The sequence below is a fragment of the Chenopodium album genome, chromosome 8 (genome assembly GCF_948465745.1).
Source record: "Chenopodium album chromosome 8, dcCheAlbu1.1, whole genome shotgun sequence".
Lineage (NCBI taxonomy): Eukaryota > Viridiplantae > Streptophyta > Magnoliopsida > Caryophyllales > Amaranthaceae > Chenopodium > Chenopodium album.
The window spans coordinates 67097464-67169552 of NC_137841.1; the positions used below are offsets into that span (position 1 = coordinate 67097464).

Here is a 72089-nt window from a genome sequence, read left to right on the forward strand (position 1 = left end):
GCCATACAAGTTCGGTGGGATAAGACGCTTTCCTTTTTGAGCCACTCATCCTGCAAAACAAAGGGTTAGTAAAAACAGAGGAAGTTAAACTTCTTAGAGAATGACTTTGCCTTCTAACTCTGGAACGACAAGAAGAAACCAATAACTTCAAATTTTGAGAAGAGGAATTGTCGGGGCTTGCAGCAGACTTCACCGGGGAGTAGACTGGAGCATCTGGAAGGGGCACCGACGTACTTTCACACGATGATGACACATGATCAACCATACCTATGGTCGAATCTTCTTGTGCCAAATTTGGAGTTGCTTCACACCTATCATGCCCTTTCACAGGGGGGTGACTAACCTCCATTAGTGTAAAAACTTCTTGAGTTTCAACACAATCCATCTTCTTTGGATGATCGAGTACTCGGATGCTAATAAAATCTTTCTTGGAAGAGCAATAGTAGTGTAGTGTCCGTCCCTTAGAAATCGCTCCATACATTGTTGGAGTGAGATGCAAATAGGAATCAATACGTTTTCGGTTACAAAACCAATAACTTGACCCTGTAAGATTTGGGTTTTTTGTTTCTGAAGTTGACTTCAGATCAGAATTGTTATCAATAATGTTGGGCCTTCGATCTTGATCGATAGGGTTAGCTTTACCCTCCTCCGAATTCAAAGACTTGCCAGCAACATCCTTTTCCTTTTTGGTGACATCTTTTACACCAATACACCTACGAACACAACCATCTCCACTACCATCTCTTTGCTTTCTTTTCCCTTTTTTCCCTAACTTCCTCTTTTCTTCTTCTTTCCCAATTTTAGCATAATCTCTAAACATTTTATCCTCTCTTGTAACTGCAAGTGCCTCATTAACAAAATCCGGAGACCAACCCAATAAAGAGGTCACCTCATTGAGTTTTTCTTGAAACTCTCTGTTGGTGGGATCAATCCTAATTGCTTGTGCGAGATCCATAAAAGCTAAGTCAGGTTTATTAAGCTCTAAAGCTGCCACTGCCCTTCTAAAGTAAGCTTTTACATTAGATGTATCATAACACAAAACTGCAGAACACAACTGACCCACCTTGTCAAAGTTTTTCTCTTTGACATAACAAGCACCCAAGTTCAGATTAAGAGCCACGGCTAGGCTCGAAAAAACAGATTTATCTTCATCATTACCGACTGTAACAAAGGATAACATTTTGAGTGCAAGAGAGTATTTTGCAAGCGCTAATCCCATATTACTCTTTTTGTAGAAATTGTTACCTTCATCTTTCAAACCCTTAACAAAATCCAGAATACCAAAAGGATTCTCCAACTTTCCAACTAAAAGCTCTAATTTATGAGAAGATATATCATCCTCTTCAACATGAGAAATACACAAAATCCCCCTAAGTACTTCAAAATTATCCATAAAAACTTTAAACAAAGACAAACTAGAAATACCAAACAACTAGAAACTAAGGTTCAAATTGGTAACCAAATAGAAAACAAGCTTCTCCATAACTGAAACAAGGCATACCAGAAAATCCATTACGAAGAACACTCTAGCAAAGGAATGAAGGAAGACCCCGATCGACAGATGCGTTGCTGCCCTTACACCACTGAGAAAGAAACTTGATACACAGCCAATCGCGGATCCTTCGAACAGGGAATAGTCTCCGTGTATAAGACCCAAAAATCCCCCAAATTCGAAAAACAAACCCTAACCCTAACTTTGCTTCAGGAAAATTGGGATGTTCAGATTGAAATAGCCAGGAGAAACGCACCTAATTGGGCCCGAGGTCGTCAAGAAATGCTCGCCGACGACCTTAGATGAGCAACGGTGCTCTGGCCGCCGGCGGCAGCAGGGGAGGCTTGAGGGAGTTGAAGTCTCTGTTTTAGAGAGAAGGGAGAGTGTTTAGTGCTAATTCTGCTAAGTACGCAAAAGAATGTTTCTTGTAATATTACATGGTATCACAAACAAGTCTTAAATGTCTTCATTCATCAAATTTCTCTATTATATATTGGCGTGGGATATGTAAATAATTAATAATCCATTGTGTGAAGTAGCTTAGTTGACTAGCTAGTTGTCAATTAAAATGCCAAAAGCTATTCTCTTGACTACAAATAAAATAATACAAGTCGTTTATCTACGATAACATTATTTGATGTTTTAATTATGTCATTACGCACAGATTGACCAATGTATATTTTCAAAGAAAATTTACTAAAATCATATACTAATTAATAAACATCGTAATATTACTTTACATATTACGAGTATAAATATACTATCCTTAGATATCCTCTATTATATATGTCGAAATGATTTTAACAAGATCTCATACCATGTTACTGAGTAATATTTTTTCATACACAAATATCTCATCATATGATTACAAGATAAAGGCCCTGTTTGGGAGAAAGCTGAAAGCTGAAAGCTGAAGCTGATTGAGTTAGCTGATTTTGACTAGCTGATTTTATTAACTGATTTGACTAACTTATTGTATTAACTGATTATATAAAAGTGTTTGGTAAATAGCTGATAGCTTAAAGGTGAATGAGTATGTAAAATGACCAATAAGCTAATTGTGGAGTAGGTAGTTTAGATAGGATTTTAAATTAAATGAGGTTATAAGTGTAATTTCACAATAATTAATGAATAAGCTAATTGAAAAAGCTCCTAAAATGAGCTTTTTCAAAAAGAGCTTATTTAGTGGAATAAGCTCTTTCAATAAGCTTAGTACCAAACACTTGTATTAGCTTGTTTGACTAGTCAATCAGCTAAAGTTAGTCAAATAAGCTAATATACCCCCAATAAGCTAACTACCAAACAGGGCCAAAGTGTATGTGAACACAATACTATACACAATACTATAGAGTGTAATAGAAAATGTCAGAGAAAGTAAGATCGACTTGGGTTTACTGAATTAAATATGATGAAAATGGTTGACAATAGAAGTTGACAATATGCTCAAGTTACATCTAGCCTCGATAATTGTGAATGGTTGACTATTTGGCAAGCTAAGTGAATTATTGAAAATAAAACGTTGACTATCTCCCATGAACATTGATAATATTGTACGTGGTAACATGTTATAATGAATTGATGAACTGACTAATTAAGAATGTTTTTATTAAATAATACATTAATTAATATATACTCCGTACTCTACAAGTTATGGGAGTAGAGTCCAATACGTAATAATAAGTTGATAGATTTATAGTATACACACAAGTTCAAATACTAAGGCTAATCCTAGATCTTCAAGTTGAATTTAAAATCAAAAAGTTAATATATGCTTCACTAATTAATGAGTTCATACAAGCTTAAGCGTTTTATTAGTCAAAATAATGGCTAATTAATCATCACCGGCAATATATATTTTATGTTTTTGTTATCATTTTCATTTCTTTCATTTAGAGCTACATGTAAAGAGCTTTTATCTTATACGCAGTAAATATAACCGTTATTTAATTATGAAAATGTTATTGACCAATTATGTTGAATTTCAAACTTTTTTACATAGCTAACGACCAGGACGATAAAGTCGGAATAATGCAAATACAGACAAGTAGGCTTAATGAACAAGGTTTACAGAGATTAAAGAGTAATTTAATAACTTTTCTTGACAAAGCTTCTTTGAATCAACTTATTAGAATTTCTATATCACCTCTTAAAAGTCTCTAACATACTTTCGAATAATATCAAATCTTCCATACCATGCATCAAATGAAAATGAAAACACATGTATAAATATTGTCCTTAATTTTAGTAGATACTTATATATCATTTGCAATAAATCTAAGTTATTCTATAATATGTCTTGACTCATCAACCAAACTCTAACATAAAGTTAAATCATACACAATAATGGATTTTACTATTTTGGAATAAAAACTAACAATATTAATTACACTGTGCATGATCAATTTGTTTTACTACCGTGTCACGTATTCTTAAAAATTCCAAAATTATTGGCCTAATTAAGACAAACTAAACATAGTTTGTTATATGATGAGTATTAGTCAATCAAATATTACTCAATTTGGATAATTGGATACCAAATAAACTTAAAAACATATCCATAAAGATCCATACGTTGACTTCCAAAAACAAACATGAGAAGATCAGATATATAGTGATCTCATAGAGCTACCAATTCTTAAGCAAACCCATATTGGACCAATCTTACGTATAACACAAGATAATTATGTATGAAATATACAAAGAATACATTAATAAATTTGGCAAGTTGGTTAGTTACGTGTGGCTTGAAGTGCATAAAAGTATATAACTAAATCTAAGTGTGACTTTTGCATCTTATAAATCTTGAAAGTCAGCTTAGAAAAAACTTGAAAGAACGCTTTCATTAGGTAAGAGTGTGACAGTTCTATATATCGACATCAAATAACATGAATACATGATTATGATTAATAATATATACTAATAATGGAGTATAGTAGACCTAATCTCAAGGCATGTACGATTTCTTACATACCAATATATTGGGGCTTTAGGAAGAAATGCTTGTACTTGCTTCCCCTTAACATTGTCAATAAGATTCGAACTCAAAACCAATATGTATTATTTTTATTATACTACGTACATTGTTCCTCGATTGTTATACCAAATAAAGTTTGAGGCCTTCAAATTTCAGGGGCTCTCAATCTACAGTGGCACAATTTGCACACCCTTAATACTGTCATTGACACTTGAAACATATTCACAACAAACTACACAGTTGATCGCAATTATATTTTCCAGCCATGTTGTCTTGTTATACTAATATACATGACATACGACGATTTTCTAACTACTCCCTCCGTCCTTTAATTTTTGCTCCATTTGCTTTTACGTGGTCTCTTGTACCTTTGACCGCATTTATCTTTAATTACGTATTAGTAAAAATTATAAAAAGTATATATTATGAAACTATACATGACGATGAATCTAACAAGATCTTGTATGATAATTTATTATGGTATAAACTAATGAGAATTGATGGTCAAAGTTTTTTAAAATTGACCCTCAAAAGGCAAATGGAGCAAAAATAAAGAGACAGAGGGAGTATTAAAGGGTTTTGTGTAGTAATGTTATGAGGTATATATACTAATTAAGTTATTAATTTGTCCATGTAAAACATACTGGAACACATATTATACTTCACTAATATTTAAACCAATATATTATACATAGTGCTTAAATAAAATTAACTAAAATATCCATATCCCTACCTTAAAAAATATCAAAATATCCCTATCTTAGGACCTGTTCTCATACGTTTATTTTCAGTTCAGTTCAGCTCAGCTCAGTTCAGTTCAGCTCCTAATTTTCTTCTCTTATAAAATATTCATTTCATTTCAGTTCAATGCATTTCAGTTCAGCTCAGTTCAGTTCAACTGAGCTAAGTCAATGAGAACGGACCCTTACTATAGCCAGACCAATAAAAAAACCTTTTCAAACATAGCTAGCTAGGAGCATGAACATCACCCGAGTTTAGCCACCTAGTAGCATATAAAAATGATTTACATGCTTGAAAAATGATTAGCACTGTTGTCCTATACTATACCTCATAATAGTAATTAATAATCTTATGATCATATAAATAAGGTGATATCATGCTTTATAAATAATCTTATGATCAACTTGATAGCATGCTTGCCAGCTTTTGGTGGAGATCGTTTGGTTCTCAGAAGGGTTTGGCGTTGCGCTCAGCGTCTCTTCTTCATTTACCAAAAGGTTTGGGGGGTTTGGGTGTGCGCAACGTTGCTTGCTTTAATTCAGCTATCCTTGCCGGTACAGGGTGGAGGATGATTCGAAGTCCTCAACTTTTGGTTTCTAGACTCATGTTTTCGAAGTACCCCTCTCTGCCAGTCAATCCGGAAGCTCGGATTTCTCGCCCCTCTTGGGGCTGTCGTGGGTTGCAGATGGCTCTTTCGGCTGTTTCTTCTGGTGTACGTTGGAAAGTGGGTAGAGGTGACAAAGTACACATAACAGCCGACAACTGGGCTCCTGGGGATCCAGTGTTATTCAAGGATGGTTTATCTCAGTCGGATCTTCCGACTCATGTGTCTGGTATAATTGATCCGCGTTCTAACGCGTGGGACTCCTCGAGAGTCCATCGGTTTTTTGATAGTCCAACTGCCGTTAGGATCCTTAGTTTGGATCGTCCACAGGAGCTTATGGATGATTTTGTATATTGGAAATTTACCAAGGATGACTCCTTTTCTACGAAGTCTGCCTATGCTCTCTTACTTCAGCAGACTATCAGGTGTCCTCCTTTGGGGTCCTTGCCTACTCCCTGGTGGAAGAAATTTTGGGCGCTCCCCCTTCTTCCTAAATGGAAGATCTTTGGCTGGAAAATAATTCATGCTGGTATTCTGGTTGCCTCAGCTCTAGCTGTTCGCGGCGTTTCCGTGGATTCAAATTGCTGCTTTTGTCGAAGGGAGCAGGAGACGATCAACCATTTGTTTCGAGACTGTGATTTCGTTACTCCTTTATGGGTTCGCAGCTCGTTTCATTTCAATAGTCAGGGTCTTCTTCATCTTCCCTTTCTCCAATGGTTTTCTGTTATGGTCTCGTTGTTAGCGGCTGCTAAGGATTGGGAGAACTTGGTGCAATTTTTCTCCCTTCTTTGGGCTATATGGTTGTCCCGTAATAATGTACATTTTCGGCAACAAGCTGTCTCTCCCGATGATGTTTTGCTTCTTGCTTCTCAGTGGAATGTGCGGGGGAGGCAGGCTCAGGATTCTCACCTTCCTTCCTCTACTTTGGGTCCTAGCCCTAGGCCTGTTGGTTCGGGATTTGCTGCCACTCTTGCTGGGGACCCTACATCGGGGTTTGATATTTGTTTGATTTGCGATGGGTCTTGGTCATCCTCGGATAATTCGGCAGGTGCTGGTTGGGTTCTTCGTGATTGTGGTTCTCCTTCAGTCCGAGGAGGAGGGGCCCGTGCTTCTCTCTCTTCTTCAGCCTTACAGTCTGAGTTACAGGCTTGTTTTTGGGGGTTACGCAATGCATTTTCTCGTGGTTTTCGTAGGATTCTTATTTACTCGGACTGTGAGCCTCTGTGTCGGATGTTAGCCCAACAACAGAAAGATGAGGTTTCTTTATACTGGTTACTTCGGGATACTCGGGTTCTATTGTCTACCTGTGCGGCTTGTAAAATTCTTAAGGTTCCTAGGGAATGGGTGTCTCCTGCACACTGGTTGGCTGGAAAGGCTCGTGCTCGAGAGTGTCTTTGTTGGTCTTTTTAGTCTGTTGCTTATGTTTTCTTTTCTTTGTTCTCACTGTCAAAAAAAAAAAAAAAAAAAAAAAAAAAAAAAAAAAAAGGTGATAATTTATCGGCTCTCATATTTCATAGCTTAAAAAAACAAAAATGATAAGAGGCTGGGATTAGTAGGAAATAGCTGGCATGCAGCAATATAACTATAAAAGAGGGCCCCTCCAACAAGAAGAACAACTGTCGATTATCGTGGTTGAGTTAGATAATGCAGTAATAAGTTGCCTTCTTTTCAAAGTTTCATAAAAGCAACAAAAATCCAACTGTTTTATTAGTGTTTTTTTCACGCTGATGGTAACAACCATTTATATTTTGTGCAGTTCTTTTGGTTGGTTTGTATAGTCAGGGACTGAGGGTGAAATTAAGCCAATGTGATTTTTCACCTAATGTTATTATTATCCTATCAAGAATATTACAACTTAAAAGCTCGTAGGACCTGGTTTTTTAGCTTAATTTCAGTTCAGTTCACCTCTAATCAGTTCAATATTTGATTTCCTTCTCTGATCATAAACAATAAACAATTCATTTCGGCTCTTTTTAGTTTAATTCAGTTCATTTCAGCCCCAATCACTTCAGTTTAGTTCAGTTCAGCTCATTTCAGTAAATCCAAACGAGCCCATAGATACCAATATTTTGTGGTGCTTGGATGGAGAAATGAACATGTGAACTACAAATGGTGATTTATTCTAAAATTTCTAACTCATTTTAATCAAACTATAGCATCGTAGCTTATATTTTGTACGGAGTATTACATGAAGAGAACATAGTAATTCTATCCCACCATTTTTACTTGGTTTTTTTAGTCGCCTGATTTTTATTTATCTTTTTTTATTTGAACTTATTAGACTTTATTTATCTTACTCCCTTCATTACATATTACTCGCAATAAAAGAATATTTTATATCTCACAATAATACCCCTTTGTTGCGAGTAATTTGTAACGGAGGAAGTATTTTGGTCTAATATTTGCGAAAAGGAGAATGGACAAAATAGGATCTATGCTTACTTGGGAGTATATGGCATAAGAGAATACCAAAGAATGTGGCGTCTGGCACTCCACGTTGCCAATTGGCAATTGTTTGTACATACAAATGGTACAATTATACAAATACTTTAGTCCTAGTATTGTTAATATTTTCATTTGATTTTCCAACATGTTACTATTTGGTTGTCCAGGTGACCAATTTGTGATTTCTTACCAATTTGATGTAACCAACACTCACATCACACCCACATGCCCTTAAATATCATCCCACGTGCTTTGCCAACCATCCATTTTCTCCTCATATTTTATTAGTATTATTTTCTACAAGTATAACAATAACAAAATTAAACAAAATTAAATATTTAAATCCCAATTTTCTGAGTTTTTCCATTACTCATATGGTCCAAAGATAAAGACACCAATAAACCTCAGGTCCATCACCATATCTACCATCCTTATAATGTATCAAGACTCAATTATCCACCATCACTCAGCAAATCGATATCGCCCAGGCCATTCAACTATAGCCATGTCTGGTAAATGGCTTTTTAATGGCTTTTTGGTTAGCTTTTGGCTTTTTTATGAGGTCAAACAGCCAAAAAATGTGTTTGGTAATTGGCTTTTTAGCCAGTGAAAAAGCTGGCTTTTAAGCCAAAATGAAAAAGCTGCTTTGAGTAGCTTTTTTGTTGGCTTTTGGCTTGTTGGCCCACAAATTATCTAATAAACAGCCAACTACCAACAATTAATTTACCAAACACTTTTATAAACAACCACCTTTAACCGCCAATTTCAAAATCCATTATAAACAGCCAAACATACCAGCTGGTCAAACAAGCCAAGTGAACCAGCCAACCGCCAACAGCCACTTGCCAAACAAGGCCTATATCTTATTCCTACTTTAGTTTTCACAAATAAAGTTTCGACATGGCAAAAATTGACGGGCCTTGTATAATTTAGAACATGTTTTATTCATCTGTTTTTCGCTTATTTGACCTTGTATAAAAACTATTATACCAGGATTTATTAGAGCTTTGATTAACTCTTATTACAAGTTTCTTAAACTTATCATACTTGAACTTAACTAGACTTATTATACATAATATAAACGTAAATAAAGTGAACAATATAGGCTTCATTGGTTCAAATTCTATTCCCTATTTGTAATTTGACTGATACCCTTTTGGGCGGTTGTGACCGACTTGGACCAAAACAAAACAATTTCAAATTTAATTTGGTTTAAACAAAATCTCTGTATGTTTCACAAAATTTGGATAACGCTTTACAGTCACTCTTTCATGTCTATTTCTATACTCTCACAAAATTTGTTATGTCATTCTCCTTTTTTAAAGTTTAAGTCGAAATCATTGGTGACAACTAAATCAAGACGAAAGAGAGCTTAACGCAATTTGGGAAACCAGAAGTGTCACCACCATCACAAAAACTTGCCATAATGAGTAATTGACTAAACTACCCTTTTCACCAAAAAAAAATGGCTGGTTAATAAAAACACTGAGGTAGAAAAAAGCTGCAGTTGTCCTTGTTCTTCTTCCATTCATGTCGGTGGCGCGGCAGATCAAGATCACACAGCAGAATATAATGTGACAAAACCATAACTACCACTTAATATAGTAATTTTCTACTTAAAGTAAAAACATCCAAATAAATAATTACCCAAAATTAATACAGTAATACTAATTCCCCTTTTTTTTTCTTTTTTTTTTTCCAACGAAAAACGGTCCATAATTAGCAACCATACAATAGTATAAATTCTAACACATCATCATCATCCATGATTATCATCATTATCATAATTCATCACCAATAATACCATAAACCCACTTTACAGTTTTACACAACCACCTCATCCCCCTTCGGTTAAATCAAACTAATACCCCGTCTGATACAAGAATTTACATTAACACGAACTTGACTAACAACACGTCAACACCTAGACTGACCGTCACAACGTCAAGTTAAATCGAACTAATACCTCATCTGACCATCAGACCGTCTGATACAAGAATTTGCGTTAATCCAGAGTCTTTACGACTAATCTTCTTCACTAACTTAATCAATACTTCATTGATCCAAAAACTAATTAAACTCCGTAATCAACACCGTAATGGAAAATCTTAATAACCCAAAAAAAAGGGAGATTAACATTTTTTTTTCTTAAAAAAAAGAAAAAGTAGAAGAAATTCGATTAATTTTAATTTAGAACAAGGTTGCTTACTGAGCAGAAGTTCTATGAATCATTTCTTTATATCGGACAATGGAATCATTCCTCTGCATTTGCAACTGTTTCTTAAATCTGTTGATGAAATCGTCTGCTTTTGCATCAACACCATTATCGTGTTCTTCTCTTTCTCTCTCCTCCCTAAACAGCTGCACGGGTGGTGCATTTTCTCTCTCCTCTTCAAAGTCCTCTTCAACAGTAGACGGCACGGCCGTGTGACGAGCATTTTCGTGATTTTCTGGTTCAACATGAAAATGGTTGAAAGCAGATTTATGACTAGCAGATTTCTTCATCTTCTTCGATAATTTTACTGGGATTTCACCGCCGGAAGGTTTAGTGTCGGAATTTTGTCGATTGTAGTGAGAAACTGAGTTGTCGAGCTTGATTCTGCTGTAGATTTCATCCAAAGTGGGTCTCTCGTCGTCGTCTTCTTCTCCGGCGACTTCGACGGCGGCGAAGGCGGTTGTGACGGTGGGTAGGTGGGGTTCTGGAATGGGATCCGGTTGTTGTTGCGGCGGATATGGTGGCGAAGGTGACGGCGCCGGTGATGGTTGTTGGAAGTGGGTGGTGGGTGGCGGGGCGTAGTAGGTGTAGAAATTGATCGATTTAAGGCGTTGAAGGACGGAAGAAGAGCGCGACAATTGGGGTTGAAGTTGTTGTGGTGGTTGATGCGGCGGCGATTGGTGGTTGTGGTGGTGGTGGAGGTGGTGGGAGTGGTGGTGATGGGAGGGTTTGTGGGAGGTGAAGCCGGAAGTGACGGCGATCGTGCCGATCATGAGGTTGAGGAGAAGGAATAGCACAGTTGGGGTTAACCAACTATTCATGGAAGCCCAAATTGAAAGTAAGGATATTGCTTCTTCAAACATTTTTTTTTTTTTTTGGGGGGGGGGGGGGTTTAGTTTTTTTGGTTGTCTTTACACTAATTTTTAGAGAGAGAAAGTGAGGAGAAAGAATGAGAGAAGATGGGAGGATGGAATGGAGTGAAGTGGAGTGGGTTGAAAGCTGCCATTATTTTGTTGGTGTATATACTTTTTTGAAAAAAAAAAAAAATAATTAAAATTATTTGTCATATGAAATTTGATTGGTGGGGAGAGAGTAATGAAAAAGGGGGGAAAAGAAGAGAAAAAAAAAGGGGGTGGGAGAAAGAAAATTTTTAAATTATTGTTTTTTTAGGGAAATAATAAAGTTATGTTGATGATGATTAAAGCTCCTCATCTATACTCATTCTGATTCTTTATTTGCAATGTTAGTTATTGATTGGGATTTCTTAGCTATTGTCTTTTTTTTTTTAAGAGAAAGGTCTCCTAAATCGTTATATCTTAAAAAAATAATAATAATAATTATGATTAATACGTGATTGAAAATGCTCTTTTTGTTCCACAATATAGTTCCTATTTTCTTATCTTGAAGACTTAAAATATAGTTTATGTTTCTATTTTTAGATAGTATACAAAGACCATTGTACCCTTTTTTTTTTTTTTTTTAACTTTATTCCTTGAACTTCCTAATTTACCTTTAAATTATTCATTTGCACGTACTTTTTTCCACCTTTCTCTCTCTAACTTTTATCTATAATTGTAATGACTTAAAGGGACCTAACATGTAAGGGGAAGTGTTGAAGTATATCCTACCAAATAACACATGTAAGTGTCCCACGTTGATAAAAGTTGAGAGAGTCAAATATTTATAAGGCTAAGGGTCTATTCCTCCGATTGCTATATGATTTTGGGAGGAAATATCTTTTTAACTTGTAAAGTAGACTTTCTCTCATGGTTGGCGGGTGCGATCCAATCAACCCATATGTGACAAAATCCCATAGTTGGTTGACTACACAATGTGTCCAGTCACATAAGAATTTGTGTTGAACATATACTAAACAAAGTTTTTTTTTTGTTTGTTTTTTTTTTTTTTTTTTTTTTTTATAAAAAAAAGGATAAAAATTACTCCATAAATGTTCAAATTTGTAATATACAAATATCCATTCTAAAAAAAAAAGAAATAAAAAATATACAAATATAATCCTAATTAATGTTTTATAATGGATATGGCGAGAATATGGAGTGCATCTAGGCGCATTTAACCTATATATTTTGCATGTATATAGGAGGGTAATCTGAGATTCGGTGACATTTTCTCTATTGATACAATACTGGTACATTTTTGTGTTTTATTATGCATGTGTAATGTACCACAAAAATATAAGTTATCTAAATAGTACTTTTTATTAGAGGTGATCAAACTCGGCCCCGACCCCTAGTCCGGTCCTATTCGGCTCGAAAATAGGCGGGTTTGGGCAAGCCTAAAATCGCATTTTTAGTTTAAAACCCGAACCCGGCCTAAAAAAGGCTCGAAAAGCCCGTTTTGGCCCCGAAAAAGACCTCCATAATTTTCGGGTTTGAGCATGAGATATTATGTTAAGGGTGGGCTCGCCCTGAATTTTTTATCACCTCTACTTTTTTATGTACTATTATGCATGTAATGATACTTTTTGCCATCATATTTTCCACCATTGTTTTTTCTCAAGTTCCCAACATTTACAAAAATGTCATCCTATCTGCAAGTAAAATATATAGGGGCTTATGCTACGGTACTACTCCCAAAGAATCGAATGAGTATTGATGAATGACTTCATTCATCAACAAACTTTTATTTTTCTAAAATACAATATACTCACTTTAATTTAGATTATTAGTTATATAAAAAATCAAAGCCAATGGACCCGATTAATCATATTCTCAAGTGCATCCCAGTGCATGAATAGCTACTAATATGCTATGCATTTACAAAGCATATAGAAGGGTAAAAATATAAATATGACAAGCTTTAGCTGACTCTATAGTACTTTTTTGTCTATAGTACCATTAAATTATAAGTTGTCTAAATAGTGTTTTTTTTGTCTAAAGTACCATTAAACTATAATTTGTCTAAATAGGTTTTTTTTTTTTTTTTTTTTTTTTTTTTTTTTAAACTATAAATTATGCATGTAGGGGCACTTTTTAGTTTTTACCATCCTATAAGTTGAATATTTTCCTCCAAAATACTTACCACATATCACCTATTATGCATGCAGTGATATTTATTTTCATCCTATATACTTCGTATATATTTGCTAACTAATAGCAGCTATATATGTGCAGAGTTAACCCGATTCTTTAACTATAAGCTAATTAATCGTGCTTTTTTTTACTATCATCTTATAAAAGAAAGGTCATACATACATACGTGTGTTATATATATATATATATATATATATATATATATATATATATATATATATATATATATATATATATATATATATATATATATATATATATATTAAAAAGACTAAAAACAATACTATATGAAGTCTTAAGGTTATATACGAGGCTAAAAGTGAAAACAACACGAAAGAAATGAAATACAATATTTACATCGCTTGACATGTAATTTTGTGAAGCAATTTTTTTAAATGTTTATTTGTAGTCATAATTGGTAAAAACTATTTATATCATGAACCCTTTTCTTTTGAAGGATGTAACTAGTTAGTGACCCGGGCAATGCCCCGGGCTTGTTTATCTTCTTCATATTCAATTACGTACATGACAAATAATTACATGGATTATATCCTTTTTAAAAAAATGTACTCCGTAGTATTGTTTTCAAATTGGATGCACGAATGGATCATCAAACCAATATTCAACCACCGAGCATAGGTAGTGAATAATGAAAAATTTTACACGCAATAACTTTTAGAGCTTTGAGTGAACTATAAAGAAAATCAACCAATGAAATCTCATATTAAAATATAGCAATTCTTACATATTACACAATCATCGAACCAAAATGCTACTTATTGCTTAAAACATATATAGCCCATAATTAATTTGGGGTGATTTATTAAAAGTGTAAATATGAGTTAAGTATGCAAAATATATCCATTGCATTCCAAGGTAGGTAGAGTAAACAAATACTTACCTAGCTCAATACTGGCCTAGTAAAATGTTTCTCCAAGAGGTTTAGACCATTTAGTATATCATTTCCTTAGATAGTTAATTTATAGGGATAAATATATTGAATACATATCGGTTACATATTTTACAAATTAAATGGGTCAAAGCAATTTTAAAACATTTTAATTATTCATCTTATCAATTGTGACCAAACTAAATACTAATAATGGCTAGCCTATTGGTTTGCAAGTAACATCTTCTCTTTCTTTAAATTTAGAATCAATATTTGATTGATCATTATTATAACGTGACGTGGCAAAAAATTTAAAGTGATCATTATTATCAAACACATTATTTAGATACAATACTACAATTGCAAAAGTGACGTGGCAAAAAAATTTAAAGTGATGTGGCGAAATGACAAAAAAAAATTGACAAATGGCAAAATGGCACTCCTTGTCTTGGAGTTTTAATAATAATATAGATATAGATATAGATTACTCATTAGTTTATTATCCATATAAATATGAATCATTTAAATGTAATATACTGTACAAACTAAAAAGTATAACCTTAATAAATGTGTTATATATACGTAAGGGATAGGGAGAGAAATGGGGTAATTATGGGGCCCATTTAGGGGTGTCAATTCGGTTAAACAGTTCGGGTTTGGGTTGGGTTTATCAATTTCGGGTTATAACGGGTCGGTTTATAACGGGTTGAAATAATAAGCGGGTCGGTTTCGGTCGGTTTTGAAAATTATCGGGTCAGTACGGTTTGGTTTTTTTAATTGCAGTTTCCATTCGGATCGGGTCCTTATCGGGTCGGGTTCTAGTCGGTTCGGGTCATAATCAATTTGGGTTGAACCGGATCGGTTTGAAAACGGGTTTAGCCAGTTTAATGTGGGTTTCGGTTAAAAATAGTTTGGGTCTTAATGTAATCCCCCATATTTTAAAATATATTATAAATGAAATTATATATTATTTATAATATTTACTTGTATTTTTCCGAAATTTAATTTCAAAAGTTTCAAATTATTTTTGGGGTTGATAAACGATTTTATTACAAAGAACTTTTTATGAACCTTCCTTCTATAATTTATGTCCAACAAACAAACCAAACCCAGTTTACTTTCTTAATTGACCCATTAATTTAATGAGGCCCAATATCCCTACTTACCCTACTACCCTCTCTCCTATAAATACCCCATACATCCCAAAAATTTCCCCACACAAAAGGTTAGTCTTATTTTCTTTCTCCTTTATTTTATTAATTTGTGTAATTATAATTATTGATTATGGGTTTTGATTTTATTGTTTGAAATTAATTTAATTAGTATCAAATTGTATTTTGATGATTAAACTTTATAATTTCAGATTTTATAAATGTTATAATTTTCGGATTTTGTAAATTTAATAACCTAGGGTTTTTAATCATTGAAAATCATGATTTTAGGGTTTTTATGAACAATCGATTTAGGGCTTTTATAGTAATGGTGTTTTGAAATTTTGGTGATTATACTACTAATTAGTTTAACTTAATTCCAGATTATTTTGAACACGTAAATTCGTGTTTTAATGTTTAGATTTTGGTTCGTTAATATTAATCCCGTTTTAATCCCGATCAGGTTCTGAACTCATCCGATTTTGACAAAAAAAGTAGTGTTTTCCATGTGGAAACAATGTTTTAAGAAAGAATCACTACCTTTGGTAGTGAGCACCACCCTCTCGTGGCCAAATTCAGCCTCTAAATATGATTTTCGGGCAGTTTTTGATTTTCAACGAAGTTTTTTTTATGCTTAATGTTTATAATTAGTTTTGGGTTTTGATTTTATAGTATAAAGTTTATATTTTTAGTATCAAAATCATGTTTTTATGTTTTAAACTAATAATTTCATATTATAATTGTTGTTATAATTTTCAGATTTTATAATTTTAAAAACCTAGGGTTTCAATTTATTTAAATTGAGATTTTAGGGTTCTTATGACTAATTAAATTGGGGCTTTTGTTCCTATTGTATTTCTAATGCATAATTAACCATAAAAACATGTTTTTAATGAAGTTTTAAGGAGTTTTAATCTAAATTATATTGCTGGAAATTTGGTTAAGTATTAATTTATTATTGTTGCTTGTTTTCTAGGAAGTGATTATTTCTTAGGAGACTTTTAAGTGATTAAAAGTGGCACAGAGGATTGTTTATAAGAGGTGCGTACATGTCTATTTCGTTGTAAGTAGTATCATGTTTAGGTACCAAAGAAAAGAACTTAGTTTCATGATTAGAGAACACTTTGATGAAAATTGTTTGGTTATACATTTAATTAATTCATGTGCTTATGTTTATGAGACATGTTTTGGTGAATTGATTATGTTTGTATGGAATTATGGATGCAAACATGTTGAATTATATTGGATTAATTGTTTGTATGGAATGTTGATACATGCATATTTTTATTGGATCGGTTTGTTAACCACATTTGGATTATTAAAGGATTGGAATTGAATGGTTTAAGTGGAATGAATTTATTAATTATTCCACAAGGTTGTTATTTATTTTATTTTATTACTCGAGCATGACTTGTTAGTATGTTGAGTAAAGGTGGATTAAGCCGAAATGGCTAGGTGAGTTGACTATGTTCAACAATTTTGAATAATTTGGAAGTTTAATTGGAATTAAAGGTCAATTTGTGATGTGATCACCATTGTCCTAAATAAGATTAAAAATGAATTGATGTATGATTGTTATGTATGGTCTTCTTGATTGAGTCGGCTATTAATTAAAATTGTAATCACGTAAAGTGAAACATGGATGAGCAATAAAACTCTGGAAAACGTGCACTTCTAGAGTATTGACAATTATGGGTTGGGGTACACGGTGGTAGCCCGTGGCTTTTCGAGGCTTGTTTGATCAACATGTCCTCTTTTCTTTTGGTATTTACATTTTTATTTTATAATGAAAGTTAGATGGGATCCTAGACTAACTTTGTGAGAATGGAGTCGCGCCCATTCTTGCATCGCGCTAAACTTTTATTTTAAATGGTCATTTGGGACCAAAATGATTTGGTGGATTGGACAACCTCGTCTATTGCTTACTCCAACTAAATTAATTAAATTAAATATAAAGAGTCAAGCTAAGTGTTTGGAATTGATTAGCAAGTATGTTAAGTCGATTGAATTGTTTAAGTGTGGAGTCTTGATTAATGAATTTATGTTGTATGTTTATTTACTTTAATTAGTTGAGCATGCTAGGCTTGGTACGTTGTAGCTTGTATGTACTCAGCTTTGCTGATTGCGTGCTTTTGTGTGTTTTCTTTTGGTCATGGCCTTCGCCTTTCAATGACCCTGAGATGATCCAATTATTACACTTGTATTATTGGGGAGCAGTATTGCACAGGTTAGCTTGATGATGTGAAGTTCGGGGATTTGACATACGCATTGTCAAGGGATTGGTGTGATTGAGAGTATTCGTTCTTTGTGTTGAACTTATTTATGTTTTACTATTTTAATTATGTTTTGGGATTTTGAATATTGGTTTGGTTTTAATAAGGGCCTTTATGGTTCCAATTTGTAAGCTTTGATTATTGGTTTCTAAACTATATTATTTTAATATTTAAGTTGGATTTCCGCTGCGATACTTTGATAAAGCCTTAACGTTTTAACACGTGGCGGTAACATGCCAATGGTTCTCCTCTATTTTTATTTAAAGTAGGTGGTTTGGAAAAGGGAGAATTATTGGGGTGTTACACTTAATCAGGACGGGTCGTAATTGGTTCGGGTCATAATCAGTTTGGGTTTAACTGGGTCGGTTCGAAAATGGCTTTCGGTTCAAAACAGATTGGGTGAAATCGAGTCCAATCATTATCGTTTCAGGTTATAATCGGTTTAGATTGAACTTGGTTGGTTTGAAAACGAGTTTACCCAATTTAAAGCGAGTTTCTAATCAAATCATATCGTGTTAAAATTGAGTCGGATGATTATCGAGTCGAATTAGTCAGATAACGGGTAGGAACGAGTCATGTTATAATCAAGTCAAGTTATAAATAAGTTGGGTTTATCGAGTAGTGGGTTAAAACAGATTAGATCATAAACATATTGAGTAACAGGTTGTAAATGACTCAGGCATAACGAGTTACGGGTTTTAAACGGTTTGGTCACAACGGGTTACGGGTCGTAAACGATTCGGTCACAACGGGTTACGGATTATAACCGGTTTGGTCACAACGGGTTACGGGTTGGAACGATTTAGGTTTATCGGATTTTTATCGGGTTTTAACGGTTTTCGGTTTAAAACGGGTCGGGTTACTATCGGATTTAAACGTAATCGGTTTGGGTTACTTTCAGTTTCGGGTTGTAACGGTTTGGCTTGATAACGGGTTGGGTTAGTAACGGTTTGCACAAATTCAGTTCAGTTCAGTTTCGGGTTGGAAAAAATTGGGTCGGGTCAGTTTTCGGTTTCCAAAAAATGGGTTTTAAACAGTTCAGTTTTATTTCGGATCGGTTCGAAACAGTCGGGTTTAACGGTTCGGGTCAGAAACTCACAGCTCTAGGCCCATTGGTTTTAATTGAAAGGGGGCTAGTTAACACTATTTAACAGGGTCTCACTATTTATTAGTACGTCATTAAATGTACGTGGTAATAATTTAGCAAGTCTTTATTGTCTTAAGGCTACAAGAGTACAAGTACAAGCTGCATGTATGAAAATAAATTAAGGGTACATGATAAAACCTGGCCTTGATTGATAAAGATTACATTTGGATGTTCTTTAATTTAAGCTTTACACGTGTAAGGCTTAACCTAATAATATATAGGAAGTCTTAGGGTACTTGATGAAAATTCTTTGATTGATTGATAAGGAGTATTAATTTGTTTTTTCAAAATAGCTAATAAAAAAAATTCAAAATCTAAATAGTGAGGCTTACACCATTATAAATCATCAAACTTCACATAACAACAACATTTCTCTACTATTTTTAATGAGGCTGACTTAACGTTGTGGATTGTGATACATTTTTTTTACCTAAAAAATAATCTTAATACACTATTTATATCAATAAAATGCACCTGATTTGTAAGGAGTTCATATACTAAGATACTTCATAGTATAAATGTGTTGAAAACTTGAAATGGACGTGTGTTACATTATTCATGGGGCTAATTGTCAATCTTTGATACGTACAAATTTACTTTTTGTATCTACACGTGTATAAGATCGAAAATTTTAAAAGAAAATTCATTTTGTCTACAAATCTAAAACTAATTAATGATTCACGCAAAGTTCCATATTATTGTATATCGATCATAAGGTTTTCTTAGTTTAAGAGTTTAAGGCATCACCATTAATCCATTATGCATGATAAATTGATTAGTGTGTTAACATCGAGTACCAAAAAAAGGGGTGTTATACTCAATAAAGAATAAAACAAAATTCTAATAAAATTACATCCACGACCAGTTCAAATCAATAACCACATCGTATATAATGTTATATCTAGGCTCCAAAGTTAAATTACTATAGGCATCACTAGCTATATCGTCTCCCTCCCTCCACAATTCATAACACCATACAAATTATATACTAACCCTGTTTCTTAAATTATTATTTGCTACTCTGTACAAAGAAAACATAAAATATTTATTTATTACAAATAATTAAAAACAAAAAATAATAACACTATTCTACTTTTATTTTTAAGGGAAAAGGTAGACCGAAGCTTTTTATACAAATTTTATAGCAATAATATACTGATAAAAAAAAAAAAAAAAAAAAAAAAACCCTCGTGTGCATGGCGGAGATAAAAAATACAATATACCAAAATAATGTCCATATGTATGAATAAACCAATCTAATCATTGTGCTACAAAGAAAATAATGTCGATATTTATGGCAATTATTTACAAGTGTCACTATTATTGTAAAAACTGATTACTATTAAATTTAATTTGGTAGATAGTGGGAGAAAAAACATATAAATATCTTTTAAATTGAATAATGGCCTCTTTGAAAAGATTAATAATAAAGCTTGTAATATACATGATGTATCATTGATTTTTTTTTGGAGAAATAGCTCGAGTATTGCATGCCTTTGAGTTAAGATGGGGTGTTGGGGGACAAAAGTGGGCCTTTATAACAGAAAATTATTAGTATTATTATACTATAAAAGGAAATGGGTCCCTTTTCAATTTGGTGTATGGGCTGTACTCTGAACATAGTCCAGGCTTTGAGGGATCTAATTTGGATTTATGGACTATTTGATGGGCCCAAAAGGGTCCAATCATCTCCTTGCTTAAATATTGAAACTATAATTTAAGGATTTTTTTCAATGGTTGTTTTGATAGATTTAGGTGGTGGTTGTGTTACTTGTTTACTATTTTTGCCATTTCAAATTACTTGCAATGCAAACTCCTTGTCATGCTTTAATTAGTGCAATGATCTTGTCATTTGAATTGGATTCGAGTCAGGTCATTTTAAGGTTTAGGTTTAGAATGAATCGATTTAAATTTTGAAACTAGTTTTTGAGTCGTCATATCAGATCAAAGTCGACTCGAATAAGGGTGTTTTGGTAAGGTATATGTCATTTAGACATGTCTAGTTATTGTACTTTAAGGTCTTTGAGTTAGTTTGAAGAGTCTATTTATAGTACATCTTGTAAAGGAATTGAGCTTTTCTTCACTAGTTTTAAAAAATTAGTTAATTATTAGTATAATTTAACCATAAAACACAAACAACCTACCTAAGATTACTAAAATATGAATTATATGATTAAATCTCCACTTTATGGTCTAGTTAGTGAGTCTCCATTAAACCTCGACAAAAAGTCTATAATTGGTAAGGGTGTAGCCAAGTGTTACCAATAGCAGACATAAATTGATTTGATGTTTGTGGTATAATTTTAAAACAATTGGAGCTAACAACTATTTATAGGCTAACAAGGTATTGTTAGTGCGTCGTTTGTGGTCTAATGTTGTCATTTCGGTTGTACCTTTTATATTTTTATTTTTTTTTTTCTCTTTTCACTATTTTGGTTAATTAGGTGTAATGATTTAGATTGTAATTTTCTATGATAAAGAATGTTGGTAGGGTTATGTGGCTTATTGCTTCCTAGGTTATGGGTTGATGCTTCTAGTACTTGCTTGGATTAGATGTTTAAATCAACAACTAATTATGTGTTTGTTAACTTCAATCAAATTCTTCAAATCTTCTTTGTATTTTTGTAAGGGTTAATGTAATGAGAGGTTGCGTTGGTAACATAGTGCACTATCTTATGGTTTGCTATTGTTAAGTTTATCATGGCATTGAGGAACTACTCAAACTAATGTTTTCATGATTATCAATTACCACCAATCATATCACCCTTACGTTACTGTCATTATTATGGAAATAAATAGTTTTCTGTTTTATTAAAAATGCAACACTCCTTTTTAGGAGTCGTTTAGAGTAAAAACGAGCTATTAATTAAAAAAATAAAAAAAAAGGAAAAAAAAAATCAACACTAAGATTATAAAAGGGTTAGGTACTACGTGTACAAATTTTTTGATTAAATTGTTCATTTTTATACTCAATCTTTTCTTTAAAGTGTGTACCAAGAAAGTCTGTTATATTTAAAAGAAAATAAAGGAAGTACATACTTTCTTACAAATTTATACTACCTCCGTTACAGGTTATGTGCAACGATTAGACATTGTCACTCTCTACTTTATGTCAAATCGTTGCATATAACCTAAAACAGAGGTAGTAATTAGAATTATTTTTATTTATCAAATAGGACGACGATAATACTTTGTTTTTCTTCTCATTTCCTAATTAAATCCTTTTCTTATGGAGTAGGAGCTAGGATGTACTAGTATAAAGTACTTCTCGATGATTCATATAAAAAATCTACTTCGTACAAAAATAGTGAATAATCACAAATGTCCAACACATTGAATAATCAATAATACTTGTACTTGTTAAAGAGTAGGTGGGATATAGACTTTTTGAAAGAGTGAGTAGCTACTTATTTAGCCGATAGAATTGCACGAAATTCGATGAATGATTAGGTATGTTGGTACATTGAACGGCAATATTATTATGATTAGGGGTATGATTAGATTAGTAGGACAATAACATAAAACATTGAGCCACACTCCTAGCTTGTTTGTTTAAGGGGCAAATATAAAATGTTATGGGTCATCACCATTTCACCTTGCTACCTCTTTTAACCTTATCTTCTCCTAATTTGACTTATATTGTGGAATGGAAGTATCATGTCATTTTTTTTTAAGTCTAAATTACAATAAAAGCATCTTTTATGATTGCTTGCACATGGTTATTGGTTAGAGCACTGCCAAAAACTTTTTGGTTTGATTTGTATTGGTGGTTTCATTGAATATAAGAATGACCTACTCTTTAACATTAATACACATTTTAATAAATTGTTGAGCCACATATTTATTTTCCAATTGTTTGGGATATCAACCTACTGTACTTTCTAATTTTTGTAAGTATAATAAATTATCGCCTTATTAAGACTAGTTTCATCGTTGTCCTTTTGTAAACCTATGACTCTTTACATCTTTTAGTAAATTATAGTCTATACTATATGAATTACAACACCACTTAGCTTAAGTTAAATTTGAGTAAGATCTTTCTTTTAATGGTTTTGATATTCTTGATTAGTTTTTGTTTATCAACTAAGATTTCATATTAATATGCTTCTCTTATGCATTAGAATATTATTTAAAAAAAAATAAAAAATCATCAAAATTGTGAATGGTTGTAAGAACATCAAATAGAAACAAAGGATGTTTACATTAATGAAATCTTGTGTAACTTCAATCTTGAGATGAGTTCAAACCTTCTAGTACAAAGTTGAAATTGGCCAAGTTCTATTATATAATAAATTCTTATTATATTAATGCAAATCTCATAAGTAGATCATCCATTATGATTACTAATACATGGCATAATATTGACACAAGCACGTGAAAATTTAGCTTTTGTAATCCAAGTGGCTAACACAAGTGTCATACTTAGATATCAATCATAATAACTATAAACAATCATTGCTATAATTTGTATCGTATTGATTAATTCTATTGTCTTGATTTTGTTGTAACATAATTGAGCTGAAAAATAAACTCAATAAGCGGCGTGGCCGGCTTCTAGTACAAAGAACTTTGTATTTTTGTATCATTGCACGTCACTCTCAGAGTATTTTTTATATTTTATTTTTATGACTAAGTTAACCTAAGATGAGTAAACTCTATTTTAGACCTAGGTAGTAGTATCTAAGTTAGATTTTGGGTTGTTAATAATTTGATGTATTAAGTCTCACTTGGGACACTTATGATGGCTATTGAATAGTATAGACTTTTCTTACTATCTCTGTTTTATATTATTTGCAACGACTAGACATTCTTCCTCTCTATTTTATGTCAAATCACTAAGTTCGAGTAATCTGTTCACTAATGGTGGAGATATAAAATTATCTAATTAGGTTTTATTAAGACTAGAGTAGATAAATTTTCACCGGAATTAAGTGATGGATCATTTCATCCAAAACAAGCAAATAATTTGGAACAAGGTTTGTCTTTATCAATCAATTTACTTTCAATCAAAATCCACAAAAAATTGAACAGTGTTGGTGTTTATCAACCAATACTACTACAAAATCGACATTAATACTACGTAGTACTTATTTTGGTATGTAGTGCAGCAACATATACACTAAATTAAAGGTTAAATACTTATTATATTGGGTAGCCTACCCTCTATACATCTCTCACCACAGCTATCATCCATACCTTGCCTCATTATGGAGGAAATACAAGATAAATATAATGTACAAAAGGGCGTTCCTGCCCAGAGAAAGCGCCCTGAAATCACTGCCTTAAGAAGAACCAAGATTGGAAGTGCAGGGATGCCATTCTTCCTAGAGACAGATGATAAATACTCTCATTACCAGGGAAACGGTCTAAAATATGAGCAACTGCATGCGTCCCATTTCATCCAGGTCCTGCACATTCCTCCCACACGAGTCTTCTCCTTATTGTTGTCACTCTTGGACAACGGTCACATCTGATACTCATAGACTCAGCAGCCAGAAAATGTCCAAATTTTATGTTGACTCCACCAAATTCCATATTGGATCGACAGAAGATATAATGACATGCAAGAGAAATATATTTCAGGTCCCAGTGCATATAGGAGATCAGTCCAGCCATTTATCTTTTCATCCACAAGCTGCTATCAACTTTTGAAGTTTTTGTGCCAAAGAAGACTGGTTTTTACTCTCATACACTTCAATCAGTGATTTTATTGCCTGCAACACTAACTCTCTTTTTTGGTTCCTACAGAAGTCCACTTCATCATCTTGCTGAATTCTTGACTCAAGCGATGAGCACAAATCTTTCAACCAACATTCAAGGAACAATGCTTTCTGAAAGACACAAATAAAGACAATGAGCTAAACTTGCAATTTTTTTTTAAAATAATCAACTTCAGTACTACTACAGTAGAAGATAATGTGCAAAGTCATTAACGACAGGAAAACATTACAAACAGAAGCTAGCTAAATCATTAGAGGATTTTTACAAGGTTACCAAGCCACCAGATCCTATTAGTAATTTATTAAACATGTGATTTATAGGAGAAATTTGGCTATTTTGCATAACTATACATCAGAGACCATGGAACCTGCGTGCTTGTCACCAACAAAACATTTGTGGAGTAGTTGTGATTAGATATGAAAACAAGCAGTAATTTGATAACTATATACGAAAACATCATAATAGCATGGATGCATAATAAGTACAACAAAAACATATAAAAGCAATAATCTTCGTCATATGTGGAGTATAATATCAAATAAATACTTACTTTGAGAAGAAACTCTTTCAGTGGTTCATGACTGTTGCTTGAGCAAAGACCAAGTACGTGAAGCATGCTTGCGGTCAGCTGCATCATCCGGTAAAAAAAGAATTACAAAATGAATTAAGAATAAAACATATCAACACATCACTCATATACAGCACTAAATATCACAAATTTAATAAAAATTAGCATATTCTAATACATAAAAGAATCTTGTAGTTGAGGCCTTGAGGGTGTAAGCATTGGGGTGGACTGTGGAGCACTTCATAATCTTCATTAATCTATTCATTTAATGCATTTCCATAAATTTTAGAAATCATCATTTAATAATTTAAAATTTAAAAAAAAAAAAAAAAAAAAAAAAAAACCCTTTTATAATGTATGGTCCAGTGATAATTACTTGAAGATTTTCTCTGTTCCATCTATTAACTTAACAGTAAAATGACATATATCCCCTCAAGTGTTCAAACATAATAAATTCATAACTTCAAGGAGGCAGATACAGGTAGAATGGACACTGCAGAGTCTATAGCTATAAAATGTAGTTCTAGAAAGAATAAAGTTCCAACAAAATATTATAAAAGCATTGCAAACAACAACAGGTAGTTTGGCAATATATGACACCAAATTTGAAATTAGCATGATTCAAATAAAGCAAATACTTTGCATCACAATTCACAAATACATTCAAAATTTCTGACCTGCTTCTCCAGAGCAATTCTATACTTGAAACTAGGAGTTGAATGTTGGTCTGTTGTCAAATTTTCAAGAATGTGTAGGATACTTTGAACAACATCTGAGAACGAACTGCCATAATCTGAAGAGAGAAGAAACCAATAATAATAAACAATCAAATAACTAAGGGTTCGTTTGGCATCACTGTGGTTTACTGTTTTCTGTTTTTTTTGTTTTTTAAAATCATATGATATATATCATGTAATGAATAAAAAATTAGTCAAATTTATTAAAATTATGATAATTTTGAAAACTGACAACCAAAAAGTGGAAACACCTTTTTCTTGTTTCCTGTTTTTGGTTTTTAGTTTAAAAAAAAACAGAAAACTAAAAACAAAAAACAATGCCAAACAATCCCTAAACTAATTATTAAAAACCAATAACACAATCAAAAGAATAATATTCAAAGTTCTGGTATTGGGAAAAAAGCTATAAGATGTATAATATTATTCTCATGTACCTTTTGCTTGAAGATGTTTACTTGTCATTTAAGTGTATTGGAGATATAAATATCAGCCATCTCTTAGTTTTTCCTTTAAGATATTCACTATTAGACATGCAATTTTTTTTATATGTAAAAATTTCTATATTCCTTTTAAGCCTACTTAACTCTTTTTTTTTTTTTAATTTTTTTTTATAATATTATCAGAAACTTGAAATGCCAATACACTATTAGCCATTTTACAACACCAATGCAGTGTATCCTGTCGCTATATAAATTTAATTACCAATGGAATAATTAACAATTCTTTAATCTGTGGTCTTATTTTAAAATGACACTTGTATAATGAAGTAATTGATGCCACATTTATGAGTGGTTAAATAGGATAACTATATCATTGATGGTATGATACATATATTAAGAAAACAACATCATAGTGAAATATATAGCAGATATTATGGGTGAAGGGAGCTGAAGTTTGATTAAACTTGATACTCACCAAGCAATGTTGATGGAACAGCCAAAGCAGCGGCAGCTTGTATCCGGATTTTGTAGTTGGAAGAGTCACGAAGCAGCAGTAGAAGAATACTATAAATTGACGAAGCCCTGACAGAACATAAGATTCGACAATTTATAGATTTTTATAGAAGAGACAGAAATAAAAGTGACAAAACCAAGCTACATTAAAGGACAAGCCAACTGAATCTTGATATCCAGAGAAAGGCTGAAATTATCCACAAGAGCTGTCAAAGGAAAGGTTAAGGGTTGAAGAGAAGCAATGAGTAAAGCCATTGTTCTTTGCCATTCTTCACACATAACTTCGGCAGCTAGGCTTCTTAATAGAAAAGTAAAAAAAAAATATTATACCTTAAAGAAAAACCTCAGGAGAAAAGTTCAAATATCTGCAGAACATAAATACGATGAAATTCTGTAGATAATCGAACAGCCAAGCCCAGCAAGTACCATTTCATATGAACTACCACTTACTTAAGCAGATGCCTTGATCAAACAAGGCTAATCAGGCTGCAAGGCTTTCCTAACAAGATCTAAATGGCTCAACCATGGCAATTCCCAATGAAGATTGCTTTGGCTAACATTATTTTGTAAAGGGCCTTAGGGGCAGCACAAGCACTAGTTACTGGGTTCAAACGGCATCTGGAAGCCAAAGGTTTCAAAAAGGATATACACTTTTGTAAAGGGTTGGACTTTAATGAGCTTATTTAACTAAGTGGTATATTTGGTGACAATACAATGTTCTAGACTGTACACCTGATGACTATGTTATGTGCTAGATCCATGGATTTTTTCAGAGTGTGTGTTCAAGTTCCTAATGTTGATTGTTAAAAAATTAAAGAGATGGAAAACCCTGCAGTGTTTTGCTCATACGGCCAGTAAATATATAGAGATACTATGGTTGAATTTAGGAGAAAAATTACTGATAGCCTTCTGCATATCCTTTTAATTAGCATGTTTTTTTCGCCTTTTGGTCTCCAATATGTTAACTAGATTTTAAAGTTAAATACATGCTTATCTAGCGAGTGGTCCAAAACTCCAATATGTTTCAGAAAGCAGCAACCCATTCGCTCTTTTGCTTGGAGCAGTCCTGGATGTCTAGGTCCTCTATACAGTAGATTTCTCTTTCATTTTTATTAGTAGAGTTCTCAAGGGAACAAAAGGGTCGAATAGGAGAGGAAATACCCCCCTCCCCCCCCCCCCCCCCAAAAAAAAAGGAAAAAAAGAAGAAAATAAAAAGAGCCCATTACCAATCCGATCGCTGCATTCTCAGTGATTCATTCAGAAACAAGTTACTTAATGCATGGCAAACATTCCATTGGACCTGCAATAAAGGCCTTCTATTAGAAAAATGTATACTAAAATAACCAGCAAAAACAAAAAATACATTCAAAAAACAACTTACCTTCACATTTCCGGTGGTAATACATGAGAGGAAAGCTTGCACGATTTTCTCTAATAAATGAACACATCCCAAGGGATCTGAAGATAAGGCAGTGTCCTTATTAGTTACAGTGCACTTCCAGGAAAAATTCTCCATCTTGCTGATTCCAGGACATGTAACTGGACATTTTCCTTGTTCAAGGGGATTTGCAAACAGGATCACTCTTGAAAGATTACCTAGAGCTCTAACAGCATTTGACTTAATCTGAGGCACAAAATAGGGTCATTTAGCGAGTAGCAGGTAAATTAAGAGGAAGAGCACAATGAATTAGTGTAATTAGGTATCCTAGCAACAATATGTAAAAGGCTGAGAATGAAAATACTGAGATGACACTTAATTTAAAATTTGCCATCTAAATAGGTGTAGGAATCATTCATTTGAAGAATCTATACATCTTATGTTGAACTGAGGGCAATGTAGTACAAGGGTAATAGAAGTCTAACTAAAGAAAATGAAAGTGAATATAAGAAAGGATGAGATAATGATAGTGTCCTCCATCTCTCTCTTTTCCTTATGTCACAGCTCTTATCTCCTATAGCATCACCTCTAATCACTTATGTTTTTCTTAGGTTGACTATTATAACTCCCTTAGTTCATTACCCCCAATCCAAGCATGGCCTAAGTTGCATCCAGAGCCACAAGGAAGGAAGATAAGCAATTTCAATAAATAATTGTTCAAAAAATTAAAAAGAAGGGGAGATGAAGTGCATGATTGAAAACACTGATAAATTTTTAAAAATATTAAAAAGAAGGGGAAATAAACCGCATGATTGAAAACACTAAGAATATACGTAAAATTCCAAACAAGTTACAAAGCCATCTTCTTGCAATATGGTATACAGATGGCTAGACAGGCTAGCTGATGAAGTTCTTGCTTAAAGCCAAGACCAGGAGAACAAGAGCAAATATCTCCTTACAGCTAGTTCACTCAGCAACATCAAAAAACCCACTTACATCAAACCATATGGGGATTCTTGTCAAAGTAGGTTTGTGGAGGGTAAGAGATGCATAGTGTCACCCTTGCACATAATAGGAAGCGCTTTGCCCCTTTCCTCTTTCTACAGGTATAAGACAGGAGCAATTTGGGGAATTGACTAATGCTCTTGTAGTAAAAAGAGACTCAGGGTCACTCAGCTGTCGGCTACTTTTCAACTTTAAGCATCAAGAAGATTGATAATATCCTCCTCTCTTTATATATCCTGATTTTTTTAAAATGACGAAGAGAGTTGACAGAAATAAACATGACGATATAACTTAACTTTTAACACATGGAGACTATTCACAACAAAATACATGCAAAACCCAGAATCCTCTAATGATAGGTAAACTACCTTATCTCCATCTGTTGTTAGCTTCAAAGAACATTCTAACAATGTCACCAGTCGGAAATTTGCTTCAGAGTCTGTAAGAAAAAGATAAACCATAATGTGACATAATCCCCATATCATATGATTCTAGGAAAATGATAATGAAAAGCTGTACACAATTAGCTTAAAACCATCCACATGAAACTGTGCAAAGCTTTGATCTTGAACATATAAAAACAAAAATATATAATAAAAATAATAATTTGACCCACCTACCTAAGGAAATTTCAGAAACACTGTGTCGAAATGAGTCGCATATGTTTGCCAAAGCCCAAGATGCAGTGACACGCACCTGCAGCAGGAATATTCATACAAAAATATAGCAAAATGAAAAAAATCTATAACATATAAATTAATAGTAAGGGGGGAGAGAGTTCCATGAATACAAATAGTTTGAGTTCAAGATAAAGCCAATAGAAGATACCAAGACAGGCTGATCATGTGTATTGACCTCCACAGCATTGATAAACTCATGAAGGATTTCTGCACTATATGGTTAACCATCCATTTAGCATATTTTTTTTATCATGATTTAAAAACAAGTCACCACAAAAAATATTTTGGAGTACTTCATATTACCTCTTAAAAATCTCTGGAAAACACGCAATGACACCAATCGCTCGACACGCAGCTGCCCTTACTGAAGGGACTGAATCATTTGCAGCTTTTATCTGAAAATTTTGAAGCAACATATTTATGACACTATACAGCCAGTAGAGTAATAAAACCAGATGAAGAACAGATATATACTCACACAGGAAGAAAGGATGAACTGCTGCTGCTGCTTCCTAAGAGAAAATAAGACAGCACAAGTGATACCAGCAAAACAAGTAATTGATGCAGCTCTCACCTACCAGACAACAAAAACTTTGCAATAAGTTTTATTACAAATTTGAACTGTTTAGCCTGGCATAATTTGTTGCTGTTGTTAAATAAAAGACTGAAAGAAATATGGAGGGGGGGGGGGGGGGGGAGTGCAGGCACGAAAGGTAGCAAACATGAAAAATGAAAATGACTAATGAACCCAGAGAAGACCCACCACTTCAAACAATGTCCTGCCCCTTCTAAGGGGAAAAATCTCAATTATAAACACAACATCAAAAAATCGGGCTTGACCGCTATTGGTTATATATTATTCAAGATTCAACTTCTATGAAAAAGATTCATATATATAACCATTTGGTTTCTCTTCCTTGACAGCTTTGTTCCATAAATAACTAATTTAAAAAAATACTAACTTCAGAGCTATAACGGATTGTTCACAAGGTAAGAGAATATTTCCTGATTCAACCATGTAAATGTAAGTATGATAGAAATGGAAATATGTCGAGCTACAGACTCATATAACTGGAGCTATAAAATTAAAGGGATGATCTCCAAACAGCCAGATGACAGTGATATGAGTGGAGTCAGGTTAACAACTAGTAGACCAAGAAATCGAGCTTCAGTGTGGCACTCGTTCACGTATGTGCTTTAAGGAGAAAACTTTAGAACTAGACTAGGCAATGGATCAGCTACTTTTGCATGGGGAGAATGGCACCAAATAATGGCCACAAGAACTTCGGGAAAGTAGGAAACCCAAGAAACTGGTGCCAGCAGTGATGCATACAGAATTCTAGGACTACGGAGCAAATAGAGACAACTAATTCACTCTAGAAAGTTCAGTTCAGTGAGCCTCGGCTAATGCTTCCCAGCAAATTAAAGGCAAAATGACCAATCACTTTATCTTCAGACATGAACTCAATTATTAATAGTTCATCCTAGGCAGAGAACAGGAATACAATCACTTTATCTTCAGACATGAACTCAATTATTATCCTAGGCAGAGACCAGGAATAAATTTTTGCCATAAACAGTTGTTGGCTTCAAGTAGCCTCTACACTATTTAAAAATCTGTCAATTAAGCAAGAATCGGAAGAAACAAAGAAAAGATACAAAGCAAAGCTGTCAACCTGGAAATTTGAAAATTCCAAGAAAATTAATGCAAATTCACAAGAGAAAGATGAAAAAGCAGTACACTCAAAAGCAGAGAAGAAACTAGTTGTTCATTGAGGATCCTAGACTCACACTCTACCCAAATATCAGTAGACAAAAACCAAAATGATGAATAGCCCCTTCGAACTACCCATAACTCCCAACCCTGACAGAGTCAAACCAAAGGACATATCCAATGCTCTCACAGATGAAGCAATAAAACAGAAAATTTGGTATGACAATATGAATAATAGGCTCCAGAATCCAGAGCTGTGTCACTAATGGATCACACAAAAAGATTCCTTTTTCACCTTACATATAAGATATAAGCAGATAGGAAAGGAGGGAAAAACAGTGCAAGATTAAAAACAGTTCCATCCATAAGGTCTTTTAGAATTACAGAGCCTCTTTCCCCTCTTACCATATAGATCACAATGAATATTGTACAGAATATGTCGGTCAAATAAATTTCGCTACCTCATACCTGTGATACTCACAACCAATCTAACCAGCATTCAGTTCTAAATCTCGTCTTCAAGTCTCCAAATTCATAGCTTCTCAAAAAATGTCCATTCTGCAATTAGCTTTCCACGCAGGTTGGTCAATTCACTCCTTTTCCTAATAGTACTTACATGGGTTCACAGCCAGCTACTTTGAACTAAAATTTTCCAAAATTCCAAGGTTTTCTTTACCTATACAAGCATATAGCAACGTCAAAGCCTGGTGATAATTCAAAACTTAATGCTTCAAGGAAGATCAAGCTACAGATGGTCTCAATGTCACTCAAAGTAGTACTGGTCCCATTTCCCTCCAATAAAAGCCTTATGTGGACGACAACTACTTTAGTTGTTAAAATCTAGGGGGGGGGGGGGGGGGGGGGGGCACTACCCAAACCTGAGTTGAGATCGAATCTAGTCTAAAATAAAATAAAATAAAAGTGTTACATACAATTATTCAAGATAATCCTGCCTTCACCCTACCCACACCCCCTAACACTACAGTACAAGACACGTTCACCATGTTAATAAAAAATGCAATCCCTTCTGGTCCTAACAGCATGCACGGAGGTGATGTAAACAACACATCTTATACATAAGATGTAACTCGGAATCAGCTAAGAAATCCTTTTTTTATTCTCTGATCAGCTATTTTAGCATTGCAATATAATAATTCTCCTCATTTACTACAAAGTTGACATGCTTCCCTTACATGTACTCACTATTGTCAGGCCAAAGCCAAATTTACACAGTAACTAACCAAATTTGCAATGGATATACAGAAGCAAGCTAGTAGTAAGACTCTTAACGCTTCCCAGATATAACAGATACGACATAGACCCAAACTCACCTCCTATACTAGTAAAACTTCTCCATAACTATTAAGAAAGCTTGTAATGGACATATTGATGTTACTTTCACTGCTTCACAGACATAACACATGATCCTTCAAAAAAATTACACTTGAAGGAATTCCTATTTTTCAAAATCGTAATACAACTATCACCTTCCAAGGTGCTTGCACTATTTATTCACACAAATTTTATAGAAAACATAACAAATATTTTGAGAAAAACGAATGTGCCAACTGAAGGGAGCACATGAATCATTAAATTAATTAGGACAAAGGCTCTTAGAATTCACAGTAAAGTACTACAATAAATATGAAGCACGCTTAAAATGTTGGGCCAAAACAAGTATAAAGTACTCCTCCAATGTAGACTAACATCTATAGGAACATGACAGGGAAGGAACAGTATAACAAAGCAAATGGACTTACACTCCAGGCAAGTCATAAAAACGTCCTCTTTATGAACACTAGTTTATAAAAAAAAAAAATATTTAAGATTTCGTGTTATGTTGTATCAAAACAATCATCAAAAGTCATGACACACCAATTTATAAAGCCAGCCAATTTCTGTCTTTTTCAGATAAACACTCACAAGCCAAATAATTAACTAAACGCACCATTCCAGATACATGACATATAGATATGGATATATGTTTCTCAATGGCCTCAGACCACACTGGGTTTCCTGACAGATTGTCTCTGGAAGGCACGACATTCTCCAAATCATATGATGGGGCAGAAGAGATTTTTTTGTCACGCACAAAGTCTGACACAAAAGGAGTCTCTCCTAATCTGTCACCGAATAGATCCTCAGTTCCTTTAAATCCAGATACTGCGCGAAGACATTCATCTAAAACCTGGGGGGAAAAAAAAAGACATCATAATGGTTTAACAGGTTCTAAAACACAGTAGAATGTCAATTTAAAATACAGTCACATTGAGAATTTAGAAATCTTCTACTCCCTGAAGGTTTGACACAATAATCTGCCAGACGGCGATGTAAATTATTTTAAAAACAAGAATTACAAAGCAGGGGACTTCATACCTTGACAGCAGATGACACAACCTTATCCATAGATGATAGACTCTCATGTCCAAAAGCTCCTTTTGAATACGATAACCTAAAAGTGTCTGGTCTCAAAATTTGATATACGGTAGCTGAAATTTGTTTCCAACACGCAGCCACTATGTTAGGGTAGTTGTGGCATAGAGCTTTGAGGGCCTGTAACAAACTTGAAAGAAATTGTAACATATCATCATACTACACAAGAATACAACTAAACAGCTTAGTGGCAGCACAATCATCTGACTGGTGATCAGGATTAGAACAAGAAAAGTTTCTTCAAAGCTAGACTAAATAATTGCACCATGTAATTAGGCAATTAAAATCAGAAAAGAGAGGGGGGGAGGGGGGGGGGGCACCATTTAGCTGTAATTAACGGTTCTAATCTTTTTGGGAAATGCTAACACCAGGACAAGATTCATTTACAAAAAGATATTGATGTTCAGTCAATACCTGGAGAGCTTCCAAACATATTGGTGGATTTGCGACTTGCTCAGCGTGTCGAAGCAGAGTAATCAAGACACCTGATCCTCCTTTATCCAAATATAAACCTGAAATCAAGCTCATATAAGTACGAATTCAAAGTTGGACTCCTAGAAAAATGAGATAAATTAAAACCCCATCAATCAAAAATAACACAAAAGATTAAAATTAGTAAACTGATTGAGGAATGACAAGCTCAAAAAATATTTCTGTAGGTATACAGACCAAAACCTGTATGACCGTGACAGTAAAAGAGACAGAAAGAAAGGAATCACAAATGCACAAGAATTCCATTTTACCACACACTTTCAAGGGATGCAAGAAAAATATTGGGATATGATAGTGAGTTAATGTTAGGAAATAAGGTGTAATTGTGTTTGATTAATGCGGAACAAGTCAATGAAAAATAAGAATGAGAAAAAGAAATAAAGAAGATAAACAAACAACACAAGGATTTACGTGGTTCGGTCAAAATAGACCTACATCCACGGGTGGGGGATTCGAGAGCTTCTTCACTATAATGGAGAAAGAAACAAGAGAATAATACAAGGAGTCCTAAATCTAACGGCTCAAAAAAAGGTATTATCTAATTGATCAACTAAAGGGCCCTTTTATAACACAAGGAAACCCTAATAAAACCCTAAGATTGCTCCCCAAGTATACTCAAATAGCCGTCATAGAAAAGATATAATTTTAGGAAATATTCCATCAATTATCCTAGATTAAACTAACTACGGAGCTATAGCTCGGCAGCTAGCTCATGTCTGCCGCAAGTCCTCATAGGGCCGAGCTATAGCTCACTCGCATAGAGCTATAGCTCGCAGCCTCGTTACAAATTTCCAGCTTCGTCAGGTTTTCGTAAAACGGTCATAACTTTTTCGTTTCTTATCGGAATTGGGCATATGACCTATCATTGGAAAGCTCTTGAACCAAGCTATCACCTCCAACTTGAATCACCTCTAAATCAGTTGTAGTTTGAGAGATATAAACGTTCAAAGTCAGCCCTGCTAGATTTCGAGTAACAATTTAACAGATAAGACTACAACAGGTAACAAGTTTCAGTTAACAACTTGTCCCTCTATTGCATTAACCAGTCAACAGTCTTATTCAAATTGATTAAGATCATTGTCAAAAAAAAGATCAATCACCTAGAAGGAAAGATGTTAATGTATCACACTGTTCTGGGCAGCACAAGTCTTCATGTTGAGACATTTCCAAATTAGTTAACATTTTCAGACCACAGATTTAGGATCACTAATTGCTCAACTGTAAGTTATAACATGAGAACTAATATTAGCCATTGAAATCCCCAGTAAAGAGGGGTCCAGGAGTGAAGACCAAGTGGACGCCCCACAGTGAGCTCGGCTACTTGTCTTTATTTTTCTCTGATTTCTCTTTACGATTCCATAAAAATGCTAATGCAATTATGCATATTAATCCAGTAAATTTAAAAAAAAAATAAAATAAAAATAGCCAAAACATCACAACTAACAAAAGCACCAGCAATGACTAGGAGAAAGTGAGCCAACCTGCAGATATTTCAGCTTCAAACATTTCATTAACATGTGAAGAAGAAGGAGATGTAGATACAGCTCCAGTCAAGCAACTGATAGAAATAGCCTGTGAGATAAAATTGTGGAAAATTTCCTCTCAATAACAAAATTTAGGATAAATTCAGAATTATTAGTTTCACAAAAATAGTGCAGTCAGAAAACCAGCCAACTAACCAGTAAACTGGTTTGATCATTTTTAAATGAAAAACCCTCCTCAATTCTCAATCGAAGAGATGAAAGGACTCTGGGCAACAACTCTCCAGGCATCCTCGAATACCTAAGGAATACATCAAGCTATTAGAACAAATCCCTCGGGAAAAAAGCATATAAAGAACAATCCCAAATTCCCAGTTAGCATAAACAAGTGTTCCTCATTCTGAATACTCTCAATTTTTTAAAGTTTGATACTAATAATCTACCTCAACAAATCACATCAATTCTCTTATGTAAACAGGATCTCCCAAAGAATAAACTAGTGGCAAGGATAACAAGAAAACTTCACATCAACGAGGTATAAATAATAAATAGAACAGAACTTGGTCGTTTCAATCTTCTTCTTCTTCTTCAATCTTGATCGTGTCAATAAACTGAAAAATTCACTGCTGTTTTTCTTAGGATTACATAGTCTAGATAAATAAAAAGGTCAATAACTGTACATGCTATTTTAAATTTTTGTCAAAGCGCAAATAGTGGTGTGTTTTGGTTCAAGGATCCTGATAGAACTGAAAATAAAACTCAATTGTTGCATTACAGAACGACTATTCTGTCAATCATGGATTATGGGGTTGCAATTGAAGTGTTCAACAAACCCAGTCACAAAACACTGCAATAAAAACCACAACCCCCTCGCCGCGTCATTCATTACGTAACAAAATCAAAATCTGTTATTGCAGTATGAGGTACATAAGGAAGGGAGACATGGGAAAGTAATTCAGATAGACTACTTCCAGCCATACCTCCTCCCAAAAGCAATACAGAATGAAGCTTTGACTCTAACCAAAGCAAGAAATACATGATGAACCCAGGATATGAATCTACACATTAAAGCATGAAACTGCAAGTGTTTTACCATCGTAGCCAAAAGAAATAGTTTCACCAAGTAAACCTAGGGAAAACTTTTGGGACAAAACTTCACAACACCCCACTTTGCTGCTCTGTTAGCTTCTGTTAATTTTAAGCATTGTTGATGAAATTACATAATCTCCATGATGCATAGTAAATCATTTTGACCTTTAGATGAAATTAATTGATCATTATCCTCAACGGATCCTCTAGAACTCAATGCTCCAAGTTTGTTTGACTTGTCTCCAGGGCTTCCCTCAACATTCAACTCCTTGTCTAAGAAAAATGTCCTCCAACTCTTCCTAACATCTAATTATATCTCTTGGACCGAAGACGAGTGGATGTCAAACTCTTATCAGTTATCACAGACTACCTCACCCACCACAACCTCCATCTCCAAACTCTCCAATGAGAAATTTATCCTTCCCTAAAATACAATATCTCCGCAATATCCTGCTCCTTCCCTCAAACTCCATTATTCGATCCATTATTCGACAAACAATCTGATTAATAGAATTTATTCAATCAAAAAGGCTCAAGTCATTTAAACATATTAAACCCAATTATAAAAGCGTGAGGTGCACCAAGCGCATATTGTCCTTGGATCCTAGGCAGGAGGAATAAGTGAAGATGTGCACTTCTTGTAGGCCAGGCACACCTTAATGCATATAATTTTTTTCTTACATGGTGCATACGCTTGCAATAAAGGAGCCTTACAATTTATTACAGTAATATTAAGCACATCTAGCACAAAACTGTCTCGGAATTGGGAAATCACGGTCTTTTCTTCTACGTGATATAGCCTAAGGAAGCACAAAATTGTCTTGGAATTGGAAAATCATGATCTTTTCTTCTACGTGATATAGTCTAAGGAAGCTCAACCTCATTTACTATAGGAACAAATGCAATTCAAGTAAAATTTTCACAGTTAGCAACCAACACTCATTTCCAGTTCTTGGTCCCCAACTCTCCACAATCTCTTTAACACTTGAAACCCCCCTATGGTCCTATCCCCAGAACAGAATAATAAGAAAAGCCGAGAGGGAAAAGGAGACATGTATTTCAGGCACCAAGCATGCATAATCCTTGCCTCATATTACATGAAGCTCAAGGTTTTAAAATTTAGCAAGAAATATACAGCAGAAAGAAATCAGACAGTAACGTGCCCTAGACTGGTGTAGCACAGAATAGCAAAGAGCAAAAATATTTACGGTGTGGATGATATCAACAGCATGAGAATCTTGAACAAGGAAGTCAATAGTCCAGTATGCCTCTCGTGTTGAATCAAGTATAGCACACCTGCACCATCAACAGATATATCCATCGGAAATTAAAAGGGAAGAAAAATGATTTAAGAGAAAAGCAATATTTGTTAGCATACAATATCAGACAGAAAAAAAATCCTCAACATAAAGAGTTCAGATCTTGTGTATACCAGCGTGAAGTTGCATGAGTATCTGACCCAGAGAGCTTGAGAGTGCCATGTAAGAACCACATTTAGTTGAATCCCTGTATTCTGCAACCTGCAGAGCTACAGAGGAAGGCTCCTCCAGCATGGCAGCAATCGCTGAGGCAGATGCCAGGCGTGTCTAGCAAGCAAATGACAATGCATGATTAATAAACATGTGTAGGAAGAATGATACAAGGTTCCAGAAAACAAATTAGCTGACTAGACAGTGTCAGATAATAATATAACACTAATAAAATGGCTCTTGAAGCCACATTAGCAGAAAGTAATGCAAAAATGTAGGTTTTATCAAATTGAGGCATCAGTACCTTCAGGAATGGATCAAATAACAAGCAAGTCATCAAAGTCGCCTCATACTTCCTGCAAATAAGCAAGCAGTACCTTAAGAAATTGATCAAAAAACTCGAAGAGATCAAAACTATTTCAATTATGACTGCAAGGAAAAAGATATAGCAAAGAGGAACCACATGCAAAATAGCAAAATATGTTATGCAGAAGAGCACAGGCGCACAGCACCAAGATACGCATATAATGATCAAAGAAAAAAGTACAACCACAATAGTGATAAAAAAATTGACAAATAAAAAAAAATACAAATAAAGATGGACAACAAGAGGAACATATTGTTCACCTTGGTTGAAGTACATCATTAGTTGGCAAAAGCATTGTCCATTGGGCAATGAAAGCCTTTGGATCAGCTTCACAAAGATCCTACAAACCCATAATTATGGAGAAAAAAAAAACATTGAAAGTGAGAACTAATCAATCTTAGGTTCAGTAATAAGCTAAACGATAATATGCATGGCACAAAAACTTAGTTTATCAGGTTCTAACTTTTTCTGCTCAATGTAAGCTGTGTTATTTAATCATTTATCAAACAAAGAAGTCCCTTTCACAAAAGATACAACTCGCCTTCAGCTTGTACTAAAATACTAGGCAAGGCGTTTGAGTATTATCTAGGAAACTGCAATTATTTATAACTAAAACATTCACTACGCCATACAGTACAAAAAATCATGACTTTTACTTGAAAGGCTTCACATGGTCACACGAAGTTCCAGCAGATAATTTGAAGAAGTGCAACTTGCAATGTTAAGACTGGTACAAAAAGGAAAGGAGTGATGAAAAGAGTATCATCGGAGTGAAAAAAAAAAAATGCCAATCACGGTTTACATTACTAAGAAAATGCAACCCAAAATGGAAAATCATTGTAAAGCCCCAAAGGAACATGAGATGTACTTCTCTATCCCATAAAGCTGTCCGACTCATATTTAAGGTTTCAACTACACAATAGCCCTTGCTATTAAGAATGCCTTGCCCCTCTGGCTCAGGAAAATCAAACAGGTGACAACATAGAAGGTGAGTGAGCAGACCCAATGTCACAACACCAAACTGCCTGTTGAAATGACAAGTAGCTACCTCACAATGCACAAACAAATGATACCCTACTTTATACTCTGACAGCACAAGACAGACAAATCTAAGACGCATACTTATAATTGCTAAATGCTAAGTCTGCATAGTGAAAACTGTCATTTGTGTTGAGCCTCCTCAAAAAAGCCATCACAGAAAGGTTTACTGTCATTGAGACCTGACAATTCCATATGTAATTGGCATAATTAGAGAGATAGGTGGGAGATTTCAGTAAATGGCTACAGTTAAAAAAAAAATAGCCCATATACCATACCCTCTTATATGGAATATCTTTAAAAGTATAGTCTGCGGTCTGCCACACCCCCACTAGTCAAATCACCAAAGATAGTTCCCAAAGAAGAAGAATAGATGTATCCTTGAACAAGTTTCAGAGGACTGGAATAATTCTGCATGACTATTAAACTGCTAGCAACCAATTCCTCGAACCACATAATTGCTGACATAAGAAAACCAGCCAAATAGGGAATCACTATTACCATTTCTCTACCAATAACATGTCCATAAACACCAAATTACCAACCATTCTCATCTCCAGATTGCAAACTATAGGCAAATTTTTCCATAAACAACAAATTTACAACCATTCTCATCTCCAAATTACAACCACTCTCTTAACCAAAAAAGAAATTGCTCTTCAGAGAGACCCACTGGAATGTGCAAATTTTTGAAGAAAGTGACATACACTCGGGTAAGAGCCCAAATGCACTTCTTAGTTAGAGGTTCAAGGACATAATAAATTTATGATGTAAGAATTAAAATACTACAGGAATAGTTTAAGGTAGAAACAAAATTCTCCAATTTTCACCTGTATACAATTGATAGCAGCAACTCTGGCCTTACAGCTGCGCACAGTATCAAAATCTTTTGGTCCAATGTCACTATCACTATAGTCAGAATCAGATGATGAACATTCAAGTGGCGAAGAGTCATGATCTGATGATATTTGAGATGGCTTAGTTAGTGGCTGCTGCAGAGAAGAACCTGTCCTCCTGCGCAAATGTGGAGGCCTGTATGCACCAACATCCTTTTTGATGGTTTCCTTTGAAGAAAACCTATGGCTTGAAGGGCCTGGATCCTTATCTCCATGACAGGATAACGAGCTTGAAGTATTTAGGCCATAAGCTAAAAATACTCTTAATGCTGCTATAAAAGCTGCTAACTGCAATGTCACAATGTTAATACAAGAGTTGATTCAGTTCAAGACATAAAGCAAAAACCTCATTCCCCAAGAAGAGAATCAATAACTCACATGATCTGAAAGAGAACCCTTCCGATTTACAAGTACAAGGTGAAGACATTGCAGAACTGAGGTGTAAAACCTGCAAAACATAAATAAAAAAAAAAAGGTTAGGACTTCTAACCAACACATTAAAAAAAATATAACGTCAAAAAATAAGGACCAAGGAAGCAAGGGTAACCACTGGTCATTTTTTCAGAAAATTAACTTAGAAAATTTAATACAGGGTGCTTACTAGTAGACAGAAAATTCTCTGCATAAAGAAAAAAATTATTTCTAAAATTATTAGAAGACCAAATCACCCAAAGCAACAAAAGCTCCAATAAACTCACTAGCAGCTATGAGACGAAGCACATATCTACTTTTATAGGACTATGTGAGTCCCCAAGGCTGGAGGCAAGGTTGGAACCATGGTATAAAAACTCGGCCGTGATGTCGCGTTTCGCCCGAGATGTAACGGAATTTGAAGTTACCGAACCGAGATTTAGCGTTTTGTAACGGGGTATTAAAAAACGCCGCATTTTTTACCGATACGGCCGATACACCTCGGATTGCGCGAGATATAAGCATATAGCTTGACTTTGCAAGTTTAATTATTTTATTGAACATGTATTGCAGCTTCCATGGTTGCGATTTTGCAAAGACTCCATTGTTAGCTTGTTGTGGACTTTAAAGAGAGAGAAAAAGGGACAAAATTAAAGATTAAAATACTGTGGTAGATGGAGGGGGAGTTGGGTGGGACAGCTGTCCACATCTTGTGATTTCTTTTATCTACATCTTTTAATTACTTCTTGACTTATTGACCCCAACTAAAGAAGAAGTCACGTGATGATCTAGGGGATTTCAATATTGTTTATCATTTTTTAAAAATTCCACTGCTTTACTTATGTTTACATCTTACTTGTAGTTTTCCATGTAAATTGTTTCATTATTATACGAATATAAATAATAATAATTGGATAGATGACAATCAATTTACAATTTAAACTTTTTTTTAAAAATATAATTTAAAAAACTCTTAAACAAAAATTCTTCCGCGATGACTGATATCTGGTCCGCGATCAACGCATCATCTCCGTTACCGCATTACCGCAACCGTTCCCGCGATCGCGACCGAAACCGCGTTTTTATACCATGGTTGGAACTGCCTCCTTAGCGAACATAAATCCCCTCAGGCTAGAACTTTGCAGTTTTGCTCCTCCAAGCTGTGTTTGTCACCATCAATTGACAGACACTCAGAGATAAAAATCTTCTAAAATGTTTATGAAAAGGTCCTTTCTCTCAAATGAGTTTACAGTGTACTTCTAGACTTTAAGCTTGTTAGCTCTTCATCAAAGACTTTCAAAATAAATGCGACGTTGTAAAATGAAGAAAAAAAAGATCTATTTATCAGCCTAGAAACTCAGCAGAAAAAACAAATGGTTAAAGGCACATCAAGACTCTCAAAACATAAGTTAATACAAGCATTTGAAAAATAAAAATAGAAAAATTTATATATATAAAAAAAAGGCATCCCTCACTCCCTCAGCAGCTATTAAGTTAATTGTTAACATAGTATATCAAAAGCTCCAAACTCCTTTGCACAGAAACAAAACATAGCAGGAAAGACAAGACATGAAACTTTCAATGAGACAGCCTTTCCTTTTCAATAGAGTGCAAATCTCATTACTGCAGTAAGGTTTTTGGTCTTTCCCATTAAATTATACCACCTCAAACCCAAAGCATTGAAGCTTGCATGTGAAATTGTGCAAAACACACATCTAATAGTCAAGAACAAATTAAAGAAACCCAAAGCATATGCTCCTTTATTGTTGATATGTTAGAAATGGAGTGCCTCATAATTCACTTTCTCTATACGCATTTAATCCAACTATTCACTAAAACATGCTCCAATTGGTTCACTTTCACTCACCTTAATCTTTGCAAAAATTCAACTAAAACAAACACTATTAAATGAATGGAGTTTCTAAACATCAAAAGTAAAAAAAAAAAAAAAAAAAAAAAAAGGATTACCTTGACAGGACACCATCCTCTGCAATAAGCATCTTGGCCGCAAGTGAATCCATTACTTTCCTCAGCACCTAATTCAGAAAATAGATAATCTAAGTTGTCCACTAAGACATGCATCAAGAACTTAAAAAAATCAAATAGTACACACCTCAACAACAGACTGCCAAGTGCCTACAGGAAAAGAAGATCCAACTCTTGTAAATGATTCACTGACCATACAAAAGGCAGTCGTTTGAACTTTCCACAAGCTGGCATGTTGAACTTTCCCAGAGTCACCACGACAACTCATATTACCATTGGATTGATATGAGCCGTTCAACTCGGAATGACAGCATACAACAATATGAAGGAGGAATTCCACCAACTGAATGTTTTCTGATGTTGAAGACCTTCGAGGATCCATGCTGATCAGATGCCTGAAGTTATTTATGCAACAGAATTGAAAACAGAAGAACTATATTAGCTCTCCATGTCGAACAGAGAAATGACAAGTGACTTTAAGACTGAATTTCATATAGTAGGCTAAATTTCCTCTTAAGGTGAGCTTTTGAGTGGACTTTGGTGTAGGGTAGAATCAATACTTCAAAAGAAATGACCAAAGATGGATATTTTGCAGGGTATTTTCATGTTACATTGTTCCAATAGCGAGTCTTTCTTACATCTCTTTCTTTGTTGTAAGAATGGGAGATGGCAAGTAATATTTGGAGGAGGCTATTTGACTTGTATGGTGAGTGCCAGGGTTTCCCTAATACTGTTTTGGATCTGCTGCAAGTTCGATTTGTGGGCTTTGGAAGGGCAAAGAAGATGACAATATAGTCGTGTAATACTTTCATGGCAAATTTGCAGTGTCTGTAGTTAGAGCAGAATGTGTCTCAGAAATTTGCTTTAACTATTGACTTACAGAATAACTTTTTAGCTTCGTTGTAGGCAAAGGCAGCGGGGGCTTTTAGCAGTTACTCATTGAAGGAAATTCAATAAATAAATAAATAAAGGGAGGAAGTACTATAATCCAGGCGATCAGGCTACAAAATCCTTCCATCTATTAATATCTATATATTTTGTAACATCAAATTTTACTATGCTCTAACTAGACAAAGCAGCATTTAGACTGTTCTTATGATATATTATTACATGACATAGATAGACCTGAATCAAAATGTACATAGGACTACAAAATATAAGGTTTAAGTATTCAGAAATAACTTAGAGAGGAAAAAACAATGAACAATACTTAGCTACTTATTTTGTTATACAGATATGAAGTAGAATCCATTATTCAATCTAGTAATTCGGGGCTTAATTTTCATTTACATCTCAAATGGTTCAACTCAGCTATTCACAACGTCACCAGTCCATTAAACTGCACCCGCCTCCTCCTCTTAATTAAATCGCCACCCAAACCACCATCACCATCCCCACCTACATCTTAGATAAAACATCACCACCATCACAAAGAAAATCCCCCCCACTAGAACCCTACCATAGAAACTCTAATCCAAGCATAAGTGTCCAAACACATTGTTGTCCAAAAAAGATGTGTAAAAAAACTTTTATCTATCCAAGTCATCAAATAAGAATAAGTTGGAATCATAAGCAAGCAACGGCTGAAAGATAACCACCACTTTAAAACCCTCAACAACATCATGCCAATCCCTACATGATCCTATGACCTAACACATCCAGTAATATAGGAAAGAAAAAGATACTAAAGGATCCCATTGTCACAATCCTATGAAGACCTTAAATTATCTAACACATCACCCATTAAATTTACCAATTCAAACGTACTATTAAACACATCCCATGATCCATCTCCTCTCCCAAATCTCATAGCCCTAACTCCAAAACAATCAGCCATAAGCCTTCTCTAAATTCAGCTTGAATAGAATAATCCTTCAATTCATACTTTAGCATTATCAAATACCTTATTTTATAATAACGAGGCATAAATATGTATACCCTCAAGAGAAGCACAAGATTCTACCAAAATCATACTCAGAAGCACCATAAACAATCCATTAGGACTTTTGCTAAAATTTGATAAAGAGAACTTTCAAACAAGCTTAACAAACTTAGAGTTCATACCTTGAATATAGTAACAATCTCATATAAACCTAACTTGTTGGGTTCATACTGGAAAAACACTCTAGTACCTTCCCCAAAAATTCTTGCTAATAGCACTATATCAACAAAAGCAATAAGGCTCAGGGACCTATCAATCTAATATAGGATTGAACAACTCCTTACTACCTAAACAGGATCTCGAAGAGACCTCAAATACAACATTTGCAACAGATATCATTACAATAAGCAAACAAACATGTTTAATAAATGGACTTCCTATTGCATTTAAACCAGTGATCAAAGACTAACAGGGAAATAGACAGAATGCTTAGTTATATACATGGCTATAGCCCAAGCGCCCAAAATACCTCCTATTGATTGGCAGTTGATATGAGTTGGTCCCAAGTAACAGAGACAAACAGGCAAACAACTTGACAAACCACATCATTTCTACAACCCACTAATCAACAAGCTTGAACCCACTAAACACTGTCCAGTAGCTAGAGTTAGAGGCCAAATCAAAAGCTGTTTTCAGACACCTCAGGATAATATGCTTAATGCTTCTTGGTAGCTATATTACACAGCCAGAAAAGCACAATAAATATACATATGGAGCACTAAACAAACCTTATTGTTTCCAGACAATCCTTCGTAGCTTTTATGCCAGTCGAATTGTCAGAGACAGATCCTACTCTGACAGCATTTTCAATAAAATACTTTGCTATCTTGCTGAAAGACCCAAGCATCTCAGACCAAGCAGATGAACTCAATGCAAGTGGAACGCGAAGAGCAATATTGTAAATCTGCGACATATACAATATAAATGAAGTCAGGATAAGCATAATTAGATAAGATGCGGAAACCAATAAGTTTAAAAATGTGTTAAATAACAAGAATTTTCTCCATCAATGTGACAACATAAAAAATGAAACATAGTATGGAGTCTCTTGCTTTCTTTTCTTCTCTCACTCATGCTTTTCTAGAAAATCTTAATGGACACCCTCACTGTTGATCAGTTAATTCGTATTATAATTTTAGGTACTAGTCTATAGCAATAAAACCAGAAAAACATATGGCTGAACAGAGGTCAAGAATTCAGGTCAGCAAACACGAGCTCATGAACCAGATAACATTCAGGATCGCTTTGTCAATAAGCCCATATTCCTTAAACTGAAGCCTTGAAATTCACTTTAATGTATTATACAAAGTAGCAGGGTAATCCACTATAACTTTGCCAAGTAGGCCATGTTCCTTTCAATTTATCTTTACCAAACAGACGTTATATTATTATATTAGCAGAACAATATCAGCCATAAGGTTTGAATATTAAAAAAAAAAAAAAAATTAGAAAAAAAAGAACTTTATTTATTCTCATTGTATTACACATGGATCCGTAGATTGGAAGACCAAAGCTGCAAAAAACCTATGTTACTCGGACTCTTTGTTTTACCTCAAGTACCCATGTCGGACCCTTGACACTCGGACATGGGTATGACACTCGGACACTTCATTTTAGTTCAAAATCATAGAATTTTTTCACAAAATAGGCGAGTCGGACACTTGGACACATACCCGTGTCGGACATGGGTACCCGAGCCCGAGTAACATAGCAAAAAACTACCTCTTTCAATCTAGTATGAAAGTCAAAGTTTAACTATATTCTTGATTTCTAAATAATAATATGTTATTAAAATACCTATTTCCAGAACAAATATGGCAAATACATTAAGTAGATCATCTTCCTATTGCCACCCTCTTTCAATTCTTTTCTATCAGTGAGAGCACATACAGTAAACATTATGAGTTGGTCATTTTCCTCTTGCCACCCTTTTTTGACTCATTTTTATTGGTTATTGACAATATAAATGCATATTCATAAGCACATCTAACCTCAAATGTACTCCTTGGAAGCAACTTAAGTTTCCATTGACCTATAACATAATAGCATAAGGTCCTATAATGTTTAATCCATTGAGAATTGGAGCCCTAGTCGCGACTTTGGAATATCTCTCGCACATAAGAGACTGGCTAGTTGGCCACTAAATCATAGTAATATAACCACAGCATAATCTAACGATTACATGAAATCTAGCAACAATTCCAGCTATAGCTGATTAAATTTATTTTTCAAAATTAGAAACCGGAATGTAAATCACAATTTCCTTATGCAAAAAAACCTTCCTTAATCTGAGCCATAGCCTCATAGATAGAACCCTCTTTTCACAATTAAGCATCCATCTATTTTCAAAAGCGATAATACTCCACGACATAACTTGGCAATGAAAATTAACCCATACACAAAAAGTTACAATGACATTACCAGATGACAAATAAGATATAAAGCACGCCCCGTGCCTTCATTCGTGCAATTGCTCGAAGCTGCCACATTCAAAAGATATATCAAATCCGATGTAACCTGAAATAAAACAATCCTGATCAACATCCAACACGAAAATAAAAGAACGAATAAGCCAATATATAAAAATGCAATACCTCATGAGGTGGAAGCAAAGGAGCAGCAGCAACAAATGAGTTAAAGTGAGCGAATACGAGTTCATCGAGCACGGGAAGAACACTAATCAAAGTGTCAGTAGAATGAATTTGCGATTGAGTTTGAGTTTCATCCCTTAAAGTCAAAAAAGCAGTCCTCCATGATCTCACTAACACAATTGAATTAGACAACTCTGTTTCTTCAGCCATTCTACCAATTTTTGGTTTGACGATCAAATAACAATCAAAATTGATATAATTTCCTTCTGCTGTGTAAATAAAATTGATTAAATTTTGCAATTTGGAAAATAATTAGGGAAGAAAAAATTAAAAAGTTGCGAAATCTGAAACAAGCGGTTGAAAATTAGGGTTCAATTACCTGGAATGTTCTTCTTCAATCGCAGAAGCTTCGATTCATCAGGAAATGTTAGGGTTTATAGGATTATTATTTGCATCATCAAATTTTAGCCATTTTTGGAGGGAAATTGACTAATTGAGGTATATGTTAGGGTTCTAGCTGGATTTATTGTTTACACAATTTTTAAACCTGGGTTCACATTAATTACAGAAAAAATTATCAATAATTATACAACCTTTTGATTATTCCTAATTTTGTAAATACTATTTTTCAAAAAAACAAAAAAAAAAAAATGTAAATACTAGTTGGAGCCCGTGCGATGTACGGTTTATGTGTATTTTTTAAAACAAATATTTTTTGTATTTATGTGATAAAATTTGTTATTTTATTCGTTGTACGTAGTACATTATTTAATCCTATATGGCTCTCTAAACACTCGGGAAAAAACTTCCTTTTATATATGTGTATTAGATTATAACCTTTGGGGTGTTAATTTAAAACAAGACATAATCGGTTGGTAACCTGTTTTTACAGGTTAGCGTGACAAGAGTAATTGTTTATTGGTTTTGTCAATTTAATTAATTAATTATCATTATTATTATTAATTTATTATTATTATTATTAAAAATGATAATTAAAAATAAAAAAAAAAAAAAAAAAAAAAAAACCCAGCCACCCCTCTCCCCCACCGCGCACCTCATCACCCCCTCCTTTACACGCAGCCCTCCCCGACGGTACGGTCGGCGCCCAACTTCCCCGCCGCCGACCAACCCACTCTCTCCCTTCCCCCTGTCACGCCACGAGGGAAGGGGGAGGTCAGGGGAAGGGAAGAAGAGAGATAGTGGGTCAGCCGATGGTGGGGGAGTTGGGCGCCATCCGTACCGTTGCCAGGGAGGGTTGTGTGTGGGGGAGGGGGAGAGGAGGTGGTTGCATGGTGGGGGAGGGGGTGGGTAGGTTTTGTTTAAATTTTTTTTTATTTGTTAAAAAAATCACAATTAATGACTTGATTAGAAGTTAATTAAATGTTAAACAATTTTATCAAAAATTATAAATCTAAAATTATTTAATTTAAAAAAAATTAATAGATAGACCAATTACATCAAGCCACGTGTCATGGGCAACCGAATTAACAGGTAACAAGTTTTTAATCTTGTTAAAAATTGAGACCCCAAAGGTAGTTATATTCGTGTATAATGAAAAGGTTATATTATTTTTGACAATTAGTTAAAATAGAAGTTATTATGTACAAATAATTTTTTGTGCTAATCATAAAATGGTTTTTTTTTTTTTTTTTTTTTTTTTTTTATGGAGTTTTATTATAAATTTAAGGTCATAAGAGGTTAAATTTTTTTTTTTAATAAAAGTTTTAATATACTGGTCAATATAAATAATAAAGGTTATTCTATTAACATTAGGATTACTATGTTCAACATAACGTCGATTAAAAAGGTCATATAAGCTTTAATAAATTTCACTAATTTAAAATTAGGGTCACTAATTTAAAATTAGGATCACTAATTTTTATTGTAGTTTTTTTCTGTACTTTCTTGTGTCTTTTAAAGATTGTCTCATTCTTCCCATTAGAGTGTATATGTACGTAATATGTATATTTAGAAAGAAAGGAAAAAAATAGTAGATGTGGAAGTTAGAAAGTTTTTTTTTTATTGTAAATAGTGGAAGTAGTAGTTATTTGGTGGTTATTGCCACACAAAAAAAACAAAAATGCATAAAATTTAAGGATTGGAGATTCTGATTAATGTGATGACTCATAATGAGAAGTTAGGGAAAAAAATTGTTAAATTATTACATAGATTTTGATTGTCAAAAAAACTTCATGCACGGTAAAGTACGGAGTATATCAAGATTATGATAACAATGTACACTAAGTTGAAAAAAAAAAAGGGAAATCCTCATTGGTAGCCTCGTACTTTTGCTTATTTCCATTGGTAGCCACTTTTTATATGAATTATCTTTGGTAGCCTCAAACTTTTAAAAGTTTACTTCCGTAGCCATATTTATTATAAAACGTTAATTAGAACGTTAATTTTAACTGGTGTCAAATACTTACCCAGGCATTTATGATCTCTCACTAACCCCCACCCACTTGTAACCAGTCAGTCATAAAAACACCAAACCCTTCTCTTTTTTTTAGAACACCAAACCCTTCTCATTTCTTCATCTCATTCGAACATTGCTGGGTATAAATTTGCTCGAGAAATTCACAATTACAGTAGATAGCACGAAGGAATCATCAATTGCGAACGGAAGATTAGTTTAAGGCTAACTGCATTCCAGGTATGTAGTTTAAGAAGAATTTGTAGATGTCGATGCTCTGTTATTGTGTGATTGCGTGTAAGTGAGTAATTTGGGTGAAAGTTAGGTTTTTGTTAGTGACTTCTGCAAATTAACGGTTTATTTTTGTTAATTATGTGGTTTATTTTCGATAATTATGCAAATTAACGGTTTATTTTTGTTAATTGCGTGGTTTATTTTTGTTAATTGGGTGAATTCTGCAAATTTGCATATATGTGCTAGCCCTCAAAGTTAGGTTTTGCTGTTCACATAATTGCTTGATGTGGGTAAGGGGTTAGGGCTTGTGTTGATTGTTCTGAAATTGCTTGATGTGGGTACGGGCTTACTATGCACATATGAAAGGGAAGGTTTCAGATGATTGTGTATATGCATTTACCTTTATGTTTTTGTTCTGAAATTATGCATTTTCTTTGTCTTATAATAATGCAGAATGGATTACCCAGTGGTGCTTAAATTTCAATATAATCGTAGTGATATTGATGTTGTAGTAGATGATGTTGATAAGGTTAACTTGATTGACTTAATAATTGACTATTGGGAATTAGCTAGGCAAAATGACATCCCCACACCCAGAAATCCTAGGTTTGAATATTGCTATAAGATGAGGATGTATGAACTTAGGTCAGATGGTCAGTCAATGGAGATGTTTGAAAGGCTGGTTGGTAAGTATGTGATTCATATTTGGGTTGAGGAGGGTGAGGGTAAAACAGATATAGTACAGGCTGCTTATGAGTTGATGGTTGGGAGGATAAATAAACAACTTAAGGAGCAGTGGAAGGAGGAATTCGAAGCACTTAAGGCTTTAAATGAACCTGAACCCATTAAAAAACAAGTCACACCAGTCAATGTTGAACCACCTACAACTTATATCCTTGATGCACTAGCTAATGCTGATGATGGACCTAAAAAATTGGTTCCTAGGAGAAGGGTTCAAGAGGTAGATGAGAGAATGGAGATAGGTAATGAAAGTCATCATATGGTGAACTCTCCAAGTAGACAGGTTGCAGATGATGTGTAACATAATCAAGCTGAAAGAGGGAAAGGGAGAGGCAGAGGGAAATGAGGTAGAGGGAGAGGAGGTTCAGGAAAAGGGATGGGAGGGAGAGGAGGGGAGGGAGAGGAGGCAGAGGGAGAGGCAAAGGGAGAGGTAAGCAAACTGGTTACACCTTTGAGCAGTAGTTGGTTATTTCAAACCCTAGACTAGACATTGTAACTGGACCACCCCAAAATGACCAATCCCAGCATGTTGTTGAACCAATAGTGGTCCTAAAGAGGAGTCCCAGGAAACAATCACAAAATCAACCTACCCCAGAAATTCAAACCATTCAAACCCCAGTCAATCCCACCCCACAAATTCCAACTCCAGTCAACCCAACCCCACAAATTCCAACTCCAGTCAACCCAACCCTAGAAATTTCTGACCATGGAAAGACATCTGACATAGCTGGTTCATCTAGGTCTTCTAAGGTTTTCCCTATAATTAAAAGGAAGGTGCCTTTGACAACTGCTAGGAGGAAAGGTCTGCAACTTTCTGTTAGTGAGGGAAGCAATAGTTTGAGTCAAGGGGTTAAGAGTAGAAGGACAAATGCACTCACTGTTAATTTAGGTGATGATGATCAGAATTTAGGGAGTGATGATGATGATGATGAGGAAGACAATTATGAACCTACTGGGGGTGATGAGAATGAGGACAGTGAGGATGAGAGCCTTGATGAAGAAGACCAAGAAGAGGAAGTTAGTGGGGCTATTATTCATGATAATTTTGATCCATTTGAGGCTGAGGTGTTTGATGATGGTGATGATGATGATAATTACTTCATGAGGTTGTACAGACATAGAGAGTTATACAAAGATGAGGAATTTGGGAAAATCATTCTTAAGCCTTGGCAATTGTTTACTGATAAGCAGTATTTGAGGGATGTGGTGAGGGATTATTGCATCCAATGTGGTTTTTCTGTGGTAGTTGATAAGGCTACAAACTTGAGGTATACTGTACTTTGCTCTGCTGAAGGATGTGAATGGAGGCTGCATGCATCCAAGCTACCTGATGGGATTACATGGGCTATTAAGTCCATAAAAAATCCTGAGCATACTTGCAGTGGGTTGGATGTGAATAACCATATGGTTAGTGCTTCATGGGCATCAAGAGTCTTGATTGAAGACATCAGGCCTAATAATGATATTTCTGCCAAATCTCTAAATGCCATCTTATTTTAAAGATTTGGTGCTCAGATGGCTATAAGCACACTGTACAGGGTTAAGCATAAGGCATTGGCTGAAATTCATAGCTCTCATGATGAGTCTTATGCTTTTTTACCTAAGTACTGTGAGATGATCAAGTCAACCAATCCTGGGTCATCTGCATTTTGTGCTTGGGTTGAGTTACAGGAGCCTGAAAAACCATTGGTTTTCAAGAGCATTTAATTTTCATAAGTTTCAAAGGAGTTCTTGAGGGATTGAAGGCCTGTAGAAGCTTGATAGGGGTAGATGGTGCACACCTTAAGGGAAAGTATGGGGGTGTGTTGTTGTCTGCAGTGGCTTTAGATGCCAACAATGAGTTGTACCCTTTTGCATGGGCCATTGAATCTGGGGAAGATACAGACACTTGGTGCTTTTTTGTGTGGCATCTGAAGAACATGTTGAAGGATCTTGGAAGAGAGGACAACTGGTGCATAATCTCGGATAGACAGAAGGTCAGCCCCATTATTCATTATTTTCTTTCAGCTTTTGGTACAATGCATTCATGTGCTGACCATTGTGGTATCTGATTATGCAGGGGATTGATTTGGCATTAACTGAGTTATGGAATGAAGTTGACAGAAGGTACTGTTGTAAGCACCTTGTGGCAAACTGGAAGAAAGCATTCCCAAGGCCATTGTTGTTTTCTCTTTTCTAGAAATCATGTGGTGCATTCTCACCATTTACCTTCAAGAAAGCCATGGAACAACTTGACAAAGTTAATCTAGCTGGGAGAATATGGCTATCAAACTTAGGAAATCAGTCCAGGTGGACTAAACACAAGTTCAACACTGAGCTAAAGTGTGATGTCAACAAAACAAATTTTGTTGAAAGTTTTAATGCGACTTTGGGACTGGACAGATGTAGGCCAGTGTTGACCTTACTTGAAGGTATAACATGCCACTTTCATTAACTTTGTCACTTTTCAATTTATGCACACATCCATCAAGTGACACTATGTGTAAATTTGTTTGTAGGGATTAGAAGAAACACTATGTGTAGGCGTCGTTTGAAGTGCGCCTACGTAAAAGCATGTTGTGAATATGCTTGGCATTCTTGGAAGTGGGAATTGACATATACGATAGGGACAACGATTAGGGACAAGGAAAGTAGGGAGCTGCCAACAAGTTTTTAAGGAACTTGTAAACCGTTCACGGATCATTTAAGGCAACCACGAATAAGGGACAACGAAAGGCAACAACGGTTGACCCGTGAAGGTTACACCCCATTCATAATCCATGAGATTACTAACTCCATATGGTTCGGAACCACGAAAGGAGGATCGGGGATGATGGTATGAAGTGAGTCATGGAGTCACATTCGCCCGTATTGGCCTCTACTCGATTCTTATAGTGAAAAGTAATTCCTGCAATCTCAAAGGCATGCAAACAAAATACTCAATTCGCTCCAAACTATTATTATGCTAAATTGGTTGAATATTAATGCATATATATAATTCTAAAATATTGTGATCACTTAATTAAACAACAAGATTAAAAAGGAACCTAAACCGGTTGTCCAAATTATCTTATTAGGCGTGACTTTCAATTACATATTCCCTTTAAACATGCAATACGGTGATCATAAAAAATAATAGAATACATTAACATTGGAAGCAATTTAACCATAATAACGTTAGTCAAATCGAATAATAATAACCCTAATCATGATACTAGAAATAAAAATAAGAGTAATTAAGTGATTAATTACTCACTTTCCGCGTTTCCTTGAATTGCTACATCATGAATAAATTGTTAGTAACTTCAATAAAATAAATCAAATTGAAATTAAATTAAATTAAAAAGTAGAGTTGATTTGGTCCAAACCCTCAGTTAATTATACATTTCACGCCTTGGTTTAAGGACGGAACCTCGGGTCAAGTATGGACTCCTTAGAGTTCTTAGGGGAAATATTATGGAAGAATAAGGAGGCTAGAAATTAGGTTAAAAAGGGAGAAAAGAATGATTTTTGGTGTAGGGAGAGAGAGAATGATTTTTGGTGTCCCGAACTGCAGAAAGGAAGGGGGTATTTATAGAGAAAATGAGTAGAGGGAACACACGGAACCCTAAAAGATAAAACCCTAATTCTGGGGCGCCGTGACACGACAGTGGTTGCCGCGACACGGCATTAAGTGTCGTGACACGGTATAAAGTACCGTGACGCGGTACACCATTTGCCCTAAAATGATTCAGCTGGGTAAAGCGCGTGAAATTAGGGACGCGAAGAAAACACGGGGAAATCCCGTGTCACGGCATGTGTACCGTGACACGGCAAAGTATGCCGCGACGCGGCGAATTCCACTGTGGCACGGTACAGTACACCGTGTCACGGTAAAAAAGCGCGTGAGAAAAATGCGGAAATGATGCCGAAAAAGCACCGTGTCACGGTATGTGTACCGCGACACGATTCAGATTTCCGTGACACAGTACTAGCTGCCGTGCCACGTCAGATATTGCCGCGACGCGGCAATTTTGCTGTTGCGTGGCAATTCCAGGTTTTACGCGCTTTTAAAACTATGATAACTTTTGATCCGTAACTTGTAATAAGACATATAATATATCGTTGGAAAGCTTATCAAGTATACTTTCCAACCCAATTAGAATCAAGTCAAAATATTTTGTATAATTTAAGATATGGCCGTTTTAGTAGAAGGGTGTCGGTTTTGGGCCGAGTTTAGTGTTTGGCTCATATCTTCTTCATTTTAAATCGGAATTGAGCTTATGATATACCGTTGGAAATCTTATTTAAAGGCCTAACCAACCAAATAATATTTGGATCAAAATTATATAGTCACAAAATCAGATTAGCTCGGTTTTGTGATGTGGACACGAAAAGAGAAAAATAAGTAATGGTTTGGGGAAATGGGCTAAGAATTGGGTTGGTTTATGAAATGTATTGGATTGAACATGGATTTAAGCACTCCGAGGATTAAATACTCAACTCGACCAATAATGGCGGTGAAAGGTTGTTCATCATCGGGTTTGGTTTTGGGGAGACATTTTTAGGTGTCTACAGAAGCCCCCACTTTGACTGAGTTTGTAGAAACGTCAGTTTCGAAAACGATAGTCAAGGTAGTCGATAGGGACGGAAAATGATTTTAGACGTTTGGCGATCCTAAATCACTCTGTATACGCCGATACCTGCAGAAAAATGTTAGTTCCACAGATAAAAGAGTAAAGGGATAGAATGCTTATCTGACACCAGTGTATCGGTGAAGAATATGCTCGATGGTATCTGACACCAGTGTATCGGTGACAAATGATTTTGGTAGTTTTCTATGCTTGAAGAAATCCACCGGATGAAGATTGTTGTGTTACTTTCCATGCTTGAGGAAAGCCGATAGATGATATAATCGCTGACTTCTTCGCCTTGAGAGGTGACAACGACCGAAAATTTTCCATGCTTGAGGAAAAACTTGTCTGATGATGAGATTGCAAGTCTCTGTGTATCGAGAACCTTGCGTTGTGAATCGTCTTCGCCTGGGAGATGATCACTAAAATGATGATAGTTCGCTTGTCCCCGAACGTGGGATGTTGATGATTCGCTTGTCCCCGAACGTGGGCTGTAAATGGTTCGCTTGTCCCCGAACGTGGGCTGTAAATGGTTCTCTTGTCCCCGAACGTGGGCTGTTGATGGTTCTCATGTCCCCGAACGTGGGCTGTAATTGAGACCTGCAAAATGAAATTTGCCAAAGGACTCGTATATACTGTGACTGACTTGACCAACTAACTTGACCAAGTTTGACTTGACATGACATGACATGTGTATGACTTGTGGTTTTGTGTGTATTGAGTGTGATTTGAGTGTGTGTGCAGACACAAGCAAACGACAATGCAAAAAGCAAAAAAATTCCGTCATTTTTGTCATGAGTGGAGGGTACCGACTTTCTCCCGAGAAAGACGTGAAAAATGAAGTTTTTTTTTTTGAACTTCCCTTGATGAAAATTTTGAAAAAGATTTTGAACTTCCCCAAAAGAAAAAGACATGAAAAAGGGAAGAAGTTTTGAACTTCCCCGTTGAGCAAGACGAAATGAATCGCATGGATCGAATTGCTTTTCTTGAAGATAATGTATGCATGTTACATGTTCTTAGGCCAGGAGGCTAAGGATAATTACATCATGTGACACGATAGATAAATGAACTTAGGTCATGGAGCTAAGCATCATATATGGTGTAAAGAAATGATCTTGAACGTTGCTTAGGTCTGGAAGCTAAGCACGTATATAGATGAAGTGATCGATGAGTATTGCATAATGAATGTTGCTTAGGTCAAGGAGCTAAGCACGATATGCTTTGTATTATTACAGATTTTTGATAAATTTCGCTTAGGTTAGGAAGCTAAGCACAGCATGCGATGCGTAAAACAAGGAATATTGCTCAGGTCAGGAAGCTAAGCAAGTATACAATGTTTTAATGAATGTTTTCTTGAAACAAGATTTCATGATAAGGGGTTCCTAAAGGGAAGGGTGACTATATGGCCATGTATGTGTGAGTGATGTGTGTGAAAGTGATACTAAGGTGAGGCTGCAAAGGTTAAAGCGATGGAAATAAATGTGAGAAGAGTCGAGATGGTGACTCTTTAGGCTGGGTAAGCTAACTGATGTGGGTTCAAGCCCCCAAGTCTAGCTCTAAATGGGTAGGGATAAGCATGGGATATGACTTGATCATGCATGGATATGAATATGAATGTGGCCGCACCTCAATGTGAGGTTGCCTACGTATCCGTTAGGAATCAGGCCGAACGTAGCTCTAACCGAACTTTGCACAAGTGTATGTACGCCTCAAAGAGGTCTTTCGAGGGTTGTAACGTGGTTAAGCTACTGGTTTGAAAAGGATAAAAGGCTCAAGACCCGAGAGAAGCCCCCCAAAGATATGCAATTGTGTATTTGAAAATTTTGAATTCGCAAGTTTTATTTTTCACGTTTTTTTGCTTTGAATTTTTTCCTTTTTTTTTTTTTTAATTCTTTTGAATCAATGTAGGCAATCCCGGATCATGCGGTCCATCACTCACTTAGCATTCATGTTTCTTAGGCACGGTACCTAGCACTCGATGAGAGACGCAATTCGAGACGTGTTCGTATCAAAGACATTGGAACACTTGCCTTTAGACATTGTTTTATTATTACTTATTCTTTTTTATTTGAACTTGCTTTTTGAATGTTACACAAATTGCACACCTTCCCATCCCAGGGTTAGGTGAATGTGGGTTGAATAAATAAGGCCAAACTTAGACGAGGCTCAAAGTGGTTGATGAAGAAATGGAATGTGATTGAATGGTTAAGGGGAATAATGGATTTTAAAGATGCCTCAAATCATTGGTGTACCTTGTGTTTAGTTCGGCGATTTTAATTTTTTTTGCATGAGTGAATGAAAATTGCTATGATCGAGATTTAAAGGAAATATGCTCATTTTATTAATGGAATAAAGGTGAACAAAACACAAAGAAATCTATGCTAAACTTGAAAGGGGAAAAAGGAAATGAAAAAAGAATAAAAAAATCATGAAATCCTGCACGAAGGGCTCGCCACGCGCCTGTCTTCATTGCTACTTATCATTTCTTTCCGCCTGGAGGGACTGGAAGTTTGTTGGCATCAACAAGATCTTGAATAACGTCCTTCAAATTCCAACATTGCTCGGTAGTGTGGCCCCTTCCTTGATGGAACTTGCAATGGGCATTGGGATTACACTTTGCGCTCCTTTCTTCAGGTTTTGGCTCTGGAAATGGCCCAATAGGTGTGATCAATCATTGACCATAAAAGCGATTAAAGGCCGCATCATAAGTCATCCCTAAAGGAGTGTAAGTTCTCCTTTTCTTAGGTAATGGAGCATCAAGGGCTAACACTTCATTGAGATCAACTTGGCTTATATTGTTGGTAGTATTTTCGTGCTTAGAAGACGAAGAAGAAGGAAGGTCGTTCTTCTTGTTTTTCCAAGTATTATTATTATTACTACCAGCAGTCTTTATTAGCTCGTCCTCAATGTTAATGCCAATGTCATATACAGCTTCGAAAGTGTTCAAAGGCAAGAACCTAAGGCGTTGCTTGTACTTGTAAGTTAGGTTCTGGATAAAGAGGCGAACCATCTCTCTTTCTTTGGGGGGATCTACCAAGAGTGCAGTCGTTTCCCTCCACCTGTTCAGATAAGCGGTGAAGCCTTCATTCTCTTTCTGCTTGAGAATGGATAGTTCACGTTTAGAAGTTCTGGTTTGAATGTTACACTTGTAACGATTCATGAAACTGTCGATGACATCTTGCCAAGTTGAAGTATGTTTGGCATCTAGAGAATAAAACCATTGTTGGCAAGCATGCTCTAAGGAGAAAGGGAACACCGTAGGGAAAAGTTTTACGTCCAAGCCCTTGAGAGCCATGGTTGCAGAGAACGCCTTCAAATGGAACATTGGGTTGTCAGTTGGCTTGAACTTGGGGATATCTGCAGTGGAGAACTTCTCAGGCAGTCTGTCCTTCATATCCAAAGGAGTGGGAGGCTGTTCCACATAGGTGAAATCCTCGGAAATCTTGCTCATTTGTTCCTTGATCTTGTCCATTGCAGCCACAGTGACATTATTCTGTTCCATCGTGGTGACTTTGGTGGTAAGGGTTTGCATCATGGCAGACAGTGTCTCGATGGATTTGTTGATGTTCTCAATATTTTCTTTAGTGGCCATTGGAATGAACTGAAAGTAGTTTGAAGGTGATGGCGAAGTTTTCTTTGAACACCTCTTAGGTCTAAGAGGTTGATGTGGTAATGACTCGAACCGTACCAATCTACCCCTGCTCCTTGACCAAGTACAGTGAAATAAAATAAATTCACTTAATTGTTTGACTCATTGCTCAAGATAGGAAAGGAAGGGGAAAAAAATAGACATTTGAAAATAGGTGAGAAAAACTCCACTCATCTTTTATTATGACGGAAACGGGGGTGCATGAACCTAGTATACGATCATAAACGACATGGTGTATGACTCGAGTCAGAAAATAAAGAAAGTGGGTGGACTAATACTAGACTCGTGAGTGATTAAGTGATGTTATAAGACTCGTGGTATGATCGTATGGCTAGACATGTGAACAGTAACCAAAATGACTGACGCGAGGACTCAAGTAGCACGGAAGACTAAAAAATAAGCTGACTGGACTTAAACTTGGGCGCCGTGTCGCGGCACAACTGTCGTGACACGGCAAACCTGCACCGTGGCGCGGTACAGGTTGCCGTGACACGGTACTGATTACCGTGAGGCGGCGTTTTTTGTCGTGGCACGGTATTCAGTTCCAGGTTTTTGTGTGATTTTTCCAGTTTTTTGTTAATTTTAGAGTTTGCGCTAATTACTAAGTGAGTACGGTCCATTGGCAATCGTTAGTCATAAAATAATCCACCATAGACAAAGAAAGATCATTAAGGTTAGGATCAAAACGATCAAATATACATACATAGGACACGTAGGCACAATGATGCAAAGAAGAGTTCGCAACCTAAGGTCAAGTTCTATGTTCCACTATGGTCAGGTTTATTTGGTGTCAAAAGGGTACCATGGTTAAGAGTTTGGACGCGTTAGCAAGGCAGCCTCCCTTGAGGGTGTATGCTAACGGGCGGCTCCGCAAGTTCGTGATTAAATCGAACTCGACTCCATGGTTTGGGTGAATTTAATAACTCGGATGAACCCTTATTGCCATGAGAGTTTTTGGGTTGATAGAGCTAAAATTCCCCGGGACTAAGACGTATGTAGAACACACACGTTTTTTCAGAAAAATCGAAGGAAGCTGACTATGATAAAAAAAAAAATAAAGCCACTGGAAGGATTTCAGGACTGCCGCGACATGGCAGAATATACCATGTCACGGTGTTGAACACCGTGGCGCGGCAGTCAGGAAATCTGACTGGTGCCTCTATTTTCTTCGTTCGCCATCAGGTTATTCAATTTTTCCTACGGAACAGACCTGAATGCGACGTTAAAACATCTATGATTATGCAAGAATGCCAAATTAATCACAGGAATACGATTCAAGAATCTTTCAAGTCTCATCCACTCATCTTAATTAAATACCGATCACTCAAATCGATAAATAACCAAGAATCCTCCCCAGTGGAGTCGCCAAATTGTAGGCGTCGTTTGAAGTGCGCCTACGTAAAAGCATGTTGTGAATATGCTTGGCATTCTTGGAAGTGGGAATTGACATATACGATAGGGACAACGATTAGGGACAAGAAAAGTAGGGAGCCGCCAACAAGTTTTTAAGGAACTTGTAAACCGTTCACGGATCATTTAAGGCAACCACGAATAAGGGACAACGAAAGGCAACAACGGTTGACCCGTGAAGGTTACACCCCATTCATAATCCATGAGATTACTAACTCCATATGGTTCGGAACCACGAAAGGAGGATCGGGGATGATGGTATGAAGTGAGTCATGGAGTCACATTCGCCCGTATTGGCCTCTACTCGATTCTTATAGTGAAAAGTAATTCCTGCAATCTCAAAGGCATGCAAACAAAATACTCAATTCGCTCCAAACTATTATTATGCTAAATTGGTTGAATATTAATGCATATATATAATTCTAAAATATTGTGATCACTTAATTAAACAACAAGATTAAAAAGGAACCTAAACCGGTTGTCCAAATTATCTTATTAGGCGTGACTTTCAATTACATATTCCCTTTAAACATGCAATACGGTGATCATAAAAAATAATAGAATACATTAACATTGGAAGCAATTTAACCATAATAACGTTAGTCAAATCGAATAATAATAACCCTAATCATGATACTAGCAATAAAAATAAAAATAAGAGTAATTAAGTGATTAATTACTCACTTTCCGCGTTTCCTTGAATTGCTACATCATGAATAAATTGTTAGTAACTTCAATAAAATAAATCAAATGGAAATTAAATTAAATTAAACAGTAGAGTTGATTTGGTCCAAACCCTCAGTTAATTATACATTTCACGCCTTCGTTTAAGGACGGAACCTCGGGTCAAGTATGGACTCCTTAGAGTGCTTAGGGGAAATATTATGGAAGAATAAGGAGGCTAGAAATTAGGTTAAAGAGGGAGAAGAGAATGATTTTTGGTGTAGGGAGAGAGAGAATGATTTTTGGTGTCCCGAACTGCAGAAAGGAAGGGGGTATTTATAGAGGAAATGAGTAGAGGGAACACACGGAACCCTAAAAAGATAAAACCCTAATTCTGGGGCACCGTGACACGGCAGTGGTTGCCGCGACACGGCATTAAGTGCCGTGACACGGTATAAAGTACCGTGACGCGGTACACCATTTGCCCTAAAATGATTCAGCTGGGTAAAGCGCGTGAAATTAGGGACGCGGAGAAAACACGGGAAAATCCCGTGTCACGGCATGTGTACCGTGACACGGAAAAGTATGCCGCGACGCGGCGAATTCCACCCTGGCACGGTACAGTACACCGTGTCACGCTAAAAAAGCGCGTAAGAAAAATGCGGAAATGACGCCGAAAAAGCACTGTGTCACGGTATGTGTACCGCGATACGGTTCATATTGCCGTGACACGGTACTAGCTGCCGTGCCACGTCAGATATTGCCGCAACGCGGCAATTTTGCTGTTGCGCGGCAATTCCAGTTTTTTACGCGTTTTTAAAACTATGATAACTTTTGATCCGTAACTCGGAATAAGGCATATAATATATCGTTGGAAATCTTATCAAGTCTACTTTCCAACCCTATTTAAATCAAGTTAAAATCATTTGTATAATTTAAGATATGGCCGTTTTAGTAGAAGGGTATCGGTTTTGGGCCGAGTTTAGTGTTTGGCTCATATCTTCTTCATTTTAAATTGGAATTGAGCTTATGATACACCGTTGGAAAGTTTATTGAAAGGCTTATCCAACCAAATAATATTTGGATCAAAATTATATAGTCATAAAATCAGATTAGCTCGGTTTTGTGATGTGGACACAAAAAGAGAAAAATAAGTAATGGTTTGGGGAAATGGGCTAAGAATTGGGTTGGTTTATGAAATGTATTGGATTGAACATGGATTTAAGCACTCCGAGGATTAAATACTCAACTTGACCAATAATGGCGTTGAAAGGTTGTTCATCATCGGGTTTGGTTTTGGAGAGACATTTTTAGGTGTCTGCACTATGGTTAGGATTGCTTCAAGAAGACAACAATGTGAAACTTGGGAGAGGTAAGACATCATCCCTAACATTGCAAGAAGAATCCAGAAGCTTAGTCATGCTAGCAGGGACTGCATCCCATACATGGCAGGGGAAGGAGAGTATGAAGCCCTAATTGGCAAGTCTGTTCTCCCAGTTAGCTTAAACAAACACACTTGCTTGTGTGGAGCTTGGCAGCTAACTGGTATACCATGTAAACATGGTATTAGAGCAATAATTCATGCAAGGTTAGATCCACACTCATTTGTGCATGAGTGGTATTCTATGAGCAAATACAAGGAAGCTTACAGCTCTGGTATCAAGTCTATCCCAGATGTTGAGCACTGGCTAGAGATTACTATGCCATAGATCAAGCCACCAATTGTGAAGAGGGCAATAGGGAGACATTGCAAAAATAGGAAGAGAGCTGATGATGAAGAAAGGAAGGGTAAAAGGGCTAAGACTGTCAAATGCAGTAAGTGTCAGGCATATGGACACAATACTTTGACCTGCAAATGAGGTCTGACATCAAAACAAAAGGCAACCACTGGTCAGAAGGGAAAGAAGAAATAACCTGCATCCCAGTAGTTCAAGGCATCCTCCTCCCAGCCAGTAAAGGGAAAGAAGAAACAACCTGCATCCTAGCCTTGAATCCTTAATTATGTTTGATTATTAAGCTGAAGTAGGTTTTTTTTTGTAACTTAACAATGAAGTGTTAACATGTTCAAGCCTTGCCATTTGAAAACATAGTATTAGTTAAGTGTTGGTGAATGTGATCTTGACTTTTGGATATTACATTCATGAAATTTATGTTAACAGTTATGGTAGGGTATTAATTTGGGTACTACCAATTTGAACTTTTTTTTTTTTTTTCACACTATCCTTTCTTATAACACACATAATTGCTACTCATTGGAAAATGATTAACAAAAGGATTACCATTTTATTCATATTTTAAAGCAGCATACAACCCTAGTTCACTTCTCTCTTTCACTACAATACACTAGTTCATCAGCACAATAATAAGGAAGTACATAAAAATCATTACAATAGCAAACTTCACACATATCTTCAACCCTTCATTCATGGCAGCACCAACAACAGAGCAAATCCCTTTTCTCCAACTTACAACATCTAAATATTCCACCCACGAAAAAAATCCACACAGGTTGCACTTGTAGTATGGTCTTCCGGGGTTGCTCCTTGTGTCAGAGATCCTAACATCAGCATTCTTCGTTGGATAACATTTGCATCTTCTCATTTTTACCCACTGTTCAGCCATAACCATAAAAGGGGGGGAGGAAAAGAAAAGAAAAGAGGAGGGAGGCATAAAGATTGAAGGTATGGGGTGTTTATTTATGGTGGGAGGTCTGCTTGCATTTTTGAGGGAAACTTTGGAGCCAAAAATAAGTAAAATATAACCCTAGTTAGTGTATAAACCGTGAATCATTAAAATTAACGTTCTAATTAACGTTTTATAGTAAATATGGCTACGGAAGTGAAATTGTAAAAGTTTGAGGCTACCAAAGATAATTCATATAAAAAGTGGCTACCAATGGAAATAAGCAAAAGTACGAGGCTACCAATGAGAATTTCCCAAAAAAAACCGACGATAACAATGTTGAATCCTATAAAAAAATATCGACGAAAAAAAAACACAAAAATTGAATTTTAGGTTGAAGAGTTGTAGTTAGATGGAGAAAATTTTAGTACTCGTATTGAGAAATATTTGTGTCTATGTGTTAAACTTAACTTAATTTTCTGTAGACAGGAAAGAATCTTAGTGGATGAAGTTTTCATACATTTCAATGTACTATAAAACTTTTAAAACTAAAGTCGAATGAAAAAAATTATTAGGCTGATAAAGAGGATAAGGTAAAATGAAGTATCAACCAATGAATGGTTAAGCAATTGCAAATACATATTTTTGGAGTGAATATAAATTAACAAATTACGTGAAACTACATATTGCAAAAATTGTTATCATAAGTAAGCAACATGATTCAATTAATTTTGTTGAATGCATTTGACTTTCATTTGATTCAATTACCTTTGTTTAATTGTGTTTGACTTTCATTTTATTCAATGAACTTTGTTAAAATGCATTTGACTTTTATTTAATTCAATTAGCTTTGTTTGAATTTGTTTGACTTTCATTTTATTCAATTAAATTTGTTTAATGAATTTGACTTTTGTTTGATTCAATTAGCTTTGTTGAATGCATTTGACTTTCATTTGATTCAATTAGCTTTGTTTAAATGTGTTTGACTTTCATTTGATTTAATTAGTTTTGTTGAATGCAGCACATTTGAATTTCATTTGATTCAATTAGCTTTGTTTGAATGTGTTAGACTTTCATTTGATTCAATTAGCTTTGTTTAATGCATTTGGCTCTCGTTTGATTTACTTAGCTTTGTTGAATGCATTTGACTTTCATTTAATTAATTCAATTAGCTTTGTTTGAATGTGTTTGACTTTCATTTGATTTAATTAGCTTTGTTGAATGCATTTGACTTTTATTTCATTCAATTAGTTTTATTGAATGCATTTGACTTTTATTTGATTCAATTAACTTTGTTTGAATATGTTTGACTTTAATTTGATTCAATTAGTTTTGTTGAATGCATTTAACTTTCATTTGGTTCAATTAGCTTTTTTGAATACCCGACGACTTTCATTTGATTCAGTCAAATTAGCTTTGATTGAATGTGTTTTGACTTTTATTTGATTCAATTATGAATATATATTAATAAAATGAAAAGAATATCAATTACAAATTGCTTATCATGGATTAAGCGATTGTAAATGACACTTTCTATATAGAAAATAACAGGAAATTGAGACATTTATTTTTGAAAAAAATTGTCAAAAATAATACTACCTTTGCCGAGCCTTCCAAAAAATAAAATGACCTTTTGATTATTTAAAAATAAAACGACATTGTTAAATAGGTTAAACTGCAAATGTGTCACATCGTGATTGGCTAGATTTTTTTTTTCATATTAACAATTAATTTATTTTATAAAATATTTTTTAAAAAAATTGTAATACCTTGTACTTTTGATTAGTATCTTCTAATTAATCAATTATTTATTTTTCTTTAAAAAGGGAATTTTGGTAATCTAACTAGTGTTTTAAATTTCGGAGCCAAAAGAGTCTTCAAATTTTGGCGCCAAATATATTTTCAATCTAATTATTTTATATTTTGAATACATTTATCCATTTAAGTAGTTAAAAAAATCAAAAATCATATACTTAAAGTATATAATTTCAGATCCCGTAAAAAAAAAAAAAAAGAGTATATAATTTCAGATATTTTGAAGAGTATAAAAATCCGATTTTATAAATATATAATTATATTTATTTAGTCTGAATTTCTTAAGAAATTGACATATTTTAATTAATTAAGAAAACCTAAAATTAAAGGTATAATTTTCAATTTTTATTAAAATAAAAACTGATTTTATTTTATTTGTTTTGTTCGATATTTGGAAAAATTAATTAGGTTTTTTTAGAAGCTTAAATTTTTGGATTTGATGAGCAGATAAAACAAAATTTTATTTAATTTAAATAAAATAATATCTCTCTTATATTTTATTTGGATTAGATCATATATATTTTTATATACTAAACCTTCTCTACTTATTCTCCAAGCAATAATTAATTTCTAAAGCTATGTACATGATCACCATGAAATCGAAGACTACTTTCCATAAACCTAATTTTTATTTGCTCTTTAAGTTAACCCTTACCTTAAATTTATTTGCCATCCAATTAATTTAATAACCTTTAATTTAAATTTTCCATAATTCTTATTTTATGAGCTTACCATATTTATCACAATCCTAACACAATAAATACCCTCTCATAACCTCCTAAATCATCCCAATACAATTATTTTCTCTCTTTTTTTACACAAATTCTCTCATCACTCTTTCTCCTCCACCGTACCACCGATCACCACCACTGTTGTAATGTGGTCTTCCTCTGATCCTTTTGTGTGCCGCAAGCAAGTGTAAGAAAAAAAATCTTCTCTTTTATTTTTCTGAATTCTATATTCTTTTGATACAGATTTATGGTTATGATTATTAATTATTAATACTAATAGATTTTATTATTTTGAAATAATTAAAATAAAAGTTTCTAGTTAAGGTTCATGCACAACTAGTTAGGGTTTATGTTTAGATTTCTTTTGTTGATAACCTTATATAGTTATATTAATTAAGGTTACATTATTTGTATAGGGTGGTCTTTGTGATCAAGTTGGGTGAATTGTTTGTTTGTCTAAAGGACGTAAGGATTAGAGTACGTTTAGGTGGCTAGGTACTTTATTAGGGTTACTTTAAAGAAGTGTTTATTAATTATAAATACCCCACGTTCATTAGATGGACATAACAATTAATTGAAGAAATAATATTGCCTCCTAAATAAGAACTAATTTAACCTAAGATCTAAACACATAATCTCGAGGGATTTTATCTGGTTTCTAAACTAGTACACTCAAGGCGGTTTTAATCGTGTGAGTGGACTTTCAATAGAAGGATTGCGCTTGCGGTTCTTAGTCTCTACTCGTACTAACAAGCACGTTTCGAAGATGTAATCTTTAAAGTAGATTTTATGCTTTGATTAATCTTTTGAATTATACATGGATCAGTGCATAAGGTTTAAAGTAAAACCCATAGACCCTCCCTACTTGTCAGTCTTTACAGATCACCCCCATCCCTGATCTCCCTCATCCCCAATCCACCATGCTCTCCCTTATCCCCACCATGACCTTGCTTTCTCGCTTCCTCAACAGTCCCCGACCCATTCTCCCTTCCCTTGCCGGTTGGTGCAAAAGTTTTTGGATGGTGGGGTTAATTACGATGCTAGTGGAGGGTGAGGGTTCCGGGTTGGTCGGGGGTTGGGTAGGGAATTTGGGCTGGTGGTGGATGGCAGGCGATGGACGGTGAAGGGGTGGGACTCGTGGGGGCTAAGTGATAGGAGGGGTGGTTTTTTTTATAATTAAAATCTATTTTTAATTTAAAAGGAAAATGTAAAATTTATAAAACAAAACTGACTAATCATATATTCATATTGCGACACGTGTCACAATTAACTTGTCAAATGGTTACCAACCAATCACGACCTCACGTTTTATTTTGATCAGATACCTCCCAATGGTTTGCTAATGAAATGATTTTTTTTTTTTTTTTTTTTTGTATTTTTGGAATACCCGACAAATATTATATTATTCTTGATAGTTTTTAAAATACTTTCTTTATGGACAATAGTACTTTCAGGGCCGTTTCTGAGATTTCGGAGGCCCATGGCGAACTAATATATTGGGGCCCTATATATTATTTATGTATTTTTTGTATGCAAATATTAGGGTCTTATATATATATTTAATAGTATGTATTTTTTTTTCTTACGTAAGAGAAAATTTCTTTTTATTACTTGGAATAAATAATCTAATTTTATTTAGTTGTTATAAAAGAAAAACAAATCCTATGGAATGGTAAAAATTGAACTATATATAAGCTAAAAATACAAAGTAACATTATGTTATATTATAGCATATGTTTATTCCAAAAAAAAAAATGTTATAACATATATACTTATTAAAATGTTCTCTGCTAGTTGATTAATAATTGATTAATTAAATTAAACGAAATTTGATAGGTAATGCTCCGTATTGTATATACATAGTGAAATAATTGTATGAAATAAGGATAGAAAATGAAAAAAAAAATTATTTTCTTGATTAAGATAATAAAGAATTCCAAGAAGAAAGAATTGAAAAGGGTACATTTTTTGTTGGAAGGAAATCATCCAAAAAAAAAAAAAAAAAAGAGAGAGAGAGAATAAGAAAGGAAGGAAATCACCCTAAAAAAAGGAATAAGAAGAAAACTAAAAATGAAGCTAAGTATCGAACTGATGACTAATGAACAATTATCAGAAACTCACCAAATAGTATGTGAAACTCATCAAGCCACGCTCACAACAATAATATTATGTGCAACCTAAATGTTTATAACGTCAAAAAAAAAAAAAAAACTTAGAAAATTTTGGGCCCTTACATGCAGTGGGCCCTGGGCAGCCGTCCCGGGACAAATTTTTACCTACACCCTTATGTAGGTAGCTCTACCTGCACCCCCTTCTATCATAATGACGTCATCGTATAATTTTCGGGTTCTGATTCACATATAAAATGTTCATTTTATATATATAAATGTTCATTTTTATATAAATAAATGTTCAATTTTGTATCATTAAATGTTCAATTTTGTAACATTAAATGTTTAATCTTGTTAATACGACGTGCTATATTCAAATTAGTATATTTTTTTCATTTTTATTTTTAGATAGTTTTTCTTATTGATTTGTCTTATTATTTAGTTAAATTAATAGGCTTTGTTTGAAAAAATATCTTTCAATGTAGAATAAAATAATTAATTACAATTATAATATCATTTTAAATCAATATATACTCATTGTTTCTTAAGCATAAAAGGGAACTCTTTTAACTTTTCAAATGTACACATGCTTAAGTGTAAAAACAATAAAAAAAAAAAATGTGAAAATCTTAAACTTAAAAAATATACATATCATATTTATGTGCCTTACAAAATGAGTATTGTCTTTCAATCTATACATTTGGTATAAATAAAAAGTATATAGAATCATCATCCTTGTCATACGGTTATACTCTTTTTACTCTTATGATGCTTGTGTGTTTTCCTTTAACTTATACATATCTTTTCCTCAATATATACATAATCGTGTTCAATTTTTTTTTATAATTTCATTATCCTATGTAATAAGAGATCAAAATTTTGTAAAGAAAAATGTTAGTAACAATCAAAATATACTATAAATAAAACAGGATAGTTAAATAAACATTTACAAAAACAAAGATGAACACATTGCCAGAAAATGAACATAAATCAATATGATAATGAACAAGTATTACAATCTATATGAACATCTACCAAAAGTCCAATGAACATTTTCAATACGAGAATGAACAATTATAAAATTTAATTGAGCATTTTTTTAATATAATAACAAACAAGTATTAAAAATTAAAACAAATATACTCCCTCCGTTCCTGAAAATTCGACTCACTTTGCATTTGCACGGTCTCTAATAAACATCTTTGACCATTAATAACTTCGGCTATGTATAAGTAAATTTTTTAAAAAGCTGATATTTGAAAAATTTATCAGTAGGGGAATCTAATAGGACCAAACTTGTTAATTTATTTTGATTGTATATATCATAAAATGTGGTCAAAGTTATTTTATTTTGACCACATGAATAGTAAGTGAGTCGAACTTTCAGGAATGGAGGTAGTATTTCTTTTAATATGAAAATGAACAAGTATAAACTAAATGAATATGCTTAGATATAAAAATTAATATTGTATTAAATTATTGCAAATGAACATCTTTCAATATGAGAATGAACATGTAATGTAACAAAAATGAACATGTATCAAATTTAAATGAACATATATTAATATGAAAATGATCATAAATGAACATGAATTCCATCTAAAATGATTTTTTCCCATCTAAAACGAACATTTACGATAGATAGATTAAAATTTACTAGCCAAAATTCTTCATATAACAGTTTTTAGTGACAAAATAAGTGATTATAAATGATAATTGATGGTTCAATTTCATAAATCAAATTGATTATTTGTCTTTAATTTTAGTTATTATAATTTGAATATTTTTTTTGGCAATTATAATTTGAATATTAACCCTTCTACAAATGAACATAAAGTACATCTAAAATGAACATTTACGATAGATAAAATGTACTAGCCAAAATTCACCGAATAACAATTTTAATTAAATTATGTAATAATTATGGAAAATTCTTATAAAATAATTTAATAATTATTATAAGAATCACTTCCATTAAAAACTATGAGAAATCACAAACTCTAATTGAAATTTCTTATTAGATCTGTGAAGAATTCTAATGATAATTTATTAATATGTGAATGATCATATACTGATATATAAATAAACATTTACCAAAATGAAAACGAACATTCATAAAAAAAAAAAAAAAAATTCCATTACAAACTAAAATTATATTTCTATAATCCTACAAAATAGATCAAATTGTCCATTATATTAGGGCAATTGAACTGTATTTTTAATTTTTTTGTCCACTAATTTTACAAGCTAATAACACACGCCACAAGTTCAATCAACTTAAAATAGATAATACCAAACATCATTCTACTATAATCATAAGAAATCATTATTATGATAAAAATTATAAGAATCATGAACTACTACTACTGTAATTTCATATTATTGAAGAATAAGGCAAATAAAAAAAATTAGGATTATAACTTTTTTTCGAAAAAATTATAAGAAATCACGAACCACAACTGAAATTTAATATATGTAGACAAAATAACTAGAAAAACAAGGCAAAAAGTTAGGGTTTGCAATTTTTTTTCTTCAAAAAATAAACAAAAATAACTTACAATTTGATTTTTGACCTTTCTTTTGATGAAATTTCATAAGATTTTGTGATTTCATCTTTTAAATTTAATATTTTAATTGAAATCTAAAGAAGATCTGATACATCACGAAAAAATGATCATCTTGTTCAAAACACAATAATTATTGCGAGTGTTGCTTGGATATTCTTGCTAGGACTACTCATCCTCGGGCATGTCATTCGTCTGTTTTATAAATTGATCAAGCAAATAGTACGGCTGGTAATAGGAGGAGTTAGACGTTGTTCCCTGAGGCCTAGATACCATCCACCAGTTTAAAATAATCACTTGCACCTAGATGATTTATATACAACAAAATTCGACATATTAGTCATTAGTGTACTATAATATATACATTAGGAAAATTTGAAAAATATCACCATATATTGTACAATACCGCCTCAAGTTTTTTTTATTGTATATTACCAGTTAGTTTTCTCAAAAACCTAAAAAACTCCCACCATTTTTGCCCGACTCCCCTATATGACGTCACGGTGGGTCCCACTACCAATTGTTCCTCTCTTTTTCCTCGATTCTCACCTGTGTTCTTTCTTCTTCTTCCTCTTTGTCTAATTTTAATATCAATTTGCAAATCAATTA

At 34.4% G+C, this 72089-nt stretch overlaps 3 protein-coding genes across 4 annotated transcripts; 1 reads left to right on the plus strand and 2 right to left on the minus strand.

Annotated features, from left to right (window-relative positions):
- Window positions 1-9972: 9972 nt before the first annotated feature.
- LOC145556344 (uncharacterized) lies at window positions 9973-11382 on the minus strand. Its single transcript, XM_081617997.1, has one exon. It carries the CDS (start codon window positions 11332-11334, stop codon window positions 10462-10464), a length of 873 nt encoding a protein of 290 aa, XP_081474123.1. The 5' UTR covers window positions 11335-11382; the 3' UTR covers window positions 9973-10461.
- Window positions 11383-23959: 12577 nt separating this feature from the next.
- LOC145642062 (uncharacterized) lies at window positions 23960-48463 on the minus strand. 2 transcript variants are annotated; one of them, XM_081693140.1, is made up of 28 exons: window positions 48315-48463; window positions 47939-48201; window positions 47766-47861; window positions 46073-46248; window positions 43530-43797; window positions 43385-43452; window positions 41384-41453; window positions 40940-41293; window positions 39332-39411; window positions 39009-39060; window positions 38668-38821; window positions 38444-38531; window positions 36345-36447; window positions 36147-36237; window positions 34588-34685; window positions 34117-34293; window positions 33689-33928; window positions 30505-30600; window positions 30330-30421; window positions 30175-30238; window positions 29967-30042; window positions 29715-29785; window positions 28345-28587; window positions 28190-28263; window positions 26926-27032; window positions 25951-26066; window positions 25256-25333; window positions 23960-24815 (listed from the first exon to the last, which is right to left on the minus strand). In XM_081693140.1, the coding sequence occupies exons 2-28, from the start codon at window positions 48143-48145 to the stop codon at window positions 24609-24611; spliced, it is 3546 nt and encodes a 1181-aa protein (XP_081549266.1). In that variant the 5' UTR covers window positions 48146-48201; window positions 48315-48463; the 3' UTR covers window positions 23960-24608. The 2 variants fall into 2 exon arrangements, with proteins under 2 accessions (XP_081549266.1, XP_081549267.1); XM_081693141.1 differs by having other exon boundaries at window positions 47939-48204.
- Window positions 48464-50459: 1996 nt separating this feature from the next.
- On the plus strand, window positions 50460-51660 carry LOC145556345 (uncharacterized). The gene is made up of 2 exons (XM_081617998.1): window positions 50460-50588; window positions 51036-51660. Exon 2 carries the CDS (start codon window positions 51037-51039, stop codon window positions 51622-51624), a length of 588 nt encoding a protein of 195 aa, XP_081474124.1. The 5' UTR covers window positions 50460-50588; window position 51036; the 3' UTR covers window positions 51625-51660.
- Window positions 51661-72089: the final 20429 nt, after the last annotated feature.

What these genes read in the sequence shown, in the direction of transcription:
- LOC145642062 (XM_081693140.1), bottom strand. Translation starts at nt 48,145, where the DNA reads ATGGCTGAAGAAACAGAGTTGTCTAATTCAATTGTGTTAGTGAGATCA. An exon ending in CTGCTATCAATTGTATACAG is followed by an intron (nt 39,412 to 40,939) that starts GTGAAAATTGGA and finishes ATGGGTTTGTAG; the next exon opens with GATCTTTGTGAAGCTGATCC. An exon ending in AGAATGCAGCGATCGGATTG is followed by an intron (nt 27,033 to 28,189) that starts GTAATGGGCTCT and finishes ATGTTCTGTCAG; the next exon opens with GGCTTCGTCAATTTATAGTA.
- LOC145556345 (XM_081617998.1), top strand. Translation starts at nt 51,037, where the DNA reads ATGGATTACCCAGTGGTGCTTAAATTTCAATATAATCGTAGTGATATT.
- LOC145556344 (XM_081617997.1), bottom strand. Translation starts at nt 11,334, where the DNA reads ATGTTTGAAGAAGCAATATCCTTACTTTCAATTTGGGCTTCCATGAAT.